Source organism: Ranitomeya variabilis, chromosome 4, assembly GCF_051348905.1.
Source record: "Ranitomeya variabilis isolate aRanVar5 chromosome 4, aRanVar5.hap1, whole genome shotgun sequence".
NCBI lineage: Eukaryota > Metazoa > Chordata > Amphibia > Anura > Dendrobatidae > Ranitomeya > Ranitomeya variabilis.
In genome coordinates this window covers 213,798,307-213,870,395 of record NC_135235.1, presented here as the reverse complement: position 1 = coordinate 213,870,395, position 72,089 = coordinate 213,798,307, and the positions used below count along the sequence as shown (strand labels likewise).

General features: G+C 41.4%; 1 protein-coding gene across 4 annotated transcripts; it reads left to right on the top strand.

The window, feature by feature from the left end:
• The first annotated feature begins 13,812 nt into the window (after window positions 1–13,812).
• LOC143770337 (cell adhesion molecule CEACAM2-like) lies at window positions 13,813–57,629 on the top strand. Of its 4 annotated transcripts, XM_077259864.1 has the most exons (13): window positions 13,831–14,007; window positions 14,176–14,487; window positions 32,478–32,759; window positions 35,215–35,496; window positions 36,305–36,598; window positions 37,130–37,366; window positions 38,189–38,521; window positions 39,478–39,585; window positions 45,271–45,295; window positions 47,865–47,890; window positions 49,671–49,718; window positions 51,674–51,717; window positions 52,785–57,629. In XM_077259864.1, exons 1-13 carry the CDS (start codon window positions 13,965–13,967, stop codon window positions 52,899–52,901), a joined length of 2,151 nt encoding a protein of 716 aa, XP_077115979.1. In that variant the 5' UTR covers window positions 13,831–13,964; the 3' UTR covers window positions 52,902–57,629. The 4 variants fall into 4 exon arrangements, 2 of the variants coding, with proteins under 2 accessions (XP_077115979.1, XP_077115980.1); XR_013214605.1 differs by lacking the exon at window positions 45,271–45,295 and having other exon boundaries at window positions 13,813–14,007; XM_077259865.1 differs by lacking the exon at window positions 49,671–49,718.
• Window positions 57,630–72,089: the final 14,460 nt, after the last annotated feature.

Genomic DNA, 72,089 nt, shown 5'->3' with positions numbered 1-72,089 from the left:
TCTGTTGCACGACATCTCTGGTCCGGTGTTTAATCTAGGCTGGGGGTTCCAGTTGTGAGCAGGTCCTGGGATTAGCTGTCCACACTCACCGCTTATTTTCGGTCAAAAGTCTCTGTCTAGAATGAACAGAAGACTGGACTCCAGGATTTGGACAGACTTCAGAGCATGATAAGGGACATTTCATTTCCAATTTTATTGGATCCTCTACATCTCTAGTATGCACCATATATTTCTTGTTCATTCTCACAGATGCTTTTAAAATCATAGCTCTTGGTGCCCCTATCCAAATTTGATGGCACATGGAAGTACTGTGCAGTGAAGGTTCATACAATAAAATAGAAAGGGGCCCATTCATCAGTTTTTGCCAGAATTACCATGTAAAACTGTTGAAAATGTCACAAAAAAATTCTCGCAACAGGAACACAATAGCCGGTGTCAGGAGCGCAGAAGGAAAACACAGACACCAGTTAGGGTAAAACCACAATGCGTTTCAATGGTGTGCAGCATCTTTTTCAGGGGGATATGAATATCCACCTGAAGAAGACGGCGCACGCCGTTGAAACGCGTTGTGGTTTTACCCTAACTGGTGTCTGTTTTTCCTTCTGCGCTCCTGAGACCGGCTATTCTGTTCCTGTTGCAAGTTTTTCTCCCCAGTTGTGGGGTACCTGGCTGGAGCTGCGGGGACCTGCGCACTTATTTCCTCCTCATTGGGACGGCCGCTAGCGTTCCTTCTACAAACTGCCATTTGTTGTTCTACAAAAAAATTCTCAACATTTTGACATTTTTGTGCAAGTCTTTCCCAGGTCAGCCAGCTTTTAGAAAAGTGAGCGGAGCTAACCTAGGTGAATGCGTATACCTGACCCCGGCAACCAAATTCAAAATCACTTATGCCACAAGAGTGGAGCAAATTGTGACAGTGCTAGTCTCCTCCTTCCATGCTCCAAATTTGTCATGACTACTGTAGAAAATTACAGTATTAATGAACTGGGGCTAATTTGTATGTAATAACATACGGTAGTTTGAAGCAGATACTATATAGAACAATATCATATATCTGTAAGACCAGTTTATATAATAATAATACATTTTTATTTATATGGCGCCAACATATTCCGCAGCGCTTTACAACTTATAGAGGGGACTTGTACAGACAATAGACATTACAGCATAACAGAATTCACAGTTCAAAACAGATACCAGGAGGAATGAGGGCCCTGCTCGCAAGCTTACAAACTATGAGGAAAAGGGGAGACACGAGAGGTGGATGGTAACAATTGCTTTAGTTATTTGGACCAGCCATAGTGTAAGGCTCGGGTGTTCATGTAAAGCTGCATGAACCAGTTAACTGCCTAAGTATGTAGCAGTACAGACACAGAGTGCTATTAACTGCATAAAGTGTATGAGAACACGATGCAAGGAACCTGATTATGTGTTTTTGTTTTTTTTTCTATTTTTAATAGGCAACACAGGGATAGTTAGGCTAATGCATTGAGGCGGTATGCCAGTCTGAACAAATGCGTTTTTAGGGCACGCTTAAAACTGTGGGGATTGGGGATTAATCGTATTAACCTAGGTAGTGCATTCCAAAGAATCGGCGCAGCACGTGTAAAGTCTTGGAGACGGGAGTGGGAGGTTCTGATTATTGAGGATGCTAACCGGAGGTCATTAGTGGAGCGGAGGGCACGGGTAGGGTGGTAGACTGAGACCAGAGAGGAGATGTAGGGTGGTGCTGAGCCATGGAGTGCTTTGTGGATGAGGGTAGTAGTTTTGTACTGGATTCTGGAGTGGATGGGTAGCCAGTGTAATGACTGGCACAAGGTAGAGGCATCGGTGTAACGGTTGGTGAGGAATATGATCCTGGCAGCAGCATTCAGGACAGATTGGAGCGGGGAGAGTTTGGTAAGAGGGAGGCCGATTAGTAGAGAGTTACAATAGTCCAGACGGGAATGAATAAGAGAAACAGTAAGAGTTTTTGCAGAGTCGAAAGTAAGAAAAGGGCGAATTCTAGAAATGTTTTTGAGATGCAAATAAGAAGAGCGAGCCAGTGATCGAATGTGGGGGGTGAATGAAAGCTCGGAATCAAGGATGACCCCAAGGCAGCGGGCACATTGCTTTGGAGTAATGGTGGAACCACACACGGAGATGGCAATGTCAGGCAAAGGTAGGTTAGTAGAGGGAGAGAACACGAGGAGTTCAGTTTTTGACAGGTTCAGTTTCAGATAGAGGGAGGACATGATGTTAGAGACAGCGGTAAGACAATCACTGGTGTTTTCTAAGAAGGTCGGAGTGAAAGCAGGAGAAGAGGTGTATAATTGGGTGTCGTCAGCATAGAGATGGTACTGGAAACCAAATCTACTGATTGTTTGTCCAATAGGGGCAGTATACAAAGAGAAGAGGAGGGGGCCTAGGACTGATCCTTGAGGAACCCCAACAGTAAGGGGAAGGTGAGAGGAGGAGGAACCAGCAAAACATACAGTGAAGGATCGGTCAGAGAGATAGGAGGAGAACCAAGAGAGAACGGTGTCCTTGATGCCGATGGAGCGGAGCATAGTGAGGAGGAGCTGATGATCCACAGTGTCGAATGCTGCGGAAAGATCCAATAGAATTAGCATGGAGTAGTGACCATTAGATTTAGCTGTTAGTAGGTCATTAGAGACTTTAGTGAGGGCAGTTTCAGTAGAGTGTAAAGAGCGGAAGCCAGATTGAAGAGGGTCAAGAAGAGAGTTATCTGAGAGATAGCGGGTAAGACGGGAGTGGACCAGGCGTTCCAGGAGTTTAGAGATGAAGGGAAGATTAGAGACAGGTCTATAATTAGCGGCACAGTTTTGGTCGAGGGAGGGTTTTTTAAGTAATGGATGTATGATGGCATGCTTAAATGAGGAGGGAAAAATACTGGAAGTGAGGGAAAGGTTGAATATTTTTGTTATGTGAGAGGTGACAGCCGGGGAAAGGGACTGAAGGAGATGTGACGGACTGGGGTCACTGGTGCAAGTGGTCGGGCGAGAAGATGCAAGAAGCCTGCTTACTTCTTCTTCAGTAACTGGTTCAAAGTCAGAGAGTGAACTAGATGCAGTGGGGGAGGGGGGACAGTGCCTGGTATGAAGAGATTGGGAGATGATTTCCTGGCGAATGTGGTCAATTTTTTCTTTGAAGTAATTGGCCAGATCTTCAGCGCGGAGATCTGTGGTTGGGGCCTGCTCTCTTGGGTTGAGTAGGGACTGGAAAGTGTCGAAGAGACGTTTAGGGTTATTGGACAGTGAGGTGATGAGGGTGTTGAAATAGGTTTGTTTGGAGAGGTGAAGGGCAGAGTTGTATGTTTTTAGCATGAACTTATAATGGATGAAATCTTCGGGTAGATTAGATTTTCTCCACAGACGTTCGGCGCACCTGGAGCACCGCTGCAGGAAACGTGTTTGCAGCGTGTGCCACGGTTGTCGCCGTCTGTGTCGAGTTGCTCTATGTATAGGAGGAGCAGCTTCATCCAGGGCACTTTGCAGGGTTTCATTGTAATGGTTCAGAGCAGAACCAGGACATGAGATGGAGGAGATTGGGGCCAATGAGGACTGCAAGTTCTTCATAAGTTTCTGGGTGTTAATGGCCTGTATGTTTCTATAAGTGTGGAAAGTGGGGGTGACCTGAGCGGGATGGCAGTTCTTGATAGAGAATGAAAGAAGGTTGTGGTCAGAGAGCGGGAGAGGGGAGTTTGTGAAATCATCCACTGAGCAAAGCCGGGAGAAGACCAAGTCAAGGGAGTTTCCATCTTCATGCGTTGGAGAGTTAGTATGCTGCGAGAGGCCGAAAGAGGAGGTTAGAGATAAAAGGTGAGAAGCAGACGGGGAAAGGGGAGAAGCAATGGGGATGTTGAAATCACCCATGATAAGGGTGGGAATGTCACAGGAGAGAAAGTGTGGAAGCCAGGTGGCAAAGTGATCCAGGAACTGATGAGAGGGGCCAGGAGGACAATACACCACCGCCACTCGCATTGAGAAGGGGACGTAGAGTCTGACAGCATGGACCTCAAAGGAAGGGAATACAAGTGAGGGTACTTGGGGGATAACTTGGAAGGTACATTTGGATGAAAGGAGCAGCCCAACGCCTCCACCTGCTCTGTTGTCTGATCTTGGGGTATGAGAAAAGTGTAGTCCACCATAGGAGAGAGCAGCAGCAGCGGTTGTGTCTGACTGCTGGATCCAGGTTTCAGTAAGAGCCAGGAGATTAAGAGCCTTAGAAAGGAAGTAATCATGGGTGAAGGAGAGTTTATTACACACAGAGCGAGAATTCCAAAGGGCACAATTGAAAGAGACAGAAGGCATGCATGGAATATTAATAAGGTTAGAGGGGTTTCTGGGTGTAGCAGTTGGGAGGTTTGACTGGCTATAACATGGGGGGCCGGGGTTTGGAGAGATGTCTCCAGCAACTAGGAGAAGGAGGATAGAAAGAGTGAGCAGATGGTTAAGTGATTTGTGAGAGCGTCTCTTGTGTTGGATGGTGGGACTGAATGGATCTGCGCTGTTAAGCAAAGTGAACAGAGCATGAGTGCTATACATAGGAGAGGCAAGGACAGAGGGGCCGATGTGGATGGAGTTTAAAGAGTTTATGCAAGGGCGGTGAGTGAATGCAGCAGCCAGGATATAGATTGTACAGATACATATGGTGTGTATTTGTTCTGTTTCAAGAGAATAGGGAATAGATTTAGATTGTCTTACCTGTCTCCTGCCCTGTCTAACTGCCATGTTATAACTGCGTCATACTTAGAAAAAAATGTACACGAATAATAGTGCACGAATGCACCCCTGCATGAATGCATCCCCAAGTTATGTCCACATTTATAGATGGCTAGCTCTTAGATCTCACTTTTTTTTGTTTGTTTTTTTTTGTTTTTGGAAAAGGGTGTTTCTCCCCCTCTTGTTACCAATCAATCTAACTCAATTGAGACAGCAGGACACAATAAATGTAGCGATCAGATAAACAAATGTCCAGGTCTGCATGGATCATAAACCCCTTTGAAAAAGTTATATGATCTCTCTACATAGGGACAAGCAAAAGTGAGTTAAATATCTATAAACACAGACAAATGCATAATAACATGACTAACATATATAGCTATATGCAGGATTCAATGCCGAAGATAGAATGAATCAGATACCATCCAAGCAGCTTGCTGTCAGGGAATGGAGCAATAGACATGCAGGATATTTCAGTTCAGGGAATGAATGATATGTTTACCATCCAAGCCGCTTGCTGTCAGGGAATGGAGCAATAGACATGCAGGATATTTCAGTTCAGGGAATGAATCAGGGCCGGACTGGGACTAAAATTCAGCCCTGGCATTTGAAGTTACACAGGCCCACTTGTCACATGGTGACTGTATAATATCTTTGTACACTTGTAGGCAGGGCCGGTTTTAGGCAAAGTGGGGCCCTAGGCAAAGTTTAAAATGGGGCCCCAAAAGCTAACATATTCCACATCACACAGAAGCCTTTCTGTTGTATTTACGTGCGATGAGTTCAGGCCGCTAAATGAGTTTGATCGACAATACGGAAGTTGTTCAACGCTTGTTTCCCGGCCTCTTTCCACCAGCTGAGGAATAATGATGGGACAGAACGATCACTAATAGATCACTAACAGATCACCATACAGTATCATGTTTTCAGCAGCACATCTACAGTTTACACTGGCAATGTGCTGCTGACAACAAGGCTTTTTGTTCCAGCAAAAACAATCTGAATATGCAGCATTTTACTTGTTTAGTAAAATACACCCCATAGTCCTCCATATATTATAATGTGCTCCATAGTCCTCCATATAGTATAATACACTACCTATAGTCCTCCATATATTAAAATACACTGCTCAGTCCTCAACATAGTATAATACACTCCTCATAGTCCTCCATATAGTATAATGCACCGCCACAGTCATCCATGTAGTACAATTCACTTCCCATAGTATAATGCACCCCATAGTTCATATAGTATAACGTATTCCCCATAGTCCTCGATACAGTATCATGCAGCCCACATATAGTATAATGCAGCCACCCCAGAGTATAATACACCAACCACAGAGTATAATGCAGCCACCCCAGAGTATAATGCAGCCACCCCAGAGTATGTAACCCCCATAGAATATAATACAGCTCACCTCCCCATAATATATAATGTAGCCCCCCATAGAATATAATGCAGCCCCCCATAGTATAGAATATAATATACTCCTCATAGTATATAGCAAAGCCCGCATATTATATAGCACAAACTGCATAGTATACAGCACAGCCTGCATACTATAGCACAGCCCGTGTAGTAGATAACACAGCCCACAGAGCAGTATTCAGCACAGACCACACAGTTGTATACAGCACACTAGTATACAGCACAGCCCACGTAGAAGTATACAGCACAGTCCACACAGTAGTATACAGCACAGCCCACAGAGTAATATATACAGCACAGCCCACAGAGTACTATATACAGCACAGCCCACAGAGAACTATATACAGCACAGCCCACAGAGAACTATATACAGCACAGCCCACAGAGAACTATATACAGCACAGCCCACAGAGAACTATATACAGCACAGCCCACAGAGTACTATATACAGCACAGCCCACAGAGTACTATATATAGCACAGCCCACAGAGCAATATATACAGCACAGCCCACAGAGTACTATATACAGCACAGCCCACAGAGTACTATATACAGCACAGCCCACAGAGTACTATATACAGCACAGCCCAGAGAGTACTACATACAGCACAGCCCACAGTGTACTATATATAGCACATAGCACACAGTAGTATACAGCACAGAGCACAGCCCACAGAGAACTATATACAGCCCACAGTAGTATACAGCACAGAGCACAGCCACAGAGAACTATATACAGCCCACAGTGGTATACAGCACAGAGCACAGCCCACAGAGAACTATATACAGCCCACAGTAGTATACAGCACAGAGCACAGCCCACAGAGAACTATATACAGCCCACAGTGGTATACAGCACAGAGCACAGTCCACAGAGAACTATATACAGCCCACAGTAGTATACAGCACAGAGCACAGCCCACAGAGAACTATATACAGCCCACAGTAGTATACAGCACAGAGCACAGCCCACAGAGAACTATATACAGCCCACAGTAGTATACAGCAGAGCACAGCCCACAGAGAACTATATACAGCCCACAGTAGTATACAGCACAGAGCACAGCCACAGAGTACTATATATAGCACAGTAGTATACAGCACAGAGCACAGCCATAGAGAACTATATACAGCCCACAGTAGTATACAGCACAGAGCACAGCCCACAGAGAACTATATACAGCCCACAGTAGTATACAGCACAGAGCACAGCCCCAGAGTACTATATATAGCACAGTAGTATACAGCACAGAGCACAGCCCACAGAGAACTATATACAGCCCACAGTAGTATACAGCACAGAGCACAGCCACAGAGTACTATATATAGCACAGTAGTATACAGCACAGAGCACAGCCACAGAGTACTATATATAGCACAGTAGTATACAGCACAGAGCACAGCCACAGAGTACTATATATAGCACAGTAGTATACAGCACAGAGCACAGCCACAGAGTACTATATACAGCCCACAGTAGTATACAGCACAGAGCACAGCCACAGAGTACTATATATAGCACAGTAGTATACAGCACAGAGCACAGCCACAGAGTACTATATATAGCACAGTAGTATACAGCACAGAGCACAGCCACAGAGTACTATATATAGCACAGTAGTATACAGCACAGAGCACAGCCCACATCTCTTCTCTTCCTCCACCCCCTCCCCTCACCTCCTCCGAGAATGGCCCCACAGTCCAGAAAAAAAAAAAAAACTCTCCTCACCTCTCCTCTTGCCAGCGTTGCTTCCGCCTTCCTGCTCCTGTCTCTGTCTCAGCAGCGTGCAGTCTGCCCGGGACACAGCAGGTGCGCGATGATATGACGTCATCGCGCACCCGCAGTGTCAGAGGCAGAGCGGGGAATGATGGGAGAGGAGCGTCTGTAGACGCTCTCTCCTCCATCATTGAATTCAACTGTACCGGCGTCTATACGCCGGTATAGTTGAATGCGACGGCGGGGGCGGGGGGAGGCGGATCGAGCGGTCCACTACTGGCACCGGCCCTTCTGGCATTTGCCAGAAGTGCCCGATGGCCAGTCCGGCCCTGAGCACAGCCCACAGAGTACTATATACATCACAGCCCACAGAGAACTATATACAGCACAGCCCACAGAGAACTATATACAGCACAGCCCACAGAGAACTATATACAGCACAGCCCACAGAGTACTATATACAGCACAGCCCACAGAGAACTATATACAGCACAGCCCACAGAGTACTATATACAGCACAGCCCACAGAGTACTATATACAGCACAGCCCACAGAGTACTATATACAGCACAGCCCACAGAGTACTATATACAGCACAGCCCACAGAGTACTATATACAGCACAGCCCACAGAGCAATATATACAGCACAGCCCACAGAGTACTATATACAGCACAGCCCACAGAGTACTATATACAGCACAGCCCACAGAGTACTATATACAGCACAGCCCACAGAGTACTATATACAGCACAGCCCACAGAGTACTATATACAGCACAGCCCACAGTACTATATATAGCACAGCCCACAGAGCAATATATACAGCACAGCCCACAGAGTACTATATATAGCACAGCCCACAGAGTACTATATACAGCACAGCCCACAGAGTACTACATACAGCACAGCCCACAGTGTACTATATATAGCACATAGTAGTATACAGCACAGAACACAGCCCACAGAGAACTATATACAGCCCACAGTAGTATACAGCACAGAGCACAGCCCACAGAGAACTATATACAGCCCACAGTGGTATACAGCACAGAGCACAGCCCACAGAGAACTATATACAGCCCACAGTGGTATACAGCACAGAGCACAGCCCACAGAGAACTATATACAGCCCACAGTGGTATACAGCACAGAGCACAGCCCACAGAGAACTATATACAGCCCACAGTGGTATACAGCACAGAGCACAGCCCACAGAGAACTATATACAGCCCACAGTAGTATACAGCACAGAGCACAGCCCACAGAGAACTATATACAGCCCACAGTGGTATACAGCACAGAGCACAGCCCACAGAGAACTATATACAGCCCACAGTAGTATACAGCACAGAGCACAGCCACAGAGTACTATATATAGCACAGTAGTATACAGCACAGAGCACAGCCACAGAGAACTATATACAGCCCACAGTAGTATACAGCACAGAGCACAGCCCACAGAGAACTATATACAGCCCACAGTAGTATACAGCACAGAGCACAGCCACAGAGTACTATATATAGCCCACAGTAGTATACAGCACAGAGCACAGCCCACAGAGAACTATATACAGCCCACAGTGGTATACAGCACAGAGCACAGCCCACAGAGAACTATATACAGCCCACAGTGGTATACAGCACAGAGCACAGCCCACAGAGAACTATATACAGCCCACAGTAGTATACAGCACAGAGCACAGCCCACAGAGAACTATATACAGCCCACAGTAGTATACAGCACAGAGCACAGCCCACAGAGAACTATATACAGCCCACAGTAGTACACAGCACAGAGCACAGCCCACAGAGAAGTATATACAGCCCACAGTAGTATACAGCACAGAGCACAGCCCACAGAGAACTATATACAGCCCACAGTGGTATACAGCACAGCCCACAGAGAACTATATACAGCCCACAGTAGTATACAGCACAGAGCACAGCCACAGAGTACTATATATAGCACAGTAGTATACAGCACAGAGCACAGCCCACAGAGAACTATATACAGCCCACAGTAGTATCCAGCACAGAGCACAGCCCACAGAGAACTATATACAGCCCACAGTAGTATACAGCACAGAGCAGAGCCACAGAGTACTATATATAGCACAGTAGTATACAGCACAGAGCACAGCCACAGAGTACTATATATAGCACAGTAGTATACAGCACAGAGCACAGCCCACATCTCTTCTCTTCCTCCACCCCCTCCCCTCACCTCCTCCGAGAATGGCCCCACAGTTGAATGCGACGGCGGGGGCGGGAGGAGGCGGATTGAGCGGCCCACTACTGGCACCGGCCCTTCTGGCATTTGCCAGAAGTGCCCGATGGCCAGTCCGGCCCTGGAATGAATGATATGTTTACCATCCAAGCCGCTTGCTGTCAGGGAATGGAGCAATAGACATGCAGGATATTTCAGTTCAGGGAATGAATGATATGTTTACCATCCAAGCCGCTTGCTGTCAGGGAATGGAGCAATAGACATGCAGGATATTTCAGTTCAGGGAATGAATGATATGTTTACCTGTATTGAAGAGAAGAGAGATGCTTGTTATATTCTGCCATGTTATAACTGCGTCATACTTAGAAAAAAATATACTTTGAAAAAAAAGTACACGAATAATAGTGCACGAATGCACCCCTGCATGAATGCATCCCCAAGTTATGTCCACATTTATAGATGGCTAGCTCTTAGGCTACGTTCACATTTGCGGTCAGCGCCGCAGCGTCGGGCGCCGCAGCGGCGCCGCATGCGTCATGCGCCCCTATATTTAACATGGGGGCGCATGGACATGAGTTGTGCTGCGTTTTGCGCCGCATGGCCGCAAGCGTTGGACGCAAGAAACGCATCAAGTTGCATTTTTTTTGCGTCCAACTTTCGGCCAAAAACGACGCATGCGGCGCAAAACGCAGCGTTTTAGCGTGCGTTTTGCCGCGTTTTTGTTTGCGTTGTGCGCTGCGGCGCCGACGCTGCGGCGCACAACGCAAATGTGAACGTAGCCTTAGATCTCACTTTTTTTTTTGTTTTGTTTTTGGAAAAGGGTGTTTCTCCCCCTCTTGTTACCAATCAATCTAACTCAATTGAGACAGCAGGACACAATTAATGTAGTGATCAGATAAACAAATGTCCAGGTCTGCATGGATCATAAACCCCTTTGAAAAAGTTATATGATCTCTCTACATAGGGACAAGCAAAAGTGAGTTAAATATCTATAAACACAGACAAATGCATAATAACATGACTAACATATATAGCTATATGCAGGATTCAATGCCGAAGATAGAATGAATCAGATACCATCCAAGCCGCTTGCTGTCAGGGAATGGAGCAATAGACATGCAGGATATTTCAGTTCAGGGAATGAATGATATGTTTACCATCCAAGCCGCTTGCTGTCAGGGAATGGAGCAATAGACATGCAGGATATTTCAGTTCAGGGAATGAATGATATGTTTACCTGTATTGAAGAGAAGAGAGATGCTTGTTATATTCTGCCATGTTATAACTGCGTCATACTTAGAAAAAAATATACTTTGAAAAAAAAGTACACGAATAATAGTGCACGAATGCACCCCTGCATGAATGCATCCCCAAGTTATGTCCACATTTATAGATGGCTAGCTCTTAGGCTACGTTCACATTTGCGGTCAGCGCCGCAGCGTCGGGCGCCGCAGCGGCGCCGCATGCGTCATGCGCCCCTATATTTAACATGGGGGCGCATGGACATGCGTTGTGCTGCGTTTTGCGCCGCATAGCCGCAAGCGTTGGACGCAAGAAACGCATCAAGTTGCATTTTTTTTGCGTCCAACTTTCGGCCAAAAACGACGCATGCGGCGCAAAACGCAGCGTTTTAGCGTGCGTTTTGCCGCGTTTTTGTTTGCGTTGTGCGCTGCGGCGCCGACGCTGCGGCGCACAACGCAAATGTGAACGTAGCCTTAGATCTCACTTTTTTTTTTGTTTTGTTTTTGGAAAAGGGTGTTTCTCCCCCTCTTGTTACCAATCAATCTAACTCAATTGAGACAGCAGGACACAATTAATGTAGTGATCAGATAAACAAATGTCCAGGTCTGCATGGATCATAAACCCCTTTGAAAAAGTTATATGATCTCTCTACATAGGGACAAGCAAAAGTGAGTTAAATATCTATAAACACAGACAAATGCATAATAACATGACTAACATATATAGCTATATGCAGGATTCAATGCCGAAGATAGAATGAATCAGATACCATCCAAGCCGCTTGCTGTCAGGGAATGGAGCAATAGACATGCAGGATATTTCAGTTCAGGGAATGAATGATATGTTTACCATCCAAGCCGCTTGCTGTCAGGGAATGGAGCAATAGACATGCAGGATATTTCAGTTCAGGGAATGAATGATATGTTTACCATCCAAGCCGCTTGCTGTCAGGGAATGGAGCAATAGACATGCAGGATATTTCAGTTCAGGGAATGAATGATATGTTTACCATCCAAGCCGCTTGCTGTCAGGGAATGGAGCAATAGACATGCAGGATATTTCAGTTCAGGGAATGAATGATATGTTTACCATCCAAGCCGCTTGCTGTCAGGGAATGGAGCAATAGACATGCAGGATATTTCAGTTCAGGGAATGAATGATATGTTTACCATCCAAGCCGCTTGCTGTCAGGGAATGGAGCAATAGACATGCAGGATATTTCAGTTCAGGGAATGAATGATATGTTTACCATCCAAGCTGCTTGCTGTCAGGGAATGGAGCAATAGACATGCAGGATATTTCAGTTCAGGGAATGAATGATATGTTTACCATCCAAGCCGCTTGCTGTCAGGGAATGGAGCAATAGACATGCAGGATATTTCAGTTCAGGGAATGAATGATATGTTTACCTGTATTGAAGAGAAGAGAGATGCTTGTTATATTCTGCCATGTTATAACTGCGTCATACTTAGAAAAAAATATACTTTGAAAAAAAAGTACACGAATAATAGTGCACGAATGCACCCCAGTTTGACAAATTTGCACTCATACTATACATACACATATAAGCATATAGAATGTTGCTACTTTCATATCACAGTATTATAGTACCGAAAGTATTTTTCATTAATATTTAGCTAAAATCAGTAGTGCAGCCAAAACACCAAAAGTATTTTTTTCCACTATGCTTTTTTTTGCAATATTTTTGTGCAGTTGTTTTGGTCTTTTTCTCCAGACTCTTTGAAATATTGTAAAAACTGTACAAAAAATTACCTTATGGCTAGGATGTCATGATGAGTACCTGGTGACTCTTTGATGTTGCAAATTTTCCACAGGATTTCTTTATTAATTATCTAAATTAGGTTGTGTTTTAGAGTTTGTTTTGTCATGCATTTTTATCCTGATTTTTTAGCTATGGTTTTTGTCTCCTTTTTTATGTCATGTTTTAAATATAACTGCTTTGGTTTGCATACTTTCTATTACTTAGCGATGAAACTTTATTGATAAAGTCGTGTGTGAAATACTTGCATTTTTTATGAATTCATGCTGTATAAACACACTGAAAATGCATTTTTTTATCTGTAGATTCTCCTTACCTCATTTTAGTCGATGGTGTAATGCATATTCGCTGCAAGAGAAATTGATTATGAAATCGCACTGCAGGTCAGTTTATGATTGGGTCACCTTGTCGCGGTGGGATGACTTTTACACTTTTTTTTAAATCAAAAGCCGTGTTTACTAAGTATCCTAGGTTATTTTCATGCACTATTACTATTTGCTTCCTTACTGTACAGTATATTCCTATTACGTTTCTATCTTAGGTATTTTCAGTTTACACAGTGCAAAAAAAAGTACAGTGAGCATGAGATTTTTTAGAAGTACTAGATACTACCAGGAAACCACCACCAGGGACTGACATTGCTTTTCAGAATAGGAGGACACCTATTGGTTGTGATTAATAGTGAATATTGTTTTCTTACTTCCTCTTAGGCTCGCTGCAGTGCAGCCGTAAGGTGTCACCCTATGACGAGTGGATAAGGCAAAGTACAAGGGTTACAGCCTAATGCAGAACACAGAGGTAGAGAACCGTGACATTGTCTCAGTAGAAATTTCAGGTGGAACATGGCGTGGAGACTCTTCTTGTGCTTGTTAGCTTTAACTGCAGGTGAGTGATACTTGATATCTTCTCAGAAATGGCATCGCTTGCTTTTGAGTCACGGCTATATACAGCTATATATATATATATTATATATATATATATATATATATATATATATATATATATATATCTATCTTTTGAAGTATATAAACATTCAATTTTACTTTTTTACAGGTGCAGTATCTGCTCAGGTGTCAGTAAATGGATCTCTAGGAGGATCTGTGGATTTTATTCTGTATATAACAATACCTGACAATCGTGAAATAATATGGAGAACTGATGGAGGCGCAATCTTCATTGCAAGAATAGTTAATAACGAGTCACCAACTTACAATGCATCCTACAAGAGTAGAACACAACTGTTTCCAAATGGGACCCTGAGACTGGAGAAACTCACTGACGCTGACAAGAGATTATATATATTGACAGTAACTAACCAGGTTGATTTCACATTTCAAATTGAGAACTATCAGCTCGGAGTATTCCGTAAGTAACAACATATCCTGCCTCTTTTCCACACAGCATTCTATAAGAAATACAATGTAGTCAATTCAGATAAAGGCTTGTTTAACACAAGAACATTTCATCCGTTATTTACTTATTTATCCTGAAATGTTTTAACAATCAGTATCAAAACAAGAAAAGGAGCAATGAAACTGCATACTTTCATACATTTGACTGCATATTTTCAAACTAAAAATAATTTTTGTAATTAGATTTCATTAAGACATTTTGCACCATTTATCTTCTATAGCCTCTGGGTTGCTGCCTACAGAATGGGTTAAGGCTACGTTCACATTAGCGGCGCCCGCCGCAGCGGCGGGCGCCGCAGCGGCGCCGCATGCATCATGCGCCCCTATATTTAACATGGGGGCGCATGGACATGCGGTGCACTTGCTTTTTGCGCCGCATGCGTCCCTGCGGCGCCCGCGTCGGGTCGCGGAGGACGCAGCAAGTTGCATTTTTGCTGCGTCCAAAATCAATGAAAAAAAGGACGCATGCGGCGCAAAAAGCTGCGTTGTGCATGTGTTCACATTTGCGCTGTGCGTTGCGGCGGCGACGCTGCGGCGCACACCGCAAATGTGAACGTAGCCTAACTGAGAGTCATTTAGTGAGGTCATTCTAACTCAAGAGTCTTTTTCTGAGCTCCTCTATTCTGATTTATGACCTCACAGGGGTAGAAGAGTAAGGGGGTCATTTGTACTTCTAGAGTTGAGTTATCGCACTGCAAAGGGTCCGTATATTGTCTGTGCACATGGACCTCTTCTATCTGTGTCCGCCAGTGGATTAACTACTTAATGACCAGACCTGTTTGATCGCCAAGTAGTACAGTAGGCATGTTTTTCTTTTTTGCTCTCAAAGAGCCGTAACTTTTATTTTTATTGTCAATGTAGCTTTTTGAGGGCTTGCGAGATGAGTTGTATTGTTATTGAAACGCTTTTGGAGTAGTTATTATTTTTGTAGAGGGTGATAGATGAAAAAAAATAAAAGCTGCAAATATATTAAATATTTTTTATGCTACAATTTTATTAAATATATGTTTTCTTGGCATTTATGTTACCCAATAAGTTATGTTTTCATATATGGTTGTTAGTATTGTCAAAACAGGTATCCAGATGCAAAATTGACAAAATTGTGCAAAATATACCCAATTCTATAATATATCAGAAGTCTATATACTGTACTTTATGTATTTAGATTTTTTTTCCATTTCAAAGCATATACTGTATAGTAATGTAAAAAAGGAGTAATCTGCTCACCTGTCCGGGTGCACAGCAAATACTCCGGTAATAGCAACAGTCCAGACGATAGTCAGCACTCACTTCTTCTTAAAAGAATTGCTTTTTTGATCCAGTAGTATAAAAGGCCCAAAAATCATTGAACCCAACAGCACAAAAAGTAAAAAGTCAGCAACAAAAATATCTGTTTCATGTTTCAGACCTACAAGGGGGCGAACACTGACAGCTTGAGGCCACTATGCAAAAAATGTCTCTGAGTTCCCCCCTTTTTATGGCAACAAATATATATATATATATATATATATATATATATATATATATATATATATATATATATATATATATAGCCACACATACATATCTATCTTACATATTCTCCTTTATTATGTATATTGCCATCCTTTATTACACAATGCCCTTGTTAGGAAAAATAACATGATTACTTTATGCAAGGGACAACACTGTACACAACAGCAGAGAAAGCTATATAATAAGGGAAGGCACCATATATAACTAGAGAGGGTGGTACGTAATAAGGGACAGTGTTATACACAATTAAAGAGGAAACTATGTACCTAAGGGCGCTATACATAATAAGTGAGTACACTATATACTAAGGGATTGTGCTATACATAATAAGTGAGTAAACTATACTAGGGGACTGTGCTATACATAATAAGTGAGTACACTATATACTAAGGGACCGTGCTATACATAATTAGCGAATACACTATAATAAGGGACTGTACTATGCATAATAAGTGAGTACACTACATACTAAGGAACTGTGCTATACATAATAAGTTAATGCACTATATACTAGGGGACTATACTATGCATAATAAGTGAGTACACTACACACTAAGTGACTGTGCTATACATAATAAGTTAATGCACTATACACTAAGGGACTGTGCTATACATAATAAGTGAGTACACTATATACTAAGGGACTGTGCTACACATAATAAGGCAAGATTCCTGTATCCGTGTGCAGTGTCGGTGTGCTGCACGCCTTTACAGACACATTGAGCATGTCTTATTCTGATCCTTAAAATTGGATCAGAACAGGACATTCTGTGACCCTCACAGATCTCATTCTCCAATCCTTGAAAATCACTGATGTGTGAGTGGATCTAGAAAACTGTACAAATTCGTGTGTCGTCTGATAAAAAAGTCTGCAGCTCACGGACATTTTACATTTACATTTTAAATGTGAGAATGCAGCCTAAGGGATTTTACAGATAACATTATCACTCCAAGTCAATCAATGCAGATACAGAATAATATCTACAGTTAGGTCCATATATATTTGGGCAGAGACAACATTTTTATAATTTTGGTTATAGACATTACCACAATGAATTTTAAACAAAACAATTCTGATGCAGTTGAAGTTCAGACTTTCAGCTTTCATTTGAGAGTATCCACATTAAAATTGGATGAAGGGTTTAGGAGTTTCAGCTCCTTAACATGTGGCACCCTGTTTTTAAAGGGACCAAAAGTAATTGGACAATTGACTCCAAGGCTATTTCATGGACAGGTGTGGGCAATCCCTTCGTTATGTCATTCTCAATTAAGCAGATAAAAGGCCTGGAGTTGATTTGAGGTGTAGTGCTTGCATTTGGAAGGTTTTGCTGTGAAGTAAACATGCGGTCAAAGGAGCTCTCCATGCAGGTAAAACAAGCCATCCTTCAACAGAAAAAAAACCATCCGAGAAATTGCTACAATATTAGGAGTGGCAAAATCTACAGTTTGGTACATCCTGAGAAAGAAAGAAAGCACTAGTGAACTCATCAATGCAAATGTCTATAACCAAAATTAGAAAAAATTGTCTCTGTCCAAATATATATGGACCTAACTGTATATCCAGGCACTTACCTCTGACATCTCTACTGATTAGAGTTGTTTTTTGCTCTTTCTTCTCCATCTGGTCAGACCCTCATGTCGACATCTCCCGGCCATGACTCATCTTGTCACGATGATTGTCGCAGCCCTGAAAATAATAAGGTCGAATATATAGTATTCATTTATGTGTCTCGCCCGCACTGCACTACAGATATATATGCCACCATTAATACACTGTTAGCTATGCAACAATCAAAATATAAAGTGATAAGCAGCACTGTGCCCCCATTAACTATAATCTCTGCTGCCCAATAATATAAATTATTCAGTCTGTGACTCTCCCCAATTACCTGTAAGGCTATGTGCACATGGAAAATATGCAAGGTTTTACAGTGCAAGCAAGGTGAATGAGATCCCTGAAATCTCAATTTTTCCTTGCAGATTAAGATCTGCATAATGTCAATTCTTGCAGTGTATTTCACCCATACTAACAAGTGAGGGGAAATATGCAACAAAAGCATGGCAAAAATGTGGAAAAAAATAAATGTATTTTACTCAGTGTTCTTTCTGCCAACACATTAGGATATGCAACAGAATTTTCTCCTGCAAATCCTGAACCTGTGCACATAGCCTTAGCCCCTGTCTTCTGTTCCTTCATTCATTATTAGTCCTTGATAGCATCATAAAGAATTTGGGGGTGGGAGAAGATGCTATCAAGTACTGAGCATCCTCCGCCAGCTCCCAATTCATTACAAGACCTTGACAGCATCTTCTCCCACCTTTCAATTCATATAAAGGCAACTTACTGCCTTCTCCACTAGAGATGAGCGAATATATTCGTTGCTTGGGTATTCCCGAGCACGCTCGGGTGGTCTCTGAGTATTTTGTTAGTGTTCGGAGATTTAGTTCTCATCGCCACAGCGAAATGATTTACAGCTACTAGCCAGCCTGAGTATATGTGGGAGTTGCCTGGTTGCTAGGGAATCCCCACATGTATTCAAGCCGTCTATTAGCTTTAAATCATTCAGCTGTGGCGATGAAAACTAAATCTCCGAGCACGTACAAATACTCGGAGACCACCCGAGCATGCTCGGGAAAACCCGAGCATCAAGTATACTCGCTCATCACTAATCTCCACCACTCCCCAATAAATTTTAAGTCTCTAATAGTGTCATAATTAATTGTAAGATGGGAGAGGACGTTATCTAGGGCTTAGCACCTTCCTCCACCACACAAATAATTTTACATCCATATCTAACGTCCCCCTCCTGCTGTTCATAAGTCCATTATAAGCCCCCTTACTCCCATCCCAATTCCCCACCCACCTCATTGTCCTTTCCCCATCCCCTTCATTGTCATCTCCCCCACATCCATCATTATCTTATCCCCCACATTCATTATTGTACTCTTCCGCCACCATTGTCATTTTACCCACCCCCATCATTGTCTCCTCTTCCACCTCATCATTCTTCTAGCCCACCAACTTCATTGGCCTCTTCACCACCTCATCATTGTTTTCCCCACCACGCCTATGTCCTCTCCACCGCACTATCATTTTTTTCCCCTACCACACATGTGTCATCTCCACCAGCCCCATCATTCTTCTCCCCACCACACCCCAGTGTCCTCTCCACCACCCCATCATTGTTCTCACCCACCCCACCTGTGTCCTCTCCACCAGCCCCATCATTGTTCCCCCTACCCTCCTCATTGTTCTCCCCATCCTCATCATTGTTCCCCCACACCACACCTGTCCTCTTCCCCACCACACCTCAGTGTCCTCTCCATAAGCCCCATCATTGTTATCGCTCACCCTCATCATTGTTCTCACTCACCACACCTGTCCTCTCCTCATCACACATCAGTATCCTCTCCACCAGCCCTATCAATGTCCTCCCCCACCCTCATCATTATTCTCTCCCACCTTTATCATTGTTCTCCCTTATCCTCTTCATTGTTCTCCCCCACCACACCTCAGTGACCTCTCCAAGAGCTCCATTATTGTTCTTCCCACCCTCATCATTGTTGACCCCCTCTTCCCACCCTCATCATTGTTGACCCCCACTCTTCATTGTTATCTCCACCACACCTGTCCTCTCCACCACCACACCTTGATGTCATCTCCCCCATTACACCTTGGTGTCCTCTCCAGAATCCCCATCATTGTTCTCCCCCACCCTCATCATTGTTCTTCACCTGCAGACCTCAGTATCCTCTCCACCACATCTCAGTGTCCTCTCCACCAGCTCCATCTTTGTTCTCCCCCCACCCCCATTGTTTTTCTCCACCAGCACACCTCAGTGCCCTATCCACTAAAGATGAGAGTACGTGGTCATAAAACATTCGCCAATCTCAAATATAGCACATTCGGACTCATGTTTGCTTTCATGAGCCTTTTTTACTCAGTCAGCAAAAGTTGGTCACAGTTCGGTAAATGATCGCGTTTCTACTAATGCTTTTGTTATTATTTCGGCTATGACAGTGCTGCTGTATGATGAGTTTGATGATGGGAGGGCATGTGTCTAGGTCAGAGGAGCATGTGGAAAGGTTATAGCAGCTGTGCTTGCTTCCCCCTTTAACTTTATATGTGTTGATTCCGGCAACCAATCAGGGCCCAGAAACCATCCACAGTGTCATGGCCATATAAAAAGCGGACATCTTGTTTTTCTGGCACCATCTGCTCAGTGTCACAGTGCAGAGAGGTCGCTCCTGCCCTAGAGCTGCTGCTGCTGAAACTAAACTTATCCTGTGCAAAATCAGCTTCCAGCATCAAACTAGATTGTCCAAAAATTGTGTGGCAGTCACTGGAAGCCCCATTAGCTACTTCAACCTACTACTACTAACTTTGTGCTAACACTGTGTTTCAGTGGCAAATCAGAAGGCCAGATTTCCACTTAAAAATTGTTAGGCCTAATATAGTTGTGCAGCCACTATACTTCAAATTGTTTATGCTAAAACTATGTTTCAATATAATAACAGATTGTCGAAAGGCAAATAGACCCTTAACTAAAAATTCTTACATTAATACTTAACTTTTACTTTGAAATTAATTAGTGTTAATAATAGTGCTCATTTAAAATTGCAGTGTCTAACACAGTTGAATTTTTACCCTAATAATTAGTCACAGAGGGTAGATAGGTTTCTTCCCTACAACGGTGGACTAACCTTGCACAGTTTCACTGTTGGCTTCCATGGGGGTAAGGATTAATAAATGTTTCCCCTTTCAAGAATTGGGTTCCAGTGAGTAATTTCCACTGTTTAGCTTGACCACCGTGGTGGTAAATATTATTCAAAGCTCCCCCTCATGGCAGATTTGTAGTGAATGATTCACTGACTTCATTAATAATAGGTAATATTAGTCATAGTTAGGACATTTATCCAGTATATATGTTAACCCCTTAACCCCCAACGCTTTTTTCGGTTTTGCGTTTTTGTTTTTCGCTCCCCTCCTTCCCTGAGCCATAACTTTTTTTTTTTCTGTCAATATGGCCATATGAGGGCTTATTTTTTGCAAGATGAGTTGTACTTTTGAATGATACCACTGGTTTTACCATGTTGTGTACTAGAAAACAGGAAAAAAATTCCAAGTGCGGTAAAATTGCAAAAAAGTTTAATCCCACACGTTTTTTTGTTTGGCTTTTTTGCTAGGTTCACTACATGCTAAAACTGACCTGCCACTGTGATTCTCCAGGTAATTACGAGTTCATAGACACCAAACATGTCTAGGTTCTTTTATATCTAAGTAGTGAAAAAAAATTGGAAACTTTGAAAACAAAATAATTGCGCAATTTTCCAATACCCAAAGTGTCTCCATTTTTTGTGATCTGGGGTCGGGTGAGGGTTTATTTTTTGCATGCCAAGCTGACACTTTTAATGATACCATTTGTGCATATACGTTCTTTTGATCGCCCGCTATTGCATTTTAATGCAATGTCGTGGTGACCAAAAAAAAAATATCCAAAACGCTAGAATTACGTTATCACTACGCCGTTTAGCGATTAGGTTAATTCTTTTTCTTTATTGATAGATTGGGAAATTCTGAACGCGGCGATACCAAATATGTATAGGTTTGTAATTTTTTTATTTTTTTTTTAATGGGGCAAAAGGGGGGGGGGGTGATTTAAACTTTTATATATTTTTTATTTTTTTCATATAATTAAAAACAGATTTTTTTTTAATTTAGGCATGCTTCAATAGTCTCCATGGGAGGCTAGAAGCTGCCATAACTCGATCTCCTCTATGTAGTTGAAATACAGCATTGCTATGAGCGCCGACCACAGGGTGGTGAGGAGTTAATGTATGCCAAAGAGATGAGCGGCGGATACTGTGTCTCTTTGGCACACATTAACCCCTGACCACCACTGCAGCCCCTGGAGGACAGACATATATTTATAGGTCGACTGTGCCATCACCTGATTTCCACAGCAGGGACCCTTTTTACGGAGAACATTAAGCCCCTGTGGCACCAGGACTGTGATGCTATTATAGGCACATTCTATGCCAGTACTAAGACTGCAGCCCAATAAGGTCTACCATATGCTATCTTGCTACAGTTATACCTATTCCCTACACGTGAATTCTGATAGGAGTAACTACTTTACCGAACTGCATAAACATTTTGAGGAGCTCATTACTCCAATCCTGTGTATACAATTTTACACCATGTTCTTTCTGTGACAAGCAGTCGGAATGATGAAGGTCTAGATAAGACCGAAACGTTTAGAGGCGGCAAAAATAATAAAAAATCCTTTTGCAATGACATACTAAGTTGAGTGCCAAGTTCTTTATTTTACTGTCACGTTGTGAACGACTGGAGAGGATGGTGCAGTAGTATCTGGAGCTCAATATCAATGTTATCAGGGGGAGTTTGTACCCTTTTACATTTTGGTCTTCAAAAATGAAAGAGTGGCCTGAGCTCGCCTGTCATGCCTTGGAGGTTTTGTCATGCCGGCAGCCAGCGTTCTCTCAGAACGTGTCTTCAGTGCTGCTGGTGGTGTCCTGATGGATGAGCGCATCCGGTTGTGCTCTGAAAGTGTAGAACGCCTAACTTTCATTAAAATGAACAAGCTTTTGCATTTCTGATGCAGATTGGGAAGACTAGGCGATGTGTCTTTTTTTGTGTCATGTATTCATCTTGCGTTATTGCAGTTTGTGCCATCTTTATGGTGTCTTCTGTGCCTGCTGTTGCTACTGATGCTGATGTTACAAACAATTTTTTGAAATGTGGAGACTCCAAGTTGGGTCTCCATCTGGTGGGTTGCCTGTGGTTGAAGGTCTGTCAGAGGCCTATTATAATATTTCTACTCTGTGGAAATTTAAGCCACTTTAGTGGTGAGTGACAATTATTTTTAAAATGTGAGGACTCTAAGTTGGGTATCCATCAGGTGGCTTGACTGTAGTGGAAGGTGTGTCAGAGGCCTGTTATACTGTTTCTACTCTGCGGAAATTGATGCCACTTTTGTGCTGTATGACAATTATTTTTTTAAATGTGGAGACTCCAGGTTAGGTATCCATCTGGTGAGTTGCCTGTGTAAGTAGGTCTCACAGACAGGCAGGCTTGCACTTACTTTCAGTCAACTACCTGTGTTATTTTTCTTACATTTTTCTACCAATAGTAGTCTATGAAACCGATGTTTGTGGCATCTGAGTGTGGCTGGAATGAAAAAAAAAATTGGAGGTGTTGCATGAGCTGTGAGGTCTCCCAGCTAAGAAGGCTTACACCACTCCCATAACTACCAGGTCCTCATTAAAACTTAAATTCCAAGCTGTAAATGCTGGGACAGATCCTGATACCTCATATAAGGCCTCTGGCTGACTGCTGTTGTGCCATTTGCAAATTTCTACTTTGGGTCAATTGTTGCCACTTTTCCAGGGGTCTGCTCCTAATTTTAGCCGTTTGGGAAGCTTTTTGTTACCCCTTAAGGAGTTGTCTATGCATTTACTTTTGCCTCCCATTTAATCTAATGGTTTCGGATACGTTCATCCAACCATTCAGCGAACCGTTCAGCGAATGGAGTTCTGTTCAGCGAAACCGAACCGAACCTTAGAAGGTTCACTCATCTCTACTCTCGACCACCACAGCTCAGTAGAAAATGCCGAGCAGGAAGCAGAGGACAGATCCCTGCAGCTGCGCTCCACTGCCATTTATTCCTGTGGGCAGCGGAGCTGCAGGGATGCTCCCTGCCCTCCGCACATGAGGACAATCTGTCCATGGGCCCCATGGAGCCTCGGGCTCTGAGAAACAGGCCATATTGCTCTCAGTATTAGCTGCCCTGCAACTCCCCTCCACCTCCCGACTTCGGTGCAGTTGCACTGACTGTACCGGCGGTATGTTGGATCTACATGTTGCCTAGGAGCACAATGGATAATTTTATTGCTGCCTTTTTAATTTTTGTGTTGTTGGGTTCAATCGTTTATTCTGCCTTTTATGCTACTGGATCAATGAAGCAGTTTTTTTAAGAATATGGGAGTGCTTGCTATCGTTTGGACTGTTGATATACTGTATAGTGCCGACTCTGTGGCCTAACTTCATGCTTTCGCTCATTTAGGAGACAGAGTATGTTATAATCTATGAATTAGACACAAATTATAACCTATCTGAGGATTTAAATAAAAATCTAAAGAATTTAATTTCTTGCTATGCTAGCATTCACATGTCGTTTTTAGGTTCCATTTCTTCTTACATTTTTCTAAAAAAAAATGCACAAAAACCAATGTAGTTTTATGTTTATTGTGGCAAAAAAGCCACCTCGGGCGCAATTTGTGAATGCAGCCTAAAGTCTAAAAAGTCTAATTTCTCTCTCTGAGTTAAAAGATAGTAAAAGTATAGTTCATAAAATTTAGAAATGCTTCCTTTTTTATAATAAAACATTTATCATTTGGTTAATTGTAGATAAATGTCCATACTGAAGATGTAAATGTGAAATTCAAGTTTGCAGAATATTCCCCCCACAAATTTAATTTGCTCGAATTTCAGTACTAGAAAGCAGAGGAAAGGATGTACTTATTTTCTTCCATGAGATACAGATTTTCTGTCATAGGCCACGTTCACACTAGCAGTATTTGGTCAGTATTTTACATCAGTATTTGTAAGCCAAAACCAGAAGTGGAACAATTAGAGGAAAAGTATAATAGAAACATATGCACCACTCCTGTATTTATCACCCACTCCTGGTTTTGGCTTACAAAAACTGATGTGAAAAACTGACCAAATACTGAATGTGTGAACTTGGCCATTGAGGCAAAGCATCTACAGCTAAAGCTCATATCACTGCTCATTAAGCACGCACCCAATATAATCAATGGGGTTGTTCAAATGTCTGTGCTTTTTTATGGATCATGTGTCCTTGCAAAACACAGAGGCATGTCAGTTTTTCTCCAATATCATGGATGAAAAGGGTCAATATAGTCTATGGGACCGTGAAAAACACGTACAACAGACGGATGGCATCAGTATGCTGTCCGTATTTATCACTGCAAAGAAACTTTGTAATTTCTTTATTTATCCATCTATGAAGACTGATGAAACTGATGGTAAAAACGGACACACAGACAAAACACTGATGACATCGGTACCAATGTTAGACACAGACATGTTAATGAGGCCCCCTACCAGCCAAGTGGAGAACCAGAATTCTAGCTTAATTTGAATAAATCCATCCCAATATTCCACCTGACTAGTGATTTGTTTAAGAGAAAACTATTCTTGTCATGAGCACCTCTGCCTCTTTTAATGCATGCTATGATTTTATTTGCCTTGGCAGCAGCTGCCTGGCATTGGTCACTAGAGATGAGCCGATCAGGCAAAATTCGAACCTGCCTGTTTTCTCCAGTCCTTGGATCATAATAAATGTAATCGGTAGAGAAAAAACAAAATAAAATACTTATACTCACCTTAACGCTCACCTCTCCGACCCTTCGGCTCTTCAGCATAACCCGTCCAGTCCTCATTGCATCTTCTTATCATCGCCACTTGTGCTGAATTCTGGGGCATCTTGCTTCAACCTTGGAACGGACTTCTAGCTTTTATGAGGAGTGGGATGATTTGGGGAAACCTTGTGCATGGTCTTGAATACATGCTGTGATTCAGCACTAGCAGCCATGATGAGAAGATGCGACGAGGAACGGGACAAGTGGTGGTGAGGAGCGAAGGGGCTGGATAAGTGATTAGTGATGTATGACCGTTATCCAAAAAGTATCGTTTCTCCTTGCGGAGATCGACATGCCAAGAGGAGGAGACTTAAAGCCGCAATGCTCCTCTGGGTAATATGCTAATTATGAAAATTGTCTCTTCAGAGAAGAAGAGAGCTAGAACTCTAGTGCCACTTATTGGAAGGTAGCAATCCTACAAGTCAATGTTGACCCTTTAACGAGGGTCTTGTCACATGACTTAGGATAATAGCCAAACCAGATTCTCAATTTGCCGACACTGTGTTTCGGGGTACTGCCCCTATATACCCTATATACTGACTAGGGGCAGTACCCCGAATCAGTGTCTGCAAATTGAGAATCTGATTTGGCTATTATCCTAAGTCATGTGACAAGACTCGTTAAAGGGTCAACATTGACTTGTAGGATTGCTACCTTCCAATAAGTGGCACTGGAGTTCTAACTCTTTCCCTCTCTGAAGAGACAATTTTCATAATTAGTGATGTATGAGTGTTGTTTTTATTTTTTAACTTATTGATGGCCACGTGCACTTCATTAATAATGGAAGTGACTTACAAAAAAAATCTGTATTTTGCTGAATGCAGATTTTTGCAATATTCAAGTCAAATTCAATTCGCTCACATCCACTGGTCACTTAATTCTCAGTCAGACGTCCGAGATTTTTCACATATGCAAAAGATGATCCGAACATCATTGGTTTTTGGTCCATGCGTCAGATTTATCACCAGTGTTTCATCAGTCATTGTCACCAATAAAAAAAATAAAATCACACTGGCGGACCTAGACAGACAAGGCTCCTGTGCAAGAACACCCTTTGTAGTCCAATGGCTCATCATAATACACAAATCCACCTGCTTTGGGCATGAAAATGGGCCCCTTTACCTATTTGGCCCCAATGTGGCTGCACAGGTTGCATCAGTATGCCTGCTATATGTACGAGATTTTTGGTCACTTTTTGTTGCATTTTTTTGAGATCTGCAGGTGGAGAACAATAATGAGGGTGGGGGAGAACAATGATGGAGCTACTGGAGAGGACACTGAGGTGCGGGGGGGAGAGGACACTGGGGATAACAATGAAGTAGGATCCATCTTTATGGGCATATACTGTGGGTCATAGGAAGCTGAATAAAATGACGACTTGATATCTGCGATCCAATTTCTTATTCCAGGATAAGCCACATTTGGCTTGGGTGCACTTACTTCCTCCTGGGTTAAGCAGGTGACATTTAATGGAGAGTTTCTGGTTGTTCCTGATCATGTTGTCTGTCATGTGATTTTCTTGTATAAATACTGTGGATAAAAAGTCGTTTAGCAGATTGGCTTTTCCCTATTCCTCTTCCACCATTTCTCCCAGATTATTTTTGAGGGAGCCAACACTATCATAATTGAGTTTCAAATTCTTACTATTTATGTAGTTGGATTATATTTGCTTTCCGTGGCAATGAATCTCTCCGTCTTAATCTTTTCTGCTTTGCTTTCCTTTTTACACAATTTATTTTTTTTGCCTACAAATATGTAATGTCCCGTCACTCCCCTCTTGCTTTAATTCTGTAAATGCCTTCTTTTTGTCATTTATTGTGCACAGGTCCTATTCAGGATGTTTATGCATTTCCCGTTTGTTTTATGCATTTTTATTTTTTAGAAAATTGTCCCAGTTTATGGCACTAAGATAATCTCTTCCCTGTTCGGAATTCACCTTCCTGAAGTTTAGTGTCATTGTAGCCCCATCTTCTTAAAGGATATATGAAAACTTATTATTTTGTCATCACCCCAATCCCATACTTGCTTCCACTATACTTCAATAAATATTGAACATGTCACCGATTTTCTAGGTAAATCTATTTCTAAAGGTGCTATTGGCATAAAATTCTCAGCAGATGTCGACAACGACTCATCCAATCCACCCGGGCAAAGAAATTAAACCATAGATGTCCATAAATTAGGTTATGTGTAATAATGAGAACAAGTAATGAACATGCTTACTGAAATATTTCATACAAAACCCTTTGTTGGTGATGATAGCTTCAAGACACCTCCTGTTTGGAGAAACTAGTTTCGTCATTGCTTAAGTGTGATTTTTGGCTCATTCTTAGGCTACTTTCACACTAGCGTCGTTTGGTATACGTCGCAATGCGTCGTTTAGGAGAAAAAACGCATCCTGCAAAGTTGTCTGCAGGATGCGTTTTTTCCCCATAGACTAACATTAGCGACGCATTGCAATGTATGGACACACGTCGCAACCGTCGTGCGACGGTTGCGTTGTGTTTTGGCGGACCGCTGGCACAAAAAAAGTTACATGTAACTTTTTTTGCGCGTCGTGTCCGCCATTTTCTCCGCCCCCTCCTCCCCGGACCTTACAATGGGGCAGCGGAAGCATCGTAAGACTGCTTCCGCTGCCCACGTCAGGCATTTCTTTCACAACGCGCGTCGGCACGTCGGGCCGACGCATAGCGACTGCCCCATGTCAATGCTAGTGTGAAAGCAGCCTTACACACAAACACTTTTCACATCCTGGAGGTCACATGGACTCTTTCTATGAACCCTGAGCTTTAGTCCCTTCCATACATTTTCTATTGGATTCGGGTCCGGTGATCAGCTCGGCCATTCTAGCAGCTTTATTAATTTTCTCTGAAACCAATTGAGAGTTTCCTTGGCTGTGTATTTGGGTTCATTGTCTTGCTGAAATATCTCGTTTCATATTTATTATCCTGGTAGATGACAGCAGATTTTAATCAAGAATGTCTCAGTACATTTGTCCATCCTTCCTTCAATTATATGAATTTAAAGTTTGCCAGAGCCGTATGCTGCAAAACAGCACCACACCATGATGTTCCCACCTTCACACTTCACTGTAGGTATGGTGTTTTTGGGTTGATGTGTAGTGCCTTTTGGTCTCCAAGCATGGCATGTATTATGGCATCCGAATAGTTCAATTGTGGGCTCATCTGACCAGACTGTATTCTCCCTGTATTTCACAGGCTTGTCTAAATGTTGCTGAGCAAACTGTACATGCGCTTGAACACGTTTTTTGTTCAGCATTGGAGTCTTGCGTGGTGAGCATGCATGCAAGCCATTTAGGTTGAATGCATTACTTATTGTTTTCTTTTAAACAATTGTAACTGCTGTTTCTAGTTCTTTTTGTAGCTATTCATAAGTAGTCCTTAGCTCTTGGACAATTCTTCTGATAATTTTTTTCACACCGCTGTCTGAAATCTTGCAGGGAGCACCTGGTCATGGCCAGCTTATGGTGATGCAATGTTGTTTCCTTGTCCAAATTATGGCCCAATCACTGTAACCTTCAGTAGTTAAAAATTCTTCTGAAAACTGTGCCATCAGTTGCAAACAATAAGGTTGCAAAGGTTTTGAGACAGCTCATTGGTTTTACCCATCATGAGAGGTTTCTTGTGGGGCATCTTGGTAATGATACACCTTTTAATAGGCTATCAGCTGAACCAGCTGATATTATTTTTTACTAAACGGCAGGGTTGCTTTTTTAACTACGTATAGTTTTCAGCTGGGGCCATGACTTTCCATGGCTTTTTGCACCTCTCTATCTTCATGTGTTCAATACTTTTTCCCAGCGTCATTTCTCATTATTACATATATCCAGAAATTAAGTTATCTATGATTTGATGTTTTTTCCTGTGTGGATTTGATGCGTTGTTACCAACATCTGGTGAGAATTTCATGTCAATAGCAATTTTAGAAATACAGTATATTTACTTAAAAAGTTGGAGACATGTTGAATACTTATTAAACTCACTGTATTACATATAAGCAAATCTTTCAGCATTTGTTTATTTTAACAGTAATTCTTAGGCAAACAGTTGCCTTACAAATTAATCGAACAGTAATAATTGTCATCCAGTGATGTCTTAGTTTTTCTCACTATATCATAATTTTCTTCCAAGTTTATCAATTGTAATTCCTGAATGTTGTCAGTGAGGCTTCTGGAATTAGTACGAGAAAAAAGCAATACTAAATGACTATTTGGAATAATCCAACAAGATCCCACCAGTATAATAGGAACACAGCTATAGTAGGAATTAAAACTTAACCTTTATTTTAAAGGGATTTAAAATATCAAAAAAACACAAAAAAACAAAAACACCTCAAACAAGTACCAATTGATACAGCCTGTATGGTAATGTGTCAACTAATGGCACTAATATATTATGATTGGAACTTTAGTTCTACTTGTGACGTACACTGTCCCAACATATAGGATACCTATAATCAGTACGTGCAAAAACGAATCAGGTAATCCTATTATATAGATATCAACAAGTATCAAAAAAGTATCAAACATTCAATACTTAAACAGGCGGGATGAAAACAAGATACAGTGAAAATCATAAGAATTAAAACAGGAATGATCTCACCAATTGCCACAGACCAGGTAAATGATGCCCATGATTCACTGAAGCGGAGAGTTCCATATGTCAGCGATGTCGGGAGACAATACCCTGTCAATCCCTATTGGGCTATCAATAAACCTGCGTCCCAGACTCCCGCCCTTACAAGGGCAGTCCACAGCTACCCCTGAGCAAAGTCATGCCCTGCACTCTCCCTATTGAAGTGTCCCGACGCGTTTCTTTGCAGGCCTCATCATCAGGGGACTTGCCTGCTTGGGAGATTAAAGTGCACGAGTGCTATAAGAAGGACAAAAGAACCTGCCACCCTCCTTGCTGTATTAGAGAGAGTGGGAGGAGACATGAGGTCCACATTATATAGTGAAATGGCGGACATGATTAGCCAATCGGATATTCAGGCCCCAATCATGTGATCAAAAGATATGGGTCCTTGCTGGAATTAGTAACCATGCACTTTCTGCTATTTTTGTATCCTTTTTCCTCTTATGCCAATTAGCTGTTCCTTCCTCTAACTCCATCTCACCCTCAGTTTCATTAATCAGTCCCAAACACAGCTGCCTCCATCCCATTGAGGTGCAACCCGAGCCTAATGTAGAACTTGTAGCGAACAGGGAAATGGGTCCAATTCTCCTGGATGACCAAACCGTCCTTCCTACATCAATTTCTGAGCCTCTTATTCACCTCCCTAATCTACAGCTGTGGCTTGGCACAAGATACAGATAGTTTTAGAAAAAATACTAATTTGTAATCTTTGTCCTAAGATTATGGTCTACATTTCTATAATAATTGTGAAGACCAACAAGCCTACATCTAGCTTTGTTATTGCTGCCTGTGTGCACCATGACCACTGGGACCTCACCAGCCTATTTTAGTAACCTATAGACCCGATCTGCAAAATTTCAAACATGAGCAACTGTTGTCAATCCCAGTATTTTTTATTGATCGCTCTGTATCTTCCCCTAGTAATTGAAAATGCCACTACCAGTACCTCTGGGGTGTGTCCAGAGCTCTTATGTCTATCCTTACTGGAGCAGACATTCCACTGGTTTTCAGAGGACATGTCTTGTTTGCAACATTGTTAACCCTATACTGACATCCTATGCCAAATTATAAAACGCTTCAGATTGACAAACGACAAACATTTTTTCCATGTGAAGTATTTTTCAATTGGAGGTTTCTGATGGACAGTTCTGGTTACATCCTCCCCATTAGTGCACATTTTGAGAGCAGGAGATCTGTTCAGTCTGTGAAGAAGGCTGTACTAGCTAGAAGGAGACTCTGTAATATATATTTGTAAGTGTCATAAAAATCATGCCCTCAACATATCTTTTAAAATAAAGATGAAGTGGACAACCCCTTCAAACTCTTGCTCTCCTATTCCGATCAGTAATTCCCTGTCATCGGAAGTGTCAAGTGTTTGCTCTTATTTTATTTTTGCTATTCCCCTGAGTATTACATTTTTTTCAAAATCTGCCATATGGTTCAACAGACTTTAACTTTTTGATTTAGTGCTAACATTTATGAGCTGTAATGAGGGGGCTTGACTCAAATGATCCTCTTGGGCGTATCTTCTCTGCATAATTATCCTGTGAGCCACTCCCCGTTAGTAAAGACAATAAACAATGGTGCTGAATAAAAAGACCCAAATCTCTGGAATTGTATGGCAGATTTAAAAAAAAAAAAGAAAAAATGAATACTCAGGGGAGCAGTGAGAATAAAGTAAGAGAAAAGCTGCCCATTTCTTACCTGGTGACACATCCTCTTTAACAGTGTTCTAACAAACTACCATTAACAATGTACTAGAGGATCTTTAGAATGTGACACCATCTCAGGAAAAATGCCATCAGACATCTAAGGCTACGTTCACATTAGCGTTAAGCTAATGTGCGTCGGGTTTGCGTCGGCGACGCAGCGGCGACGCATGCGTCATGCGCCCCCTATACTTAACATGGGGGACGCATGCGTTTTTTTTTGTTGCGTTGTGCCACACATGCGTCTTTTTTGCCGCAAGCGTCGGACCAAGAAAACGCAACAAGTTGCATTTTTCTTGCGTCCGATTTTCGGCAAAAACCGACGCATGCGTCGCAAAACGCAGCGTTTTTGCGTGCGTTTTGCCGCGTTTTTGCGTGCGTTGTGCGTTGCGTCGCCGACGCAGCGGCGCACAATGCTAGTGTGAACTTAGCCTAAAAAAGCTCCAAAAAGATGAAACAGATATATGTACAGGTATATATTTTATTTCAGTTTTATAAAGTTTTTTATTTTTTTGTCACAGATACTCTAAAATTCACAATTATTTTTTTTATTTACGTACTTCGCATTAGTAACTTATTTTTTTGTTCTTTTAAAGCTCCACTCAGTGCTCCTGTTCTCCGCTCCAATGTTACAATCAACAATCCTTTTGTTAATGGCACCAATAGGAGCCTCCAGTGTGACGCCGGGAATCAGACTGTGACTACTTACACTTTCTACCGGGACAGTCAGAAGATTATCTGCTCTGAGCGTTTGATCTGTAGGGGATCATTCCTGGACTTCACACCAGTAGCTGAAAATGACGGTGGATCCTACACCTGCACCATCCAGAACCCTGTCAGCTCCAACACCAGCAACTCCCTGAGTCTGACTGTGTATTGTAAGTGCATTGTCAATGTGAAATGTAGTTTATACTCTAGGAGGCATATTGAGATTTTCTGTATTTCATCCATTTCTTTATTTTTCACACAAAAAAATGAACAAGGAGTAAGATTTTCACATAATATTTTATATTTGCTATGTACTTCATTAACTATCTGTTCTCTGATGAATAGATAAGGAAGGGTAGATTGTCCTCCTCACTTTCCTGAATGCTGTTTGTATTCTCTTCTATGTCTGTTGTAATGGATGGGAACTGACCAGTTTTACCTTTGAAAAGCTGATTCTGTTCCGGTCATGTGCATGTGAAGGACACCTAGGAGTACGAAAGAACAGTTACACGAAGGTGCTTCACATGACCAGGACAGATTTATATTTACTGGAAATAGACAAAAAAGATCCATATTCAATACAAGTAAAGATTTTGAAAACTGACCGGAATTACTCCTCTCTCTTGGCTTTCTGCTTCCCAGTGGGTGGTGCCTTACTGATGATTGACAGATAGCGCCAGTGAACGGTTACACAGTGCTGCCTCTACAGCATTGGAGGAACTCAGTTGCACTGAAGCATGTTGGATCCAGTGATCTGGCTAGCTTCAAAGCAGCTCTTGCAAGCTCTAAAGCAGTGACCCTTAACTTTTCTTACCTCAAGAGCCACGTTCAGCTCTGAGATAGGGTCACAAGCCATATCCACATCCCTGAACAATTACATCTAGAGACCCCATTATTGGTATAATGAAAGCCAAAGATTCCCCATAGAGATCACATCAAGGCAGTATACTTGCATCTAGGTGATACCACCTGAGGTGATTACCCTCAGCTAGTTTTCTTACATCAAACACTCTCGCCACGCTATCACATTGTGCTTCAAGCACCACCTCAATTTGTCAACGTCATCCTATGTCCAGCTTAGAACTTACTTAATTTGTCATCCAGATCTGCTCTTCTATATGGGGCTACTCAGGAAAGTCACTATCAGAAGACCTTCTGTTCAATGCTGTTTACTAGACTAAAGGTACCTTTACACGAAGCGACGCTGCAGCGATAGCGACAACGATGCCGATCGCTGCAGCGTCGCTGTTTGGTCGCTGGAGAGCTGTCACACAGACCGCTCTCCAGCGACCAACGATCCCGAGGTCCCCGGGTAACCAGGGTAAACATCAGGTTGCTAAGCGCAGGGCCGCGCTTAGTAACCCGATGTTTACCCTGGTTACCAGTGTAAAATGTAAAAAAAACAAACAGTACATACTCACATTCACGTCCCTCGCCGTCCGCTTCCTGCAATCACTGAGTGCCGGCAGTAGCAGGGCACAGCGGTGACGTCACCGCTGTGCTGTGCTTTCACTTTCACTTTGCAGCGCTCAGTCAGTGTGGGAAGCGGACGCCGGGGGACGCATGTAAGTATGTACTGTTTGTTTTTTTTACATTTTACGCTGGTAACCAGGGTAAACATCGGGTTACTAAGCGCGGCCCTGCGCTTAGTAACCCGATGTTTACCCTGGTTACCAGTGTAAAATATCGCTGGTATCGTTGCTTTTGCTGTCAAACACAACGATACACGGTGATCGGACGACCAAATAAAGTTCTGAACTTTATTCAGCGACCAGCGACATCACAGCAGGATCCTGATCGCTGCTGCGTGTCAAACTAAATGATATCGCTATCCAGGACGCTGCAACGTCACGGATCGCTAGCGATATCGTTACAAAGTCGTTTCGTGTGAAGGTACCTTTAGTTCTAATGCATCAAGCTGGCCGAAAGCTAGGAACCCACATCATAAGCCTGTGAGGCTTTGAGGCCACAGGATGGGGATCCCTGCTCTAAAACAAAAAGAATTTGCAAGTTGGCGCTTCTTTGTCTACAAAACCGGCCAACTGTGAGACTGCAGTGGTGGCCGGAAACCTGGTCAATGAGTAGTAAACTATCGAACTAAAAATCCCTTTGTTCTTAAGAACAAAGATTTTTAATAAGAAATAAATTGGAAAGTTGCTTGTTTTTACAAGTCCTCTGCATTTTTTTCCCATTTAACAAGATAAAAAAAAACCTTTAAATATCCTTTTAAAAGATCTGACCATCATTAAAATTCGGAACATCATAGGTACAGCATAGAGGTAGTTAAGGTTCTGATTAGAAAGGGGAGTCTCACAATGGAGAAGCCATCTCAACATAGAACATACATTACTCTTATACAACTCAATTTGTACTTTACTGGAATATAGCCGGACAGTTATCACCAATTGAAATGTATCTGGCACCTACTATAATTGGCATATAAGGTGTCTGGTAGTAGCATTTTTAGCAAAATTGCTTGGTCGTTGGTGGGTTACATGGGGGACATAATTGTCCTTAGGGTCAGGAGACTAAATTCTGAGGATGTGTATACATAATGTATTATGATGTATTCATATTAGACATTCACAATCCAACCTTTATGTTTCTTTGTGTTTTGCATCTCAGTTCCGGTCTCTAATGTCGTGGTGACAAGTAATGTATCGGGACTTGTCTGGCCTGGATTAGATTCAGTGACTCTAAAATGTTTGGCTCAAGGTACAAATGTCAGCTACTCGTGGAGTCTAAAAGGAGCACCGATATCTGGAGGAACCCAATATATCCTCACCGATAATAACAAAACTCTAATTATAAACCCTGTCTCCACTGATGACAACGGATCCTTCATATGTATGGCTAAAAACATAATAAACAGCCTGAACAGCAGCGACGTGAAGTTCAACCTGGCCTGTAAGTAACACATCATATCGTGAGAAGTCATTCTGATTAGTACCGTAATCTTTTCAGAAAGGTATAGATAGGAGGCAGCCTTTTTTTCAAATACTTTAGTTGAAGAAAATTAGAATACATTGTTTAAGGTCACCCTCTATTAACTGAAGCAGGAGGTGGCTACAAAGACCCTTTTTTGCTCTTGAGGACCTGCCAGATTCACGCATTACATGGAGACCTCAATCATTTTATTTGGATCTGTGTATTGCTTCATTTCCCCTGCAGAGGTGCTGCAGGAAAATAAAACACTTGGGTGCTGGAGAACCAGTTTAGTCAAAACATTTCTTTCTGAAAGTTCCATAAATCAGACAGTGCAATCATTTCAGTGTAAAGAAAACACAATGTCACAAAGGCAAAAAACATAGGAGCCAGGAGGTCAGGGACTATTTTTTTTACTTTGTAACAAGAGGCTGCCTTCATGAGATAACCCTTTGAAAGTCCCAAAATAATTTCTAACCTTTCATTATACAAAGGGAAAATGTGTAATTTGCTTTTATAGGTTTAGGTATAAGTTATTCTGTGGGTTCTGACACCCAACACCCACTCTGAATTGCTAGCTCTGAAAACGATTGGTATGAGGTGTCATTTATCTGAGTACAACCCAATCTGATATTGACAATCTACTTTAAGGTCGATGATTAAATATATACATCCTGGACACAACTTATTCTTATGTTGGAGTAAAATCCCTTAACATTTCCTCAGATACAAGTTTGTAATGAGAAATTTAAGTTTTTAGTTAACACTTCATCTTTGGTTTTGTTCACAGCTCCGGTCTCGGCAGTGACACTGACCAATAACACATCCGAGGTGCTCTGGGCAGGAGAGGACTCGGTGTCTCTTCATTGCTCAGCTCAGGGATCAGCCATCACCTTCTCCTGGACTCTGAATGGAAACCAAGTGTTATCAAACCCTCCATATTCCATAACTCAGAGTGATTCTCCTCCAAGCTCTAATCTCACCATCAGCCCTGTCTCCAACAAGGACACTGGACCATTCATCTGCAAAGCCACCAACAGAGCTAATAGTATCAGCAGTAGTGCAGCCAACCTCAATATCAACTGTGAGTAAAATTTTACATCTATCTCTTATCTATCTATCTATCTAGAAAAATAAGACAAAGAGCAGCACCAAAAGAAAACAAAGGGAGCTTGAGAAAGGTCCACATCCTGGACTGAAACTTCGCACATGGGCCAATAAACCACTTTTATTTTTTCTATTGGAGTGCTGCCTTCATTTTTCTGGATAATATCTATCTATCTGTCTATCTATCACTATAAATAATGATGTGATACTTTTATGCCTTGCCTTGTTGCATTTTAGCAATATTTCACAGATTCAGAAGCATTTCATGAATCTCTGTTGAGAATATTCCCCTTTAAAGATGACCTGTTACTTGCTATTAATATGTATGTTTTCTACTTGTATTAATGCTGCTGTTCTCCTGAAGCCGGTGTGGTTTGTCTTTTATTTCTGCTCTTCTCCTATCCAGATAGAACAATATAATATTTACAAAAATAATAAATAATAATATTATGATATTCTCGTATATTATTATTATTATTATTATTATTATCACTTTCCTACATCCCAGGGTCTCCCGATGGGAACATTAGCTGTACTGCACAACCCATAGGACAGATCATACAGCTCGGCTGCTCCTGGCCCGGAGGAAAACCTGCAGCCAATGTCACCATGATATTTGATGATGTGCGAAATACAAGCACTAATGTAGTGTTCAGAAATGTGAGTTCTATCAGTAATATCCACGGGAGCAATCTCACCTGTAATGGGAACCAGAGAAGAACCTCAAGCTGCGTGCTAATATTTGGTAAGGAGTCCGTAATGTCATTTCAGCCATATGTATGATACTAGATGCTGTACTGGTTTTACGTAGTACATGAGATTGATAGATATGACTTAGTCACAAGCTCCTACTTCCAGTCAGTGTCCCGTAGTGAACTTATGAATGATGTGTCAATCAGTAATGCCTACCAGATATTTATGTTCCCAAGATATTGCTATTTGGCTGCTTTTTAGATCAGCTCCATTAGGGCATAGCTGTGATATTACGCAAAAGGCAAAACAAACCTCATGAGGCAGACATCAGTTCTTGCTCACTTCAACTGAAAAAAATGAATTCCCAACTCCAACTCTGATTAATGAGAATAAATTCCTGGATCAATGACCCACCCCTAGAAATCTGGAGCATATAGCATACAGTATTATTTCTCCAATTGAAGCCATCCTGGCCCCTTTGATATCAATTAACCATCACAACATCTGGGGGCCAAAAGAATATAAGCCCACCCGTTGAAGTTCAGATATGTCTTTCTATATATACCAATGCCGAAATATTGTATATCTTGTCTGATTAGTAAATCAATACATTAATATTCCCATCATGTACACCGTTGCCTATCTTTATGCATTCCATTATCTTACTTGACTTGGCAGCAGCTACCTGGCATTGGTTGCTACAGCTAAGTTTCTACTGACTGATGTACTGTTCCTCTTCCATGTGAGCATTTTACCATCCAGTATGGGGTGGATTTTGGCTTCCCGTGTGCATAACCCAACATTGAAATCTTTCTTGCCTTGCCTATGCATAGGGAGCTAATTATTCTATATGTTCTTCTCCTTTTTCCATCAGAGCCTCCAATGTCTCCTGACCATAAGAACGATACAGTTACTTCAGGTACAGTCGGAGGTGCAATCAAACTAACAGTGGACCTGCAAGCTGGAGCCCAGTCGCGGGCCACTGCCCTATTGACTCAGGCCCTTCCAGCTTCGTTTTTTTGGTACCAAGGAAATAGTTCTACTGCTATTCAGACTGGCGGTAAATTCAAGGTGGACTCCACTCCCTATGCATCCACTCTCAACATCGATAAGTTGACCGAAGCCGAATCTGGAAATTATAAATGTGTTGCCGAAAACTTTATTGGAAGAACAACCTTCCTTTTCAATGTTAAAGTTTCCAAAAGCGGTAAGTCACGCCCGATGAATCCATCATGTTACATTTTAACAAAAGATTCTGCCTACTGATTAGTATCGGTGCCAGGAATCCCCAACAAGAGGGCAAGATAAGTATTGCACATCCTTTATTGAGATCATTGGAACTTATGATTAAAAAGACATTTCTTCATGATCAGAAATAGATAAAATTGTAAAGTGCTTGTAAAAACAACCAACTTTTCAATTGACAATCATCTACGGTCTCAAAGGGATTTTTAACTCTATAGTTTATTGCCACCGTAGAAGATATGCATGGTTTTCTAGGCAAAGGTCCCACACTTGAAAGCACTTTTATAAAACTGGAGGATCCTGGATCTGCTGATCATTTAGAAGCAAAGCTGCCTCTGCTAGAAGCCTTGAAAGCATCCAATTCGAACCAGTGGCTCAACCATGCTATAGTTCGGAACTTTCAATCTTCACAAGTGCACTGTTCCCTCGTAATCCGAAATCCAGAAGACATAGTGGCGGTGCACTCCTACCAATAGACAAGAATAACCATTTAATGTACAATACATACAAGCTAGTTCTAGGTCTACGGAACAGACACTTTTTAAGGCTATTTGTTGGGAGTCCTGAATGGGGGACCTTCTTCTTTCCCCCAAGAATTCCATAGGAGAATACTTTAAAATAGGTTTTCTAACCCATCCCTTTTTTGTATTTGGTATGCTTGTCCATACTGTTAAGCTGAATTTTATAAACCCCACCTATTTATATACTCTTTACCAAGTCTCTGGTGACTTATTTTGCCAAGTCCCCAAAGGATATACACTAACCAGTCCCTAGTCCCAGATCGGTAGTCCATTTATCAGAATACCATCATTGTCATACAACTACAATAATGGCTTAAAGTGGAACATAATTCCTTAAAATGCTTTATTTCCTTTTTAATGAGACCCCTGGCTGAGTCTTATGCTTCTTATTTTTCAGGTGGTTCCAGTGGTGGACTGGATGGTGGAGCGATCGCCGGCATCGTTATAGGAGTACTCGCTGGTGTGGCCATTATAGGAATCATCGTGTTCTTCATAGTAAAGAAAAGTATGCATCCGTTACTTTATGTATAGCTTTTTGGCGTTCTTTGGCGTCTACATGTAATTACATTTTTAGTTGTCTTGGCGTTAGATTTATTATGCAGAAACCTTCAGCCTAAATTTTCCAGGAATTGACTCCAGAATGTACATGACATGTCACTGGGGCGATTCCACTCGTTGAGTCATGCAATAATGCAAAAATTCCCCTTCCTATTATCTCTCGGAAAATCTGGCTGTCCTATGAACTGGACCTTTACCTGGGGAGGTGCTTATGCAAATTTGCATAAAAAGAGACTTTTTGGAACTATATAATAATGAAGAATTAGAGAGTTTCTGGATAAGAAATGTTATATCTCTACTTTGTCTTTCTGGATATCGGGCTCTGTTCACATTTCAGCACTTTGTAGCATAAATCAATAAATAAACTCATTAGCCAAATTTGCCACAAGACGGCCCTTTTTGGGATTCATTTGGCCGGTGTTGATTGGTATAGCATTTTTATTAATGGTATTGGAAACATTGCTCAGTCCAAGCTTTATAATTTTGTTACACTGGGACTAATGGGCAAACATTGGCATAAAGTGGCATTCATCTTGGCAGAAAATGTGATGAGAAAAGAGCCGACTTTGTGTGTCCGGTCCTGTTTTGTATCATTCTTAACACTGTTACTTGTACCATTTATGTAGTACATTAATCATGTTACAGATATACTGTATTGTATGGATTTATTATTTTTTAGCATTTTACATTTGTGTACTACATGTTTAGTTCAGTGTTTCTGTTTTTAGTAATTTTTAGGTATATTTAGCACTAATTGTTGCCATTAACAATCAGAGTATATTATAGATATGAGCAAATCTTTTGAAATTCAGAATTCCCAAATTTGCCAAATTTTACCGGGAAATTCAATTTTCCATGAATTGAAAGTACTCCAAAGCCTCCAAACACCCTGAGAAGATGTGTATGTTTTAGTGAATTACAACACACTATCAAGGAAGCTAGCTACATGTCCCTCCTGGGACTTGCCCCACAGACGCGGTGACTCTCCTAATTCAGAAACATAGTGACATTCCTAATTTACAGAAACAGTGACTCTCCTAATTCACAGACATACTGACTCTCCTAATTTACAGAAACACTGACTCTCTTAATTTATAGACACAGTGACTCTACTAATTCACAGACACAGTGACTCTCCTAATTTCCAGAAACAGTGACTCTCCTAATTTCCAGAAACTGACTCTCCTAATTCACAGACATAGCGACTCTCCTAATTTAGAGACACAGTGACTCTCCTTATTCACAGACGCAATGACTCTCCTAAATCATAGACACAGTGACTCTCCTACTTCAGAGACATACTGACTTTCTTAATTTACTGACACAGTGAATATCCTAATTCACAGACATAGTGACTCTCCTAATTTACAGACACAGTGACTTTCATAATTCACAGACATAGTGACTCTCCTAGTTTACAGACAGAGTGACTCTCCTAATTCACAGACACAGTGACTCTCCTAATTCAGAAACATAGTGACATTCCTAATTTACAGAAACAGTGACTCTCCTAATTCACAGACATAGTGACTCTCCTAATTCACAGACACAGTGTCTCTCCTATTTCACAGACATAGTGACTCTCCTAAGTCACAGACATACTGCCTCTCTCAATTCACAAACACAGTGACTCTCCTAATTTACAGACACAGTGACTCTCCTAATTCACGTAGTGACTCTCCTAATTCAGACCCAGTGACTCTCCTAATTTCCAGATACAGTGACTCTCCTAGTTTACAGACATAGTGACTCTCCTAATTCACAGACATACTGACTCTCCTAATTCACAAGCACAGAGACTCTCCTAATTCAAAGGCATAGTGACTCTCCTAATTCACAGGCATAGTGACTCTCTAAATTCACAGAGTGACTCTCCTAATTCACAGGCATATTGGCTCTCCTAGTTTACAGACACAGTGTGTCTCCTAATTCACAGTCATAGTGACTTTTCTAATTCACAGAGTGACTCTCCTAATTTACAGACACTGTGACTCTCCTATTTCACAGACACAGTGACTCTCCTGATTCACAGGCATTAGTGACTCTCCTAATTCACATACACAGTGATTTGCCTTAGGGCTCCTTCAGATGTCCGTGATAATCGGTCCAATAACCAATCAGAATGCACGGATTGACAGCACATTTCCTGAGCCGAGCGTAACTGCTTAATGGAAATATGATATAGGAATACATGCTCGAGTCAGGAGATGTGCAGCCAGTCTATACATTCTGATCTGACATCAGAACCGATTATCATGGAGGAGCCTCTATTCACAGACACAATGACTCTCCTACTTCACAGACACAATGACTCTCCTACTTCACAGACACAATGACTCTCCTACTTCACAGACACTGTGACTCTCCTACTTTACAGACACAATGACTGTCCTACTTCACAGACACAGTGACTCTCCTACTTCACAGACACAGTAGCTCTCCTACTTTACAGACACACAGTGATTCTCCTGTGTCTCTCTCCCTATCAATTTATTCAGTATTATACTCTTTTTATTTTTTTACACACTATTTATACAGTTTCTTTATTGTTGCATGACTTTATCTCTATATCTCTATTGCTCATTTATGAGCTGTGACATCTTCTCACAATTTGGATCCACTATAAAACGGCTGCTGCCTTCCCTGCCTCTGCTTTTATACCAGCTATGATGATCCCTCCTAATTGGCTTTTACTATATACCATATAATGTATAGCTGCAAATCATTATGGAGAAGCCTGTTTGGCCATGCTGAGTTCATGTGACACTAATGTGAAGCATCAGTTCATTTTTCAGCATGTTCATCCAATTCCTAATAATTTGACAATAATTCGATTAGCAATACATTGATTTGCTCATCTTTAACTGTAACATACTGGATTTTTTAGTCTTATAGGATTTATTATTCTGTTCCAATCTGATGTTTAATTAGTGGTACTTCAATAAAAGACACTATAGTATATCCAGTTGAAATGTCTTAAAGTGAATCTGTCAGTAGGTTTAAACCCACCTGACTATTTATATGCACTTGTAGCTCTTTCAAAGACAACTCCAGCAATACCTTTACATGGCCTGTTCGTTCCTCTGTTACTGAGAAATTGGTGTTTAAATTGATATACAAATGATGCTGAAGTGCTATGGTAGATCTGAAGCATCTGTCACTCCAACTCTATTCTCCTGCCTCCACGCCTCCTTCTGCTTGACTGAAGTCATACAGTGTAGAAGCTCAGTCAAGTATTTATGCAATACACTATGAATATTTCATGTATGTCTTCTGCCGAAATAACCCTTCACTTTTCTGCTGTTGCACTGATGGCTCTAAGTCTGTTCTATAAAGTCTGTTGTATTTGGCTTTAACTTTGGTATCAATTTTTCTTGGCTATCAGCTATGCTTGGGATTGTCTTAAAGGATATGAATGCCTTACTGGACATTTTTATTACTTAGATGCACACATTTCTGGATAACAATAATTTTAGCAATTAGGTTTGACTAAAATGTTTGGGCCAGTGTCTTCTCGAGCCTTTATGCATCACAGCATGAGTTAACTGTGAATCTGAAAGTTAGCTTGCCTAATGTTACTCTGTAACTTTTATCTTTCTTCCCCCCAAACCATCTTCTAAGTTTTTTTATGACGACATTTAAGTTGTGTGGAACTTTGATGTGGTCATAAATCAGCTTGCCTTATATCAGTCTGTAACTCTCATCTTTCTTCCCCCAAAACATCTGCTTTACTGATTTATGACAACATCTAAGTTGAGTTGAACCTTCATGTGGTCATACATCACCTTGCCTAATTTCAGTCTGTAGCTCTTATCTTTCTTCCCCTGAGCCATCATCTAAGCTGATTCATGATAACATCTAAGTTGAGTTGAAACTTCATGGGGTCATACATCACCTTGCCTAATTTCAGTCTGTAGCTCTTATCTTTCTTCCCCTGAACCATCATCTAAGCTGATTCATGATAACATCTAAGTTGAATTGAACTTTGATGTGGTCATATATCAGTTTGTAGGTGTTCAGGAGGCTAAACATAATTGTGACATTGACAGATTCTCAGTTATTCAGTCCACTATGAATTGTGATGCAATGAGACTGTAGAAGTCAAACTGTCCAAAACATTTATTGAAGCCCAATAGCAAAAATTATTTTTAGCAGTAAATGAATGTGTTTAAGTAAAAAAAAGTGCTCCTTACAGTTTGGGTATAACATTTACCTTTCGTTATTGTATGCTGGAAATAACCCATGGACTTTGAATACTAAGGCAGTGATATCACATATCTTTCCACTGGCCGTGTGCTTTCTTTTACTCAAAGTTTTACATGTGGTTTATCTATTTCTATGCTCACTTTGCGCGTTTCGATCCATTGGGGTTTTCGACAATAATCCACTGATCCCTAAGCTGATATTTAACCTTTAAGTTTATGTCTTCTTTTGCAACAGTTTTTTTAATAGCTCATCTAAAATGTGTAACTTTGTAAATGGCCTTGAATTAAAATACCTTGCCGTTTCATGTTTACAGCTCCTATGCAGACCTATGCAACTCTCTCCCAGCTGTTTTTATGTCATTTTGCCTTATCTGTACTGTACTAATGGAGACATGCGTAGCTTTGGAAAGAAGCTTTGGGCGCAAAATAGTAGATTTTTAAAGAGAGTATGTCAGCACAAAACGACTGTTCAAACCAAGCACTTGGTGCACCATCAGTGTATCCTCCCACCTACTAGCTTTGCACTTACAGTATTTACACCTTCCTATGTTTTCATTGAAAGCTCTGGCGTTAAGAAAGAAGGTTGATGAAGAACAAATACCATATAGTTAGAAGGTGCACTCAACTGCTTGGTCACACCAGGGGTGTTCTTAGTTTGAACAGTCATTTTGAAGTAACAGACTCCCTTTAAGAAAAATGATTTGCCAATTTGCATAGTTTAAAGGGATATTTCCATATTCATAAATGGATATTTTCAGATAGAGCTTGTAAAAACAAGCACTTTTGCAATTTACTGATTATTAACATTTTCAGCCGTTCTTGAGATATTAACAACTTTTCTTTTGTTTACCGCTCATCGTCTAGGAGACCGACCACCGCTGCTACACAGCCAAAAATGCATAGTGCTTACAATGTCTTTTTTATGGATCTTGTAAACGCTATTTTAAACCTGTTCAGAATAGCTGGAGAGCGCTATTACCTCCTAATGCTGGGCAGCTTCAGCGCCGTGCTTACATGCTAGACGACAGTGGTGGTCAGTCTCCTAGGCAACGAGCTGTAACAACAAGAAAAGTGTTAATATCTCAAGAACGGCTGCAAATTTTAATGAGCAGTAAATTGCAAAAGTGCTTGTTTTTACAAGAACTATCAAACAATATCCATTTATAAACATGATTGGAATAACCCTTTAAGTTTTAGGCAACACAGTATATATATTCGGCTTTTATTCCTCTCCCCTCGATCGGGCTTGCAATAAAAGAAAATAAAAATCACAGTAGTAGCATTTTGCCGCCTGCTTCATCTCTGGTGGGCTGCTTTATCTAGTGCCGGGGCTACCAACAATGATAATTGTTGTTTCTTGTCTATTATTCTGCAATTTCTTCATTTCTATATCTTTTGCTGATATAACACATTTCTGTATCCTGCAGAAAAGCGGAGCGGTGAGGACAGAAGGTAAGAGCTTTATGTACAAATGGACGAGTTTCTAGAATGGGAAGAAACTGCTGAGTCTATTTGTTACATAGATGGACGTAAATCACACAGATACTAATCTCAATCATCCTTGTAGTTTCTTTTCATTGCTAATCCATAAATTGTTTCTCTTTTTATATTTTTTTCAAGCGTAATTTCTGATTACTCAATTTCGACTGTTCCTTTGCAAATAAAGGGTGCGCATGTAGCAGAGCTGAATTTGACAACTGAGCTGTGCAGAATTTAGACTTGGGTCTATGTCCGCGGACATCAAATGGTAGCAATAGAAGCGCAGCGGAGCTCCTTTATTATTAACCAGTACGGTGCAGGACTGCATATCTAGTGTTGGGCGTCTCTGTTTTCAGCACCCATACTATTGTATAGGGTATGCATAAATCATGCGTCTGAACGCAGCTGTTAACTATATGACCCAACCTGATCTTCCTATTGTTTAGTTAAGTCTCTGCGCTTGCCCTAAATACAGTTTCGTATTGTAGCAGCCGCTCACTAGGATGTAGCAGAGCTAGTTTTGTTAGCTTGTCATTCGGCATGAGTCGTCATTATATTGGGAGAGCTCAGTACATGGAGAGTTAGGACTTATGCACAAAGTAGTTGTCACGGGTTTACCGTGACAGAGAGGAGCCAGTAGATCACAGCATCTGAATTCTTCTACTTTTGCACTGATTAGAAGCACTTCATCATCATATTAAACATTGCAGGTCTCTTTTAGCAGTGCAGGGGTTAATATGCTTAGTTGAGAGCTCTTTGAAGCTTTCCTGCATTAAGGCTCTCAGCTGTTCACTATTAGCCACTCCCATTTCCTATATAAACTGAGTCCTGGCTAGCACTCATTGTCAGAGTTGTCAGCTTATGCTGTATGGCTGGTGGTTGTTGTTGGTTATTATTTGAGAAGGCGTTTGGTGGATTTATCTGTGGCTGTTGCTAGGTTTTGATTATGCGATAATTCCCCTTCTTCTCCTACTTTGGTTTAACCTCATCCTCCACTCCCCGGTGTATACCTCTGTTATATGTGTGTGAATATTTGTATGTTTGGTATTTTCCTTTACCCCTGTTCATTTTACCTTGTTAGTCTGGTTGGTGTATTATGGTACACTACTAGTTCTCTCTACCCTGGGTGGGGGAAAGGTAATGACTGAGGGCGGATCCAGGAGGTAAGGCAAGATACATGGCCCACGGCATCTTCATCATCAGAAGTAATCCGGGGAACAGGGCGAGCTAGGGCACCCCTAGCATTAGGGACAGGTGAAGGAGTCTCTGGTCTGAGGACACCTGACAACAGAGTCGTGATAGTGGTATTGGGGGAGTCCAAATTGTACGACGCATAGGATCATACCATACCTCCACGGGATAGGTGTCATCTTGCTCACCAATAAGGGTCCAACTATTGGCAACCCCAAGACAAACCTTGTCAAAATGGAGCAGAGGCCATGCACACATGCCTACCCTCCATTCAAAACAGGAGATAGTATAGTTTATCAGCATGGAAAAAGAACAGAGCGGAGGTGTGCATGCATGGCTACTGCTCTAGTCCGTCAAAACATTTGTTGGGATTTTTGGGGTTTTAGTCACTGATCTATAAGTTATAATTAATCACATTGATAGGAAATAGCTTGTAGTGTAGGCAATAACCCTTTAAGTGAGCACATGCAGTACTAGCGCATGCGCATTGCCCTTTTTTAAAGTGTATGGTACTGATGACCATAGCTAACTTCTGAATGGGGCTTTCTTCAACAGTGCAATAAGCTTTCCATAAGGGCAGGACACATGTGCTAGCCCTTGACTATTGTGATAAGTGGCAAAGACTTAGAGGAGCATGTACAACTAGTGTTCCATATAACTCCTCTTGGCTTGGCTTTGAGGCTGTGGTGAGTGAGGAGGACCCCTGTTCTAGAGATAATTGGAGCTACCAACTGTTGAACCCACATCCAATGGATGGGTGATAATCTGCTTAAACTAGAATACCCCTCTAAAATAACTTTCCTCTGTGTCTTTAGCCTGTTTTCTCTACCCTCCATCAGACCTTAGATACTTCCCCCCTCTCCAGTGTGGATCAGTTTACCCTTCCCACCTGCTTTCTCTGACACTGAATAAAGAAAGCCATTATCAAGAGCTCTGATGGATTTTTATTTAGCGCACAGCTAAATACAGAACTTACAGATACCGTATTTATTTTCAATAAAGTTTGCTTGAAAAGTAAAGTAAAGGAGTAATAAATAAAACAGCTCTGCTATCTCTGAGTGAGTATATTAAACCCTGTGTATAATATAGAAGTTGACTATTAGTTTGCAGGTTATAAGCATGTAAAGGATACATGACATATCAGAAAAGGCTCATTGGACCGCATGTTATCTATGTATGCAGACTAATATAAACATACCGCTGCTCACCATCATACACCGCACTATGTAACCCTATATGCACAGCAGGAATTCCCACTGAAAGCTTTGCATGTTAAATTGAGCAGACTCGTGTAAACACACGTTGCGTTGTGCCGCGCTCCTCCACTAATGGACGTTTCTTTTCTCTCTAGACTAAATGACCTTAGCGCCCCGACAGGTAATGTATATTATTGCTTCATACGTGTGATTATCATGTACTGTTTATAAAGCTAATGTGATATAGAGATGTCCCCAAGGAGATACTATGAAAACCGTGGAAACCGTCAGCAAGCTGATGTTGATCAACCTGTGCTCTCGGCATGCTCGACCTTCACATGGTATCAGTCACTTATAACAGTATTACCATAGCGAGATAAAAAAGAAGCCCCCAACTATGTAAGCATGAGAAAAACTGAGAATAAATTGTGTTTGTACTACATGGAAACCATCAGCAAGCTGGTGCTGAGAGATCTGTTTTTCTAATTAGGTGTTTATATATGACTTTGTCGTTTTTGGATTACTTATGTTGCCATCTGATAAATAGGTTGGGGGTCTAATTGTGTTATTTGACACCTCAATATCTGTTATATCCAAAGACCCACACCCACCCCAGAAACATTTCTGAACACCCCCTCTTGGGCATGTTTTTACAAAACCCTGTCCCTTTTGTGATTGCGGTCACCACACCCATGAGTACAGTGACCAATCCCAGAAACATTTGTGAACACCCCCTTTTGGGTGTATTTTTTAAAAACCCTGTCCTTCTTTTTGATACGGGTCACGACACCCACCCCAGAAACATTTGTGAACACACCATTTTGGGAGGGTTTTTACAAAACCATGTCCTTTTTTTATATGGGTCACCGCAGAAACATTTGTGAACACCCCTTTTTGAGTGTATTTACAAAGCCCTGTCCCTTTCTTGATTTTGGTCAGCACGCCCACCCCAGAAACATTTATGAACACCCCCTTTTGGGTGTGTCTTTACAATACCCTGTCCCTTTTGTGGTTCTGGCCACCAAACCTACCCCAGAAACTTTTGTGAACACCCCCTTTTGGTTGAGACTTTACAATCAATCCCCTGTCCCTTTTTGTGGTTCTGGCCACCAAACCCAACCCAGAAACATTTGAGAACACCCTCTTTTGGATGTGTCTTTATAATATCTTGTCCCTTTTGTGGTTTTGGTCACCACACTCATGAGCACTGCTTTTTAAGTGCTGACTGTCCTGACCTTGGATCCGTTTCACCAACAAATTTCTGTTTCTTCTATTGTTCCTTCCCTACTATTGGAGATACTCCAGGAACGGGACAAAGTCTAAACCTCCATAAGGGGTCACTTGAGCCTAAATATTAAAAAAATCCCTTATTCTGGACTAGCCAAAATCCTGTGGAGGCATAGTGGGCCCATGTCGTTGACCAACACCACAAGGACTAAAACTACCTTTTTTGCAAAATCGAATTATTGTAGTCTGCTGACTTAGTTTGCATGTATTCAGGGTGTATACTACAAAGGTGATCATCCATGATAACATGTTCCCTGCATGTTGGTGGTTTCCAGGTGATACCTTTGCCATTGTTTAGTTATTTTTGTACTATTGACAATAGTAAAATTGCTGATGATGCCTCTACGTAGTCATCACCAGGACTTTTATTGGGTGGCATTGCTGGGTCTCTAGAGTAATGTGGAGACATATTGGTGTCATGTACTGCCTGGGGCATCTGTGAATATGCAATAATTTAAAAATGTTCATGACCGTAGAATAAAAACAAAAAAGTAATTGTTGTATACAATTTTAACTGCACTTCTATAAAGCTCATAAGATTATGTAGTGAACCGTGGCATGACAACTTTTTTTTATCGGAAACCAAGGCTTGGTCAGCCTGCATTCATTTGATACTTGGCAGGAGTAAATGTGTTCTACACTGTTTGCTCTCATAAAAGATTTTTATTCTACAGGGAGTGTAGTATATGCAGAAATCAAAGCAAATAACAAACCAAACGGAGGTAAGGTTAATCACGGGGGAGGGGCACTAATTATGTTGCTGTTTCTGATGCTCCTCATAAAGTTTTTTTCTGCTAATATAGTGGTACTATTATATTATTATATAGTGGTATTATTATTATTATTATGGTACTATATTATCTATCTATCACATCTCCAGAGTGCACCTCCAAACTTATCTCTTCTATGTGCTTTCCTCTCTGCCCTCCATAAGACTTTAGATACTTTCCTCCATCTCCACTGTAGATCTGTGTACAACTCCTCCCACTCGCTCCTGCTATCTCTAACACTGAGTGAATGGATAGGGAACCACAGTTTTGATAGATTTTTTATCAATTTTGCAAAGCACACAGCTAGATAATGACTTATAGACACTCCTCAGCAGCAAAGCACTGGAAATTCTTTTAACGAAAGCTGTTTCAGAAAGTGAGCCCCAAAAACTAAGCGGATATTCACCCTTACTAGGTCCAGCTTCATCTCCATCAGTATGTTGGCTGTAGCGGTGATGCCAATAGTGAATACACCAGAAGGGAGATGGCACTGGACCTAGTAAGGGTGAGTATCTGCTGAGTTTGTTAGTTTAGGAACTTTACAAAGTTTGGGGCCAACTTTTTTAAGCGAATTTCTAAATAGTCTTTGTGATGCTAATCACTGCTTATGGACAAGTGGTGAAGCTGTGTGGTCAAGAGGTCCGGGGTCAGATACTAAGAGAGCTCATCATAAATAAAGGGATAAGGCAAAGGTTTAGTCAGACAGTTCGAGGTCAGAATTCCAGGAAGGTAGTGGATCAAGACAAAAGGGCAAGGCAAACAAGGAGTCAAGGCAAGATCCAAGGTCTGGTAACAAAGATCAAATACAGGAACACAGAGAACAGAGCAAGTGCACACCACAAAGCAGAGAGCCAGCTAAATAGCAAGGTAATTACTAGAATTGCAGACACATGTAGAAAGTTGCGACTCGTCCCGGATTGGATGGCTGAACTGTCACTCAACATACAGACAGCTCAGCATGCCCCTGTCCTAGATTGTATGACTGAACTGTCACTCACTGTTTGCACACCTATAGGCAGAATCGTGATTGAGTCTTTATTAATACTTTTCTGGCACTTTGCTCCTGAGTGTCTGTAATTCGTTATCTATCTGAGTGCTTGGATAGAGCCAAAATACTAATCCCCGAACACCGTCCAGAAACCGGCGCTAATTACCTGCTGAGTTTGTTATTGTGAGTATTTTACAAAGTTTGGGTTCCACTTTCATAAAAGTGGACAACCCCTTTAATTTTGCACTTAAGACCCAAATGAACAGTAAAAAAAAGAATATGTGCAAATCTGTACATTGCAGTTAAAGATACAGTAAATGTGGAATATATAGAGAGAAATAAAAATAGCTTCCTCTGGAGTCTCCTCCTCTTCTGCACTCCACCCCCAGGTCAACTAAACTCCTACCTTTATACGGGTGGTCTTGTTATAGAAAAACAGGAGGAATCTTTGGGGATCTAAGTGCCTATCTTCAGAGCAAAGGGGCGAGAGCCTCCTCTAATTTGTCTTTGGATTGGTTCAAAACCAAGCAAGTCCATGAATGATGAACACCTAGCCTGACATATCTAGAGGCGTACAAATAATTACTTCCTGATGCAGAGTATGAGTAATGGTGGTGTAAATGTGTCCGCCCATGGACTTTGTGCCTCTCCTGTACCTGGTTCAAATCAGTAATGTTGATGGTTTCCTGGATAAAAACATGGTTTATTTTTACTCTAAGCCTAGCTACATGTGGACAAACTTAACGCGTTTTATATAAATATATTTATGCATATATTATATCGTAAAATTATTTTATCATATTATTATTCCAGATCATTATCATTTTTATACTGATATTGTATAGTGATTTAATAATATTTTGTTCGCTTTTATATTTTTAATAAGCAAATAAAACATAATTATTTTTGTTGTATCCAGTTATGGCGGAGACCGCAATAACAAACCTCCCTCAAGAAGAAAAGGTAACTATCCTCGCATCATTTTACTAATTTTTAAAATTTAGTCAAAGGAAAGTGGAGTTGTTCATAACAACCAATGTCTGGTTGCATCGGTAAAAATGTCCAACTTCGAAGAAATATATTCCCTTTATTTTTTAGATTGTTGGGCAGTGATAAGGGTCTTGGATTTCTATTTTATGACCCAAAGTGAAAGAGCTTTAAAGTCATGTCTTCTTTACTTTTTATAAGAGGTGAGGGTAGGAAAAATGCTCATAGCTGTTTTAAGAGCCAAAGCGGTAGTTAATGAGCAAAAGCTATAGCCTGCCCTTTTTTCAGTAGGAAGTTTATTAAACAAGGTGGTCCACTTTGATTACTTCCTCTCTGTTAGAAGTTTTGTTCAAGGTGGTTCAAGAAATTGAGTGTCCACTGAAATCCTAGAGATTGAGTGTCCACTGAAATCCCAGAGATTGAGTGTCCACTGAAATCCCAGAGATTGGATGTCCACTGAAATTCCAGAGATTGGATGTCCACTGAAATTCCAGATATTGGGTGTCCACTGAAATCCCAGAGATTGGGTGTCCACTGAAATCCCAGAGATTAGGTGTCCACTGAAATCCCAGAGATTAGGTGTCCACTGAAATCCCAGAGATTAGGTGTCCACTGAAATCCCAGAGATTAGCTGTCCATTGTAATCCCAGAGGTTGATGTTCACTGGAGGTCCACTGAAATTCTACAGATCAGATTTTCACTGAAATTCCACAGATCTGGAGTTACAGTATATGATATCTCAGAGATTGGGTGTAATGAGCAGAAGCTATAGTATCTCATTTTTTTCAGTAGGAAGCTCATTAACCTAGATGGTCATCTTTGGTTAGTTCTTTTACTGCTAGGAAAGTCCTTTAAGATGGTCCACTGAAATCCCAGAGATCAGATGTAATCTGGGGAAAATAGGAAATGTACAATTACACATGAAATCTATCATTCAATTGTCCTTCAGATTGAGAAGCTCTCTAAATGTAGGACCTTCCTTTACGAACTCTGTTTCCTCTGCTACTTTTCTTTACATTCTTTTCTTCTTTACATTATTTCAGGACGAAGTGAAATATGCATCACTCCAACTCCCCAACAATCCCTCTGTCAAAGCCGCAGCGCCAGAAAACAAGGCAGAAACGATATACAGCGATGTGAAGACTTCAACCAAAAGATAATTAATCATGGAGATTAGAGAATTGATATGGACATATTTGCCGTATGGCAATGACTCGATGCGAGTCTCTAAGTTGACCTGACGTTGATGCGCACAGGATGAAAACTCCAGATTACGAATGGATTTGATCCAGTATGTATTTCACTATTAGATCATTTCAATGTCAAGATGAATGCCTTTTATTTTAGGGCAAAATACTTAAGAATCATCTCAATGTTTTTTTTTTTTTTTAATCAGCCCATATACCATGATTAGTTCTTAAGTTACCGAATCATAGTGGTCAGCAACCCAAGTTGATGGGAAACCACAATTTCCAAAACGCTGGGAGCTGAAAAGTCACAAGTCAGAAGCAATCTCGTAGTATAAATTGAAATTAGGAGGCGATCAGCTGCTGGCAGCCCCTTCATCTCAAGGTTTATAGAGCAGGACTCAATAATATGCTTATCCATAAATCAGATGACATTGTGGTCCTCCAGCGTTGAGAGCTGGGCTCTCGGTTTTAGCTAGACTTGCTCAAGAAAAGAACATGAAAGGGTTGTAAAAAAATAAATCAAAAATGTAAAAAAAATATTTTGCCAAAATCCTTATTTTAATCCCATTCACTTCAAAGATCAGTTTAAAGAATGTTTTCCTATATACATGCTCAAAATCTGCATACGTATCTGTCACCATATTATGTTTTGTTATTATGTTTAACAGATGCAAATAGCTTCTTCACAGAGCAAGACAACAGGGTCTCCAGTGCCTCTGAATGGAAGAAACAATCCTGTAAATGGCACTAGAAACCTGGGTCTGTGATGAGGATATTTACATATTTCATTTCCCAGGGATCTAGCTGGGAGAAAATGTACCCCTTAGACCGCACTATATTCGAGGGAACCACATTTTTGGGACAGATTGTTTTCACTATTAGCTCAAACTACCCCCCCCCGCAAAATATTATTATTGTGCCATTTGACCACAGCGGACTCATAGTTATGCTCCCCCAGTTATTTCCCGACTTCCACCCACCATCACCTTGTTCTTTGAACCTGGCAGTACATTCATCACGTAGAAGGTGTTTACTGCCTCCGCAATAAAGGAAGTAAGCTTTCACCATGTATCTAGTATAACTCCACCGGAAAGCCATTTATCGCTTTAGCTTTTACTCCAGGAAGGATTCTTCTTGCTGAAACCTCTTCAGCCAGCCAGTAATAAAAATGTCATATTCCAAGATTGCAGTATTTCTCTCCCTACACATTAAAGAGGACCTGTCACCTGCCATAAATATGTAATTTTTTAAACTTGGTGTAAATGCTGCTGTTATCCTGAATCCGCATTGTTTTCCTTTTGTTCCTGCTCCTCTCCGTTCCTGAGATATGGCCTCCTCTTCCCTGTAAATAAATCTAGTCTATTTAGCCAAGCGGGTATGGTCCTCAATTTCTTCTATGGGAGTTTTCCTGAGGACCATGTCCACTGTCATTCATGTACGGGGAAGAGGGGTCCATATTTGAGGAGCAGGGACAAAAGAGAAACAACCCAAGAGTCAGGAGAAGGGGAGCATTGTTGCCAGGTACAGAAAATCCATACTTATGGCAAGTGAGAGGTCCTCATTTATTCTGATCTCTATAGAACTCTCTAGATTTTCTCCAGGATCACCCAACAGATAGTCCTCTCTGCCCTCTCATAGATGGGATAAATCCTTGTCATTTCATGTCCCATATCTGATACTCTCCTATAAGTGGCACATGATCAGTTACCTTCTCCTGACTTATATCTCTATATTGGTCAATATGTCCTGAATTCACCTTGATGGTAAATAGAAATCCTCCAGAATCACCCCAACATCTTCCATGTAGGTTTATACACACCACGACCAACCTGTGGTCCTGCCTTCCAACATCCCATGATGGCAGGTTGTTTCCCCTGGCGTCTCCCATACTTTTTTTAATTACAATTTGAAAGCATAACACTCCATACCATGTACACAGGCTTGGTTTTTCATCTGAATATATACCCGTACAATTCTTCTTCTTTGATGTCCTCACCTCTAAACCATTTTCCAGCTTCTCTTCCTCTGGTGTGAAAGTTCCCCTTGAGCCTTGGCTCTTATTTTTCTAGTTTATTTTGTATTAATATATTAATATATGTTGTTTTTTTATACTCGAATGGAAACAAAGTAATAGCACTTTGTGCTCTCCGAGCACTAATTTTAGGTAAAAGCCAGAAAGATGGCTAAAGTGATAGAATTGATAGATATGACCTTATAGTATTCAGCTGTGGTGGCCATCATGATGATCCTTCTGCATTCTGGATCTGGGAAAAAAAGCTATTTAATTCCATAGTGTTCTCCTCAACTTATGGACATGCTTTACTAAGGGGGAAGTTAGTGTAGGTGTCAGAGTGTGGAAGGGGATGTGGGCACCAACAAGCCACTTTGCTTTGCCCTTGGTGTTTAGTTACCAACTTAATGCAGCTCTCACCTGACTGTGAATGACCTGTAATACCAGACACAGTCTGTTGATAAGAATAGCAATGGTTTCTGGAAAAAAAAGGGATTGATGATGGTCATTGAGCTAGGATTAAATCCTAAAATAAAGTGACCCACTGTTGTCTGCTTCGATTTCTTTGAAGGGTTTCCCATTAAATCCGCATTTCTGACCCATGGTTCCAATTGTAACATCGATTACCACCGATTGGAGACTTGATGCCTTTTGTGCTAAATGTTCAATGGTCATGAGATATGGATCCTAGCTCATAGACGTTTACATGTAACATGCGTTAAAGGGAATCTGTCGGCAGGGTTTCACACCCCAAACTATGTATCTGTTTCAAAGACAAGTCCATCAATACCTTTACATGGCTACTTTGTTCCTTTATTATCAAGTAATCAACCTTTTAATTGATATGCAAATGAGGCTGAAGAACTGTTTGTAGATCTGAAGCCTCTGTCACATCAGCTCTATTCCCTGGCCAGCATTGTTTCTTCATGCTTGACTGATGGCTCCTTCTTTGCCTGAAGTCACACGTCAAAGAGGTTTGCAGTTACTGAGTTATGGTGCACAAGGTAATGATAGATATGGAAGTAACGATGAGTATATAGTATACACTCATCTCTGTGCAGGGCTGTGGCTGTGAACACTTCCCATTCTCCGAGCATGTTAGGAGAAGTCAAGAGCTGGACTTCTTTACTCAATAGACAGCACACCACTGCACCCATGCGGACCAGCTCTTCCCAGCATAGAGGTTGTTAGTCATACGGGATAAGGCAGCTTTGGGAATAAATAGAGCTGGAGTGACTAAAGCTTCAGATCTACCATAGCTCTTCAGCTTAATTTCCATATTAATTCAAACTCTTGATTTCTCAGTAACAGAGGAGCAGACTAGCCATATAAAGATATCACTGGACCTGTCGTTGAAAGAGCTGCATGCGGATATAAGTAGTTTGGAGGCAAAATTCTGTTGACAGATTCCCTTTAAAGTGAACCTTCACACTTAATGTGTCTGAAAATGCTAAACAACGATAAAAAAATGGGTTTAGAATGGGAAAAACCCAAAGTAGTGCTTCTTGTTTATTGCTAAGATTGTAGATTTAGATTATGTATAGATCAATTAAATTGTAGATTTAGATATTGTATAGAACATTAAAAATTAACTCTAGTTTTTCACCAACATGCACTATTAACAAGTGTCCTTTAAAATGTGCCAAAATTCAAGCCTACCAACTTAATATGCCAAACTACTATATGCTTACCCAATTCTCCTACTTTGGAAATTCCACTTGTCGAATCTCTAATTCTAGGATTGTCTTATAATGATTGAGTTTGGAAAAGTTCAAAGAAAATGATATTTTCCGATAAATATTCAACTACAGAATACCGAATATAATTAGTCAAAATTTTTAGGGTTCTTCTCCCAATAGGGTGCCTAGAAGTTTTTAACCGATCATTCCAAAGTAGCTTTGTTTTACGGGAAACGAAAACTTAAGCATCCATCATTACAGCCATAAACCTTCTCCCTAAAACTGCTGCTCGGTTACCAATGCGATAATTATCAAGTCTATTTTTACCTATGGTCCCATTTTAACGCTGACTCCCTTTTCCGTAGCAATCAATTTCATTGACAAGAAAATAGTATCAGTCCTCACTCCTCCAAACGACTCTTTGCAAATTGTATTCTCCTATGAATCAGAGATAAGAAAGGAGGTCAAAAATAATTCCAAACGTGTTTCGACTGTCTTAATATCCGAGCATGGGAATGAGTTATTTATTGAGCTGGACAATGAGTGCGAGTAAGTATTGACTCAGGGAGGGTCCCACAAAATGCCAAACATCGCAGTATAACATTACTATGTCAGGGTATACAGGTGGAGCTGAGAGTTACGGAAGGGGTGTCCTATCTGGAAAGACAAATTTGGCTCAGCTGTACCAATAATGTGTTCTATGTTCACACATACCCTTGCTTCACAAGCGTTGGAAATTGGGTCTAACATAAGCTTTCTTTCTCCCGTTCCTCCTCTGCATTTTTTCTTCCCACCAGCAATGTCACAGATTTTTCATGTGATGTATTTATTATTAGACAATGTATAACTAGGGAGGATTTGGATTTGGATTACCGGGGACGATGAAATGTAATTACAGATGGGTAATATATGTGCTGTACTATAATTCGTCAAATTAATATTTTTGATATTAAGAGATGTATATAATTTTTAATTGTTCAATAAAATGTTGTTATCTTGGCCCTTTAACTCTGATTGTTTTTCTTTCTTTTTTTCTTTCATGACTTTTATTCATTCATTAAAAGACAAAATAATATTTAAAAATCCCGTTGAACGTAGATTAATTTTAGTTTGTCTTTAGAAGAAGCAATTTGGTTCAAATCATTGATATTTATGGTTTTACTTGATCTGGAGGTCACTGTTGGCTGAGGCTACCAATTTTGGTGATCTGGCCAACCCTCTAATGTATATGAAGGTGTTCTGACTTATCCCGTCAGCAGAAGTTGGGGGACATTGCCCAATCTTTGGTTCCTAATGGAGTCCAACCTCAACCATTTGTGGTGAAGATAAACCAAGCATCTGCATGAGTTTGGTGGTCATTTGCTTCATGGCCCAGTTGCCTGCCAAACGTGGATTAATTTTGGTTTGTCTTTAGTAGAAAAAAATTGGTTCAAATCATTAATATTTATGGTTTTGCTTGAGCTGATTTTATAGAATAGAATAATGTTGGCTAAGCTCACCAATTTTGGTAATCTGGCTAACCCTTTAATGTATTTGTTGATGTTCTGACTTGTCCCATCAGGGGAATTTGGGTGACATTAAAATTGGGCTTGTTGGACATAAACATGTCCAATATTTGGTTCTTGATGGAGATCAGCTGCCACCATTAGCGTACCTTCAAAGGAGGCAGACCAAGCCACTACCATGAGTTGGGAGGGCCTTAATGGCACAGTTGCCTGCCTGTCATCTGCCCACTTCTGTAAGCCTGGTCACGACTCCTGGGTAGCGGCATCATTTTTTAGCAGAAATGACAGCAGACATGAATAAACAGAACTAATCTCTGCATATTAGCCAGCCAAGTCTACTGATGTTTGTGGTCAAAATTGTCTATGCACCATGATGCTGCCAGACTCCAACTGGATGGGAAGCCAATTTGGACTTTTGGTATGGGGTCCTATGATTTCTATGAACATGTCTGCCCACCCCAAGTGGTGTCTGACAGCAGCTTGCTCTCCTTTCCCCATTCGTAGCATATGTGTGATCACCTGAACCAAGGATAAGAGGAGACAGGATGGATATCATTCAGGAATCTGATGTATGGGGTGCTCATGTACTGAAGAACTAACAAGTAGGCTATAAGGTGATCATCAGAGAACGTCACCAGTTAGTTCAACATCATAATGTTTGAGAATGAGGTAGTTGTGAACAATACAAAACCTAATTCCAAGTTCCCCAATAATCTCAAATCAAGATCCAAGGAAGGAACCTCTATAAAATATTGTTATTGGGAACATACGACCAACATACATACATTTGAGCAACATTTGGGTCCAAGGATCTTCAAATAAGTCCAAAATGTCTGGTTGGGCTGTTTCCATTGACTCTTTCTCATGCCAATTGGAACTGGTGATGGTCACTCATGTAGAAATTTCACTTGTGTTGGATTGCAAAGAGAGGATTTGGTAATATTGTGGTTCTCATGAACATGTGATTATTTTTAAAGGATATGTCCATCATTGAAGAGTATTACATAGAATTATGCAACTGCAAATGTTGAGTCAGTCAATAAATACACTTTTTCAATGAATTGTTCTGAGCCTGAAGTCTACTTTAGAGATGCAACCACAATTCTACTGGATGGTATAGAAAAGAATAGACCACTATGTTGTGGTTAGAAACTCTTCTTACAGTTTCGCTGATCTCCCATGACAAATGGCCCATTTAGATGAGTCATTTTTGGCCCACTAATAAGCACCTATGTCGAATACTGAACACAACGATCGTTAGTACTCACTCTGTCTCCATATGCGTGATGATCTGCCAGTAACAATGATTTTTATGCCAGCAAAAAATGATTTGGTCAGTTGTCGAAATCGAGAAACAGTGTTGTTAGCTAATTATTGGCTCACCTAAATGGACCTTTAGGCACACGATTTTTTTCCGATATCAGATTATATCACTGTGCCTGGTATAAAAGATGACACATCCTAGAATGAAAATCACCAACACCAACTGAGTATAGACACCGAGCCAAAAAGCAATTTAAAGACATTAGTTTATTTTATAAAATGTAACCTCACTCGACATTTTACCAAATGCAAATATTCTCCTTGGTCTCCATGTGGTGCATGTAAAACATTAGGCAAACTAAAAGCAAAACAACAAAGTCATTCAATAACCTTCACATAAGTATGAGGAAATCTAGATAGCGGATGACTGTTTAGGTAACATAAATCCGAGAAGTAAAAGCCAGTGGAATAATAAAAGGCATTGGTTATTGAGCAGAAGTATGTGCTCCAGAGCTGCTCTTCATTCCCTAAATCTGGATGGGACATAAATACAGAAGAAGCATCTTCTCTCTTTCATGTATATGTCAGTCACATACTCTTCTGGAGATCCATGGATTACTCAACATCGGTGAACATTTCTAAAATGAGTCAGGAATATTGTCCACATGATGCCCCACAAGAACCACAGGTGCCACCCAAAGAAATTGCTAAAGTAAATCACGAATGTAGTTCACACGACGCCCCACAAGACCCACAGGTGCCACCCAAAGAAATTCCTAAAGTAAGTCACGAATGTAGTTCACACGACGCCCCACAAGAACCACAGGTGCCACCCAAAGAAATTCCTAAATTAAGTCACGAATATAGTTCACACGACGGCCCACAAAAACCACAAAGAAATTCCTAAACTATACAAATACATAATTATTCTATTTTTATTTTTTTATTTCTGTTTTGTTCTTGTTTTTTGAACAAACCAAACAGATTTTTGCCTGATGGTAGACACAACAAAGAACAATTATCCCATAAGGTGATGAAACTCTGCGGAAAATGTAACAAATAATAGAGCGATGTTTCGGTTTTCTTCAGCTGCTTACCGTGATCCGAGTAGTTGCAGTTGCCTGTATTTGTTTTTGCTTTATTTAATTGTTCTTTTATACTTTTTTATATACTGTGATGGGTCATAAACCATCTGCCTGGAGACTTCCTGCTGGTTCTGTTATCCAAGCGCCGATGCCTGGCAATAGTCCTGGCTGGAACTAGTATTTCTTGTTTTGTAACTTAGCTAAAATAACAGAGCCGTTCTCATTTTGCCTTTATTTGCTTTTTTATTTGCTGCTGCAATTTTTATTAGAGTTGAAACTGGGATTTAAGCAAAAATCAATTTTTGCCCATTTTCTAAAATATTGTAAAAGAATGGAAATGAGTGTGATTTATGGTGCCACCACTTATTTTACCTTAGGTCAGGAGTAAATGTAAATGCATGAAACTTTGTCATATATATTATTTCAGGAATGTTGCCTCTTCTTCGACTTTCAACAGCCCTTATTTTCACATACAGGCGGAGGCAGATGTAAGGTACCAAGCCTCGGCAAGTACTAGAAGATGGCCAGCTTCCAGCTTGCACTGCCAACACCAATAACAGCTGATCGGCGGAGGTGATGGGTGTCGAAACCTGGCCGATCAGACATTGATTACGTATCTTAAGGATAGGTCATCAATGAAAAAGTAGTGGACAACTCCTTGAATATCAAGAAGAGCCCACCCACTCAATACAGAAAAAAATGGATAATTACAAAATATAGTGATAGGTATCTTTAAAGTGGGTTGTTTTCTTGAAGCCTTAAATTCTGAGCATCATGACTTTATTTTTACAGTGCACGTCAAGTCTTATCATCACTGAAGGGGTTGTCGAGCTCACATTAGCTCCAGCACCAGAGAATACTGATAAAGAGTCACTGCAGATTTGGGCCCCAAGCCTGGACAACTTATTTAACTCCTAATTAGTTTTGTATACCACCCAAAGAAATATATAAACAACTGATGTGCCCAGAATACCGACTTTTTACATGCTTCCTAAGGTGAATAAGTGCCTCGACAACCCCCCAGGTAGGCCAATAATATCTGGAATACGGGGACTTTTTGAAAGACCATGCACTTACCTTGACTTTTTTCTGCAACCCCTTGTCTACTCCCTAGTTTCCTATATCAGGGATTGTATGCATCTCATTGAACAGATCAGTAATCTTGGAATACCGGTTGATAACTTTAATGTGACGTTGGATGTCGAATCCCTTTACACCAGCATTGAGCATACCCTGGGGATTAGACCAGTGGCATTCTTCTTGGATCATGTATCTAGTAGGGACAGGGACCATGACTCCTTCCTCCTTGACCTTTTGAAGCTTGTGCTTGAAAAAAATTATTTTGTCTTTGACCGCACCGATTATAGGCAAGCAGCTGGTACCGCGATGGGTGCAAAATGTGCGCCATCGTACGCAAACTTATTTATGGGGTGGTGGGAGGAGGAGCATGTGTACCAACTTCGTCCTTTTCAAGAACATGTACCTAATTGGTACAGATACATAGATGAAGTCTTGTTATATTTGACTGGAACCCTGGATGAGTGTAATCTCTTCATTGGCCAGCTTAACGATAATCCCTGGGGGATCAGACTGACTTCAAACATTTCAAAAATTGACGGAGAGATTCCGAGCAAGAGGTTATCCTCAAAAAATTATATCCCAGGCATACCAACACTCCCAGCAAGCCACACGAGAAGAAGTATTAAGACCAAAGAATAGGACTCCGGCTCATACCATTAATCTTGTCACCACATATCACAATTAGTTGAGTGATGTGTATGCTATTCTTAAGAAGAACTGAGATATCCTTCTGACGGAATCTAAATTTTTACCATGGCTCTCAAATACCCCCAAGATGGTGGCCAGGAGGTCTCGGAATCTCAAGGATGAATTAGTGTCAAGCCACTTTAGATGGACGACTACTAGAACAGCAACTGGTGGCAACATCCATGGCTCTTACCCTTCTGGTAGATGCAACGTCTGTAGCTATGTGATAGCTGACAGTGGGATATGTCTCCCACATAGTCTGGAAGGAGTCCAGGTGTCTGGATACTTTAATTGTCGTACCAGGAACCTTGTTTACGCTTTGATTTGCAGCTGCCCGAAGCTCTATATTGGCTACACCACGGAAGAACTCAGGCGCCGGACACAACAGCATCTATCCAGCATAAACACGGCCCTGAAGGATTCTGATAAAGGTAAGAAACTCTCCTAAGTGACTACGCACTTTTTACATCATCATGGTGGTTTACCAAGGGGGTTGAGGGTTATGGGTCTGGAAGGGGTCAGAGCTGACATTAGGGGTGGTAACATTGTATCTGAGCTGTTGAGGAAAGAATCCAAATGGATCTACAACCTTAATAGCTTGGCCCCGGTAGGCCTCAACGAGGAACTTTTGTATAATGGTTTTTATAAGCAAGCATGAGGGATTGTAGTCCCCGGTATATGTTCCTTTCCCTGTTCTGTACTTACCTGTGTCTTTTTCGTCCTATTTTAGACTCTTTGGACATGTCCACCTCTCTGGTCCTCTTCTAGGTGTAACAGGGAGGATCACCACGGATCTGCAGGACTGATGATCTCGCGCCTTCTGACTCATCGGCTCCTCTCTTAAATTAAATTCTCGCCTATATTTAATTCTGTTAATGATTGTCTGCTACCAGCTATATTGTGCATTAGGGACTTCGGGCTTAACCCTTTAATTTGTTGCCTATTTGCTTTTTAGTATTTGTACGGTTTATCACCTTATGGAAAACAAACATATGTACATGATTGTCTGATTGACACCGAATATAGGGGACTGTTATATGGATTATAATGCTCGCATTTGAACGGTATGTCTCAATGACTCAGAGTGTGGTCTCGAATGGACAATAAATGTATTTACATGATCGTCTGACCTGAGTATATGGGGCGTTTATCCTGTTTATAATGCTTGTACCCTAATGTCACGTTTTGCTGATTAAGATCATGGCCTCTTTAAGAATGTAGGGTATGGGACCTTAATTAATTTAATTTTTTGAGGGGGGTCAGGATGGGCCCTTTACTTTAGTTTGGGCATCTCCCATATTTTTTTCGCCTTTTTAATGTCTTGGATGGGGAATCACATCTACAGTATGTGAGAACAAAGGCATATATATTAATATCGATGGTTGCCCAGTATTATGATTACCTCTTAAAGATAGGATGCTATTTCCTGATTTGGTGCGTGCATGTTCCTCTGTAATTCTTCTATTTGGGGCTATCCCCTTGCTAAGTGATGTTAGTGCATGACTGATCGTGTCCAGCGCTATTTATACCTTAGGAGCTCTTGCACCGACACTGTGTTTGCATTGATTTAGCCTTTTGGCTTGAGTATTACATTGCGCAGGTGCTTTTGGTTTGACCATGCAGAGATGAAGAAGTCTCTTTTCGTCAATAGGCGCAAGTGCATTCTTCTTGGATTAGTCCCGCGTCTCTGCAACCATAGTAACTCTCTCATCGGGGCTGCATTCAGTACGGCGCAGTCTCGGCAACTCAGCACAAGTGACCCACTGCGCAGACACAATGGGGTGAACTTGTTGAACTGGAAGTAGATGCCGGTCTGTGCACATCATGGGGAAACCACACGCCGCCGTTTCCTCACAGATGGTAACTATTTTACTCTATTATCCAGCTATAAATGGGCAGGGTGGGACTGTTTACCTCACACTTCCCCTGATGAAGACGCTTCTATAGCGTCGATACGTGTGGGGTTACAGTCTCTCTTTACCCCCCCGGCACTATAATAATAATATTTTTTATTTATATAGCGCCAACATATTCCGCAGCACTTTACAATTAAGTGGGGACATGTACAAACAATAAATTCGGTACGAGTTAAGACAATTTAAACAGTGACATTAGGAGTGAGGTCCCTGCTCACAAGCTTACAATCTACAAGGAAATGGGGGGACACAATAGGTGAAAAGTGCTTGTTATTTCAGGTCTGGCAATTATAATAAATAGGGATTTTCATATAAAGCTGCATGATCCGGTCATCAGCCCGTGTGTTTAAGTGCAATAGTCAAGTATCAAGTGCAGTTATCATGTGCATGGAGGGTGTGGAGACAGATGAATATTAGAGTGCATATTCAGAATAATATTTGGAAGGAGGGAACAGGGCAAAGTTAGTTTACCGAGTAGTTGATGTGGTAGCCTTGTTTGAAGAGATGGGTTTTCAAAGCGCGCTTGAATAGGTCGGGGCTAGGTATAAGTCTGATCGTCTGGGGAAGTGCATTCCAGCGAGCTGGCGCAGCACGAGAGAAGTCTTGGAGACGGAGGTGTGAGGTTCGGATTACAGGGGATGTTAGTCTTAGGTCATTTGTAGAACGGAGGGCACGTGTAGGGCGATAGACAGAGATGAGAGAGGAGATTTCAGGCGGTGCAGAACTGTGGAGAGCTTTGTGGGTGAGAGAGATGAGCTTATACTGGACCCTGTAGCAAATGGGTAGCCAGTGTAATGACTGGCACAAGATGGAGGCATCGGTGAAGCGGCTGGACAGAAATATGACTCTGACTGCCGCATTCAAGATGGATTGGAGAGGAGAAAATTTAGTAAGAGGGAGACCGATTAGAAGAGAGTTGCAGTAGTCCAAACGAAAATGAATAAGAGCAACAGTAAGAGTCTTAGCAGTTTCAAAGGTGAGAAAAGGTCGGATTCTGGAGATGTTTTTAAGATGCAGGTGACAAGAGCGAGTGAGTGATCGGATATAGGGAGTAAAGCACCTTATTATTGACTACCGTATTTCTGCCTGGCTCTTTTGGACCTTTGGGATCTTGGACCATAGTGTGTATTTCATTCTTGGGTTCTTGGGTGACATTTCCTACACTTTGTGACCTTGACTTCTATATGGCATCATCTGGTAAATATACTCATGGTGCGGCAACTGTACTCAATCTCTGGTAATGTGTCTAGTGCCCATAAGGTATAGCTGGTAGCAGACTTGTATCCATTGCTGTATATGTACGTATGCCGTGTAGTGATGATTTTTGTATTATTGGGTGCTTGATGGTATTTTTTTTCCATCTGTCTGGGGGGTTGCATGTGGCCTATCAGCCATGTGCTTGTACTTTGGTTTTTAAATGTTTTTAAATGTGTGTCTTGCCCTACTGTGTTGTTTTTTGCACAAATAAAGTTATTTCTTGAAAGTGGATCCCATTGGTATGCATATCTTTCTCTTGTTTATTTCTAGTTGTCTTCTTTATATGCATATGGTTGATCCCTGATTAACGGTGCCCGCTATTCTTTTTGTATAAAAATATGGTGATAGGTATCTTTAAAGTGGGTTGTTTTCTTGAAGCCTTTAATACTGAGCATCATGACTTCATTTTTACAGTGCACGTCAAGTCTTATCATCACTGAAGGGGTTGTCGAGGTCACATTAGCGCCGGCACCAGAGAATACTGATATAGAGTCACTGCAGATTTGGGCCCCAAGCCTGGACAACTTATTTAACTCCTAATTAGTTTTGTATACCACCCAAAGAAATATATAAAGGTTTGTGCAAACTTTGCATTGTGATTGGCCAACAGTTATGTCAATGGGCAAAGTAATGGCTCTTCTGAATTTCTACCGATCAGCTATATACAAGTCGATCTGTGGTCATCTACTCCCCTGTACAGACAAGTTGATGAACATTGTACGTGAATAGATCAATCACTAATGATTAGTGATGAGCGAGTAGCATTGTTGCTCGAGTAGCATTGTTGCTCGGGTCTCCCCTTTCACGCTCGGGTGATCTCCGAGTATTTGGATGTGCTCGGAGATTTAGTTTTGTAGCCTCATCTACATGATTTACGGCTTCTGGACAGCCTGAAAACATGTAGGGATTCCCTAACAAACAGGCATTCCTCACATGTATTCAGCCTGTCTAGCAGCCGTAAATCATGCAGCTGAGGCCAGGAAAACTAAATCTCCAAGCAATAACAAATACTTGGAGATCACCCGAGCGTGCTCTGGGCACTTGATCAATGAGTATACTCGCTCATCACTACTAATGATTGACAGAACATCCCTTATATACACAGAGTAATTTGCTGCTGAACGTTTTGATCATTTGCTCGGTGTTTGCCAACTTGTTGAGTCTGGAATAACCATTCCTATGAAAGCTCATTCAACAATTATTGGCATTTCTAAATGTGCTAAAAGGAACTGAAAGATGGAAAGACATATCTGGAGATGGATCATCTTCTGAGAAATTAAAAAATTGATGCTTATTTCTCAAGACATCTTCTGTTGGAGGCAATTCGGAAGACCCAAAAAGCATTTGATGGTTGGCTGGTCCCACCAAAATCCGATGTGTAATGGGCCTTTGGTCAAGAAACAAGACTCTCTACTTTCAGCCTAAGGGTGTGGCCCACATAGAACCTCATGATCCTTGTTATCATGCCATAGCTCTGGCTCCTCAGAAGATCTTCTGGTTTTCTACGGAATCAGCCCAACCCAGTGAACAAGAGTGTATGAGTTGTTATAAATTATTTCATTCAATATTTAGTTAAGGTGCGTGAAGATTTTTCTGTTCAGTTACAAGAACTCTTAAATGGATAATTCTGAGAAACGCTTCACACATCAAATATCCTAAGGGAAGTTATAGATGTGGACTTTCAAGGTGGAACTGAGTATCACAACGTAACGAGACTTTGTCAAATAGAAACAAATCTTTTCGAGAACAAGATAAGGTCACCAAGGAGAAACATAGATGAGGTCACACAGGAGAGAACACGTTATCTGTGCCCTGTAAATGGTTCTCAATATGTTGCTTGCCTTAATTGTAAAATTATGCTTGCTGACTACCTCATGCTCATGAAGACAACCCTATAGACTTTTAGGGTATATATGGATATGATAGAGTGGGTTTGCATACTTGGGACCCTATTTTATGAACCAGATCAGAAAGGGGTTGACTATGATGAAACAGTATTGAACACATCATGTTTTTAAGTTTGGATGAAACTAACTCTTCAACTTTTCAGATTTTGGAGGATGGAGGCCACTAATAGAGGCCATGAAGACCATTAATTATTGGTACAAAATCCACAAAAACTCTTAATCTTTGCAGCAAGTTGTGGACACTTCAATTTGGTTGCTCAAATTATGAACCATACTCTATAGATGACAACTGTTAAGCAGACAGAAGATCAAAGTGGTCTTCCAGCTGTCAATCAGTGCTCAGACTTGTAGTTGTTGGCTGAAGACCACTTATATAGCAACCGAGGGCCTTTATTGGATTTGCTGTCTTAGGGTATAGAGTCCACAATTAACCCTTTCTTCCTATTGTTTACCTTAAGGAAACATGTTACTCCTGTAGGTTTGACGGATCCAATACACCTTTGATTGTGGGCCGATCCAACCAAAATTGGCAGATTTGCCCAACTTTTTTACTGTGGACAAGGTCAAGAAAGTGGCACTTAAACGAGGGAAGATAGATGATGTTATATAATATATATTACTACATTGCAGCTTGTCAGGCAGCCCCAGATATTCCTCTTCCAGGATGACTCATTTATAAAATCGACCTTAAAACAAAAGTTTTGCTTTATTTAAGATTTTTATTAACTCTAGGAGGAACGTGCACAAATGGCATATATGTCTTTTTCTCTTCTCTTTATAATGCAAACCAGAAGGAAGAGGAAGTGGAGGGGAAAATTCTGGTTGAGTAACAAAGTACGCTGCTTTAGGCAGAACCTAGGGTAAAAACAAAATGAACAAATACCCCTCGGTAAGTAAGTAAATAAATAATATGAGTACATGCAAATTACAAATTTGAAGGTTCATTTCTTTGGTTTTGCTTTAGTTTTTACACTTTCTACATACTCTTTTTGAGCCTTGCATTTTGCCCATATAACTCTCCACAGGTAGGTGTTGAAGCTATCAGGCCTGGGGACTGCTCAGCCCCCATCTATTTTGAGGTCTGCTGGCACACAGCGAGGTGAACTGCACGAGTTATGGAACATCTTGATTTGGTCACCTTGTCGCGGTGGGATGGTTTTTACACTCTCTTGATCAAAATAGAGTCAAATAAGTAGTCTATGTTATTTCAATGTTCAATTACTATTTATTTACTTACTACAGAGTATTTCTCATTTGTTTTTATCTTAGGTTCGGTCTGTTAAATGGCCACAGTGCACCTACACATTGCACTTGTATCAACATTTTTTACGGTCCATTTCTTTGGTTTTATTGTATGCTTTAGGTACAGTAATAAGTAATGGGAATTGCAAGAAACTGTATGATAAAAACTTAAATGGCTATAACTGTATGATCGATGTACCTTTGATTCAAGAAGCGCTCCCATCAAAGTTTTTATGGGATCATCATCATGATCATGCAATCATTGTATACTGCGTACTTAGAATTGTTCATTTTGCCCTTCTACCCGGCTTATTCTTCTCTTTTCCATTAGGTCTATGACATCACATCGTTAAAAAACTGCATCCCTCTAAGCTGTATGTAGAAACAGGAAGTCTATTTTCTCAGCATGAGTCATCATCAGAACTACAATCGTTAATAACTGCAAAGTCCCTGGCAGGAGTGAGGAGCGGAGCAGTTGAAGAAGAGGTAGAGCTTGGCTGCCATGAACTTTGCAGTGATGTAGAATTGTAGTTCTAATGATGACTCACACAGGGAAAAAAATAGACTTCTATTTCTACATAGCGCTTATAAGGATTCAGCTAGTCAGTTTATAATCACGTAAATGGAAAAGAGACAATTTAACTGGTTAGAAGGACAAAATTAGCAATTTGATGGGAGGAGGGCTTCTTAATCCCCTTCCCGACCTGTGACGCCATGTAGGCGTCATGAAAGTCGGTGCCAATCCGACCTGTGACGCCTATGTGCCGTCATGGAGGGATCGCGTCCCTGCAGATCGGGTGAAAGGGTTAACTCCAATTTCACCCGATCTGCAGGGACAGGGGGAGTGGTACTTCAGCCCAGGGGGGGGGGTGGCTTCACCCCCTCGTGGCTACGATCGCTCTGATTGGCTGTTGAAAGTGAAACAGCCAATCAGAGCGATTTGTAATATTTCACCTATGAAAATGGTGAAATATTACAATCCAGCCATGGCCGATGCTGCAATATCATCGGCCATGGCTGGAAACCCTGATCTGCCCCCCCACCGCCACCGATCGCCTCCCCAGTCCTCCGTCCTGTGCTCTGCTCCCCTCCATCCGCCTGTCCGCTCCCCCGTCCTCCTGTCCGCTCCCCCCATGCTCCGATCCCACCCTCCGTGCTCCGATCCCCCCCTCATACTTACCGAGCCTCTCGGTGTCCGTCCATCTGCTCCATGGGTGCCGCCATCTTCCAAAATGGCGGGCGCATGCGCAGTGCGCCCGTCGAATCTGCCGGCCGGCAGATTCGTTCTAGGTACATTTTGATAACTGTGATAAAACCTATCACAGTGATCAAAATAAAAAATAGTAAATGAACGCCCCCCTTTATCACCCCCATAGGTAGGGACAATAATAAAAATAAAGAAAATAAATTTACTTTTCTTTTTCCACTAGGGTTAGGGATAGAACTACGGTTAGGGTTAGTACTAGGGCTAGGGTTAGAACTAGGGTTAGAACTAGGGTTAGGGTTAGGGCTATGGTTAGGGTTAGAATTAGGGTTAGAATTAGGGTTAGGGTTAGAATTAGGCTATGTGCACACGGTGCGGATTTGGCTGTGGATCCGCGGCAGATTGGCCGCTGCGGATTCGTAGCAGTTTTCCATCAGGTTTACAGTACCATGTAAACCTATGGAAAACCAAATCCGCTGTGCCCATGGTGCGGAAAATACCGCGCGGAAACGATGCATTGTATTTTCCGCAGCATGTCAATTCTTTGTGTGGATTCCGCAGCGTTTTACACCTCTTCCTAAACAGGAATCCGCAAGTGAAATCCACACAAAAAAACACTGGAAATCCACAGTAAATCCGCAGGTAAAACGCAGTGCATTTTACCTGCGGACTTTTCAAAAATGGTGCGGAAAAATCTCACACGAATCTGCAATGTGGGCACATAGCCTTAGGGTTAGGGTTGGAATTAGAGTTAGGGTTGGAATTAAGGCTAGTGTTGGAAATAGGGTTAAGATTAGGCTTGTGGTTAGGGTTATGGTAAGGGGTGTGTTGGGGTTAGGGTTGTGGTTAGGGTTGGGATTAGGGTTGGGATTAGGGTTAGGATTAGGTTTGGGATTAGGGTTAGGGGTGTGTCGGGGTTAGGGTCGTGGTAAGGCTACATTCACATTTGGGTTGCGTCGGGCGCAGGTTCGGTGACGCATAGCGACGCATGCGTCATGCGCCCCTATATTTAACATGGGGCGCATGGACATGCGTTGTCTTGCGTTTTGTGACGCATGCGTCTTTTTTGGCGCAAGCGTCAGGGCGCAGAGGACGTTGCATGTTGCATTTTTTTTGCATCCAAAATCAAGCCAAAGATGGACGCATGCGTCAAAAACAATGCGTTTTTGCATGCGTTTTGCATGCGTTGTGCGTTGCTTCGCCGATGCAACGCCCAACAACGCAAATGTGAACGTAGCCTTAGGGGTGTGTTGGGGTTAGGGTTGTGATTAGGGTTATGGCTAGAGTTGGGATTAGGGTTAGGGGTGTGTTGGGGTTAGTGTTGGAGTTAGAATTCAGGGGTTTCCACTGTTTAGGCACATCAGGGGTCTCCAAACGCAACATGGCGCCACCATTGATTCCAGCCAATCTTGCGTTCAAAAAGTCAAATGGTGCTCCCTCCCTTCCAAGCCCTGACGTGCACCCAAACAGTGGTTTACCCCCACATATGGGGTACCAGCATACTCAGGACAAACTGGGAAACAACTATTGGGGTCCTATTTCTCCTGTTACCCTTGCGAAAATAAAAAATTGCTTGCTAAAACATAATTTTTGAGGAAAGAAAAATGATATTTTATTTTCACGGCTCTGCGTTATAAACTTCTGTGAAGCACTTGGGTGTTTAAAGTGCTCACTACACATCTGGATAAGTTGCTTGGGGGGTCTAGTTTCCAAAATGGGGTCACTTGTGGGGGGTTTCTACTGTTTAGGCAGATCAAGTGCTCTGCAAACGCAACGTGATGCCCGCAGACCATTCCATCAAAGTCTGCATTTCTAAACATCACTACTTCCCTTCCGAGCCCCGACGTGTGCCCAAGCAGTGGTTTACCCCCACATATGGGGTATCAGCATACTCAGAACTAAAAGGGCAACAAATATTGTGGTCCACTTCTCCTGTTATCCTTGTAAAAATAAAAAATTACTTACTAAAACATAATTTTTGAGGAAAGAAAAATGATTTTTTATTTTCATGGCTCTCCATTGTAAACTTCTGTGAAGCACTTGGGGGTTCAAAGTGCTCACCACATGTCTAGATAAGTTCCTTGGGGGGTCTAGTTTCCAAAATGGGGTCACTTGTGGGGGGTTTCTACTGTTTAGGCACATCAGGGGCTCTGCAAACGCAACGTGACACCCGCAGACCATTCCATCAAAGTCTGCATTTCAAAACGTCACTACTTCCCTTCTGAGCCCTGACGTGTCCCCAAACAGTGGTTTACCCCCACATATAGGGTACCAGCATACTCACGACAAACTGGGCAGCAACTATTGGGGTCTAATTTCTCC

What these genes read in the sequence shown, in the direction of transcription:
- LOC143770337 (XM_077259864.1), top strand. Translation starts at nt 13,965, where the DNA reads ATGGCGTGGAGACTCTTCTTGTGCTTGTTAGCTTTAACTGCAG. An exon ending in CTATCAGCTCGGAGTATTCC is followed by an intron (nt 14,488 to 32,477) that starts GTAAGTAACAAC and finishes GTTCTTTTAAAG; the next exon opens with CTCCACTCAGTGCTCCTGTT. An exon ending in CGTGAAGTTCAACCTGGCCT is followed by an intron (nt 35,497 to 36,304) that starts GTAAGTAACACA and finishes TTTTGTTCACAG; the next exon opens with CTCCGGTCTCGGCAGTGACA.